Source organism: Prosopis cineraria, unplaced genomic scaffold (assembly GCF_029017545.1).
Source record: "Prosopis cineraria cultivar Desert tree isolate PC_DT_omini unplaced genomic scaffold, ASM2901754v1 PC6, whole genome shotgun sequence".
Classification (NCBI taxonomy): domain Eukaryota; kingdom Viridiplantae; phylum Streptophyta; class Magnoliopsida; order Fabales; family Fabaceae; genus Prosopis; species Prosopis cineraria.
The window spans coordinates 35701346-35773434 of record NW_026555337.1 but is presented as its reverse complement, the minus strand read 5'-3'; the positions used below and the strand labels follow the sequence as shown (position 1 = coordinate 35773434).

The 72089-nt window shown below is 30.7% G+C and overlaps 3 protein-coding genes across 3 annotated transcripts; all 3 read right to left on the bottom strand.

Moving 5' to 3' along the window:
- Positions 1 to 30827: 30827 nt before the first annotated feature.
- On the bottom strand, positions 30828 to 38681 carry LOC129312463 (uncharacterized). Its single transcript, XM_054955096.1, has 5 exons — positions 38415 to 38681; positions 34817 to 34929; positions 34192 to 34725; positions 32064 to 32288; positions 30828 to 30946 (listed from the first exon to the last, which is right to left on the bottom strand). The coding sequence occupies exons 3-4, from the start codon at positions 34481 to 34483 to the stop codon at positions 32065 to 32067; spliced, it is 516 nt and encodes a 171-aa protein (XP_054811071.1). The 5' UTR covers positions 34484 to 34725; positions 34817 to 34929; positions 38415 to 38681; the 3' UTR covers positions 30828 to 30946; position 32064.
- Positions 35453 to 37045, bottom strand: LOC129314109 (disease resistance protein Roq1-like). The gene is made up of 3 exons (XM_054957480.1): positions 36634 to 37045; positions 36307 to 36515; positions 35453 to 35629 (listed from the first exon to the last, which is right to left on the bottom strand). The coding sequence occupies exons 1-3, from the start codon at positions 37043 to 37045 to the stop codon at positions 35453 to 35455; spliced, it is 798 nt and encodes a 265-aa protein (XP_054813455.1).
- Positions 38476 to 63288, bottom strand: LOC129314108 (putative disease resistance protein At4g11170). Its single transcript, XM_054957479.1, has 2 exons — positions 62944 to 63288; positions 38476 to 38859 (listed from the first exon to the last, which is right to left on the bottom strand). Exons 1-2 carry the CDS (start codon positions 63286 to 63288, stop codon positions 38476 to 38478), a joined length of 729 nt encoding a protein of 242 aa, XP_054813454.1.
- Positions 63289 to 72089: the final 8801 nt, after the last annotated feature.

The window sequence follows — 72089 nt, the reverse complement described above, 5'->3', positions numbered from 1 at the left end:
ACTGAAGTTAATTAAGGTCTTCATATGCAGTTACTAAACATCCAAGTGCAGAAAGAATTGTTTGGGTAGTTCTAATAACATCAAAATCTTCTAAAATACACACCCAAGCTTTGAGTTGAAACTAATTCTCCACCCTATTGTTGCTGTGCACTAATTGAGAAAGGGTAGTATTACCTAAACCACCCATACCCACTATAGAAATCACAGATACTTGGTTCCTACTTAAATGATCATTAAGCAAAAGCTCAATCATTTTTTCTTTGCCACCATCTCTACCATATAAGCCAGACTCATCACTCATCAGCCACCAAAGACGTAGCTGGCAATCTGTTGGAGACTTTCCCAATTCCAACTTCACTACCACCACAAGAGCCTTCCTTTAATCCCAGAACATCCTTTTGTTTTGCAAGTAACTCCAAATCGTTAAGTACTTGTTGAACCCTAAACTCAATATGTTTGTCAAATAGATTAACAAAAGTAGTAAAGAAGCGTCGTACATTATCGGTAGCAGTTTGATTCTTAGCTTCGAACTTCAACTTAGTTGCCTCAGTAGCAATCTCATCTAAGAGTTCATTGGCCACATACACAGCGTGTTTGAGCTCATGAAGCCACTTCTTGATATTGGGCTTTGTATATTGCCTTGCTTCTGCATCATTAAGCACTTGATTCAGTGAAATGAGGGTGATTTCAAGTTTGCTGAACAAGCTATCCTTAAGCTTTCTTGATTGAAAATAGTTCATGATGTCAAAAGACGCAAGCATTTGAAAAGCAACTTGAACAGCGGCAGAGAGAAATGCTCCACCCACAAGCTCGGCAGCCATGGCTTCTGGTATGTAATCAGAGGAGCCGAGAGGGAAGTACACTGCGAGACTGAGAACTGAGATGACAGCTTTGTTCTCTTTGAAGTGTTATTTATTATAATGAGTGTCCGGTGAAGCCAAAAGAAATTAGTTCGTGTTTGGACGTGTGGATTTAAATTGAGAATTTAAATTTAAAATTTTATATTTAAAATTTATAGATTTTAAATTTTTTGTTGGCATGATATAAAAATTTTTAAATTATAATATTAAAATTTTTTGTTTCGATCTAAAGTAAAATTTTAAATCTTATATTTGAATTCAAAAGAAACTTGAAAGATTGGTCAAACTCGATGATTCGAATGGCCAACTTCCAACGGGATCAGGTAAACAAAGCCGATTGGGACTATGGAATTGGTAACGATCGGGACGGGACCTTCAACTTTCATTGGAATCGAACTGACAACGACGATGGGGACTAGATGGCCAACTTCTATCAAAACTGGATCGACGGCAACCCTAGGCACTGGACGACTGACTTATATCAAGATTGGACCAACAGCAACGACAGGGACTAGAAGGCTAACTTCCACTGGGACCAGATTGATGGCGACGACGGGCACCGGATGCTAGACTTCCTCTGGGACTAAATCAACATGCACCAGACAGTCGATTTCTATTGGGACTAGACTGACTATGACAGCGATCACTAGAAGGTCGACTTCCACCAAGGCTGGACCGACAACGATAATGGGGCACTGGAAGTCGATCGTCTGGTCGATGTCATTGTCGTTGGTCTGGTCTCAATGGAAGTCGACCGTCCGGTCCCCATCATCGTCATCAATCCAATCCTCATCATAGCCGTCGGTCCGGTCCTTGCGGAAGAAGGTTGTTTGGTACCTATGGTAGCTGTCTGTCTAGTCGCGGTGGAAAAAGGTTGTCCAATGCCCGTGGGAGTCGTCGGTTCAATCTTGAAGTCAGTCATCCATTACCTTTTATCATCGTTAGTTCGGTGCCTTGTGGAAGTCTGCCATTTAGTCTCGATTGCCATTGTTGGTCCGGTCTTAGTGAAAGTCAGCCGTCCAGTCCCCATCATCGTCATCAGTTCGGTCCTTGTAGAAGTCGGCCGTTCGATCCTCGTCATCCCAATTGGTTCGCTTTTGGTGGAAGTTGGCCGTGCGATCCCGGTCGTAGTCGTCGTCAGTTTGGTCCCGGTGGAAGTCGGCTATGTGGTTCCAGTCATCATCGTCAATCCGGTCTTGGTGGAAGTCAGCCATCCAGTTATTGTCGTCGCCGTTGGTTCAGTCTTGGTGAAAGTCGGCTGTCTCCTTCCGACCAACGGTGGCAGCTTATTTTCATTAACTTTGGTGGTTCGGTGCAATTTTGTTGGTAGGTCAATCAAGCCTTTATGTATTTGGGTCAAATTATGAAGGAGTTTGAATTAGAATTTGAAATAATAAGGATTTAGAAAAAATTTTAAATTTTAAAGAGATTAAGGGAGAACTTGAATTTGGATTTGAGTCAAATCCAAATCCATATATTCTTAATTATCCAAATAATGAATTTGACTCAAATTTAAATTCAAATCCAAATCCATGTGTATCCAAACATAACATTAATTGATTTCGCTAGGAGGATAGGGTATTGATAGGTTGATATGACCATTATCATCTTCCAAAAAAAAATTAATAAACAAATTTCAAATTTAAAAGATTGACCTAAATATTTAAAGTCATTCACCTATTCAAATAATTTTAAGATTACAAAATTAAATTTACACAGACTATTTTATTAATTTAATTGAAAGAATTTGATATTGGCATGTTATATCTCATAAGGAAACTCTTCACTCTCACCAGTGGACCCAGAAAAATAAGTTGATGGGGCATAATTTATCTTAAAATAAATATTAATTTTTTATTAAAAATATAAATTGAATTATTTATTAAATTATATTAAAGGTATAATTTAATAAAATTAAATACTAAAAAATGCATAAAACATAAAACTATAATAAAAAATTATCTTTATAAAAATTTTTTTATGATTATTAGTTTCATGTTTTTTTATTTTTATTAAATTAAATCTATATACCTATTTTGTATGGAGGAGATTAATTTGTGATAAAATTTTCTATAAACAAAATATTTTATTAAATTATTCCTCTTCTATTCTAAAACTATTCCTACTTAAGATATAGCATATAGATAAGATTTTAAGTTATCAAATTTTTAATGAAATAAGAAAAATTTGTAAGGAGACTAATGAATTTTTTGAAATGATGAGAGCAATTTAAATTTTTTAAAAGGGGCAACCAAAACTTTTTAAGATCACTTGGCATAATTTTCTCTTGGCTTGTTGCCCCCACTACTCATGACGTGGGTACGTCCCTGACTCTCATCCTATTGCTTCCCTCTTCCTGCATTTGCCACTTCCCATTTCAATAACTAGCATTGATTCACACTTAAAACTAGTTAAATATGGTGCATTGACAATAATTAAAATTTCATAACAAACTCACCATAATGGTAAAAGAGAAAAACTTTTTGATGCAAGAAGCATATTTTTTATATATTATTTAGTTAGATCAAATTTAAGCACGGCCAAGTTTAAGCTAACTCTCTCAAACATGCTTTCTTTGTTCATATGAACTCAAACTCGAGCACAGGTAAAGAGTTATAACTTTTTCTACAAGAATCAATACCAATTAATATGAAGCAGGCATTAGATGAGAGAAAACTTACAATTTATCAGAGAGGTGAAAGAGGAAAGGGTGACAAGCAATATAGAAAAGATGATATGTCATCTACTTTTTACCATGTATTTTCTATTTTAAAATTTAAAATTCAAAACAAATAAAAGACCACCACTACAAAAATTTGAATATAAGATGCCACAAAAAATGATGGTTAAAAAAAAAGTCATATATGAGAGAAGAGGGTGATAGTCAGGCAATAAATTACAGGTTTTCAAAACACCCATAATTTATTTCTTTTAATAAATGATGGGTATTTTAAAAAGCTATCATATAAAGTTTAAAATTCAAACCAAAAAAGCTTTAAGAAATTTTAAACAATATATGATGGGTTTTTCAAACACGCATCATATATTGTCAAGCTTTAAATGACAGGTGTTTTAAACACTCATCATTTAAAGGTTAGTAACATTTTGATTTCTGAAGTTAAAAAGAATAAAAAAATTAAATTTTAAATGACAGATGTTTAAGACATCTATCATTTAAAGATCTCAGATTAAATGACAGGTATTTTAAACACCCATCATTTAAAGGTTTACAATGTTGTGATCTATGAAGTTGAAAATAAATAAATAAATTTAAACTTTAAATGATGGATGTTTCAACTGTCATTTAAAGTAATCAGATTATATGATGAGTGTTTAAAACACTCGTCATCTATTGTGCAACAAAAGACGGGCATTAAAAAGCTTGTTATTTATTCTCTTTTAGTAATCAATTCTACTTGCTCATTTTTCATTCCTACCCATTTGTCTTTGTGTCTTCTCTCTTCTCCACTTGCACACGAAATCGATAAAACTCTCACAATCTTCTACCATTGTTGTCGACCACCACTATCGTCCTCTCCGATGTGAAGCCATTGCCTCCTACATCGTCGTTCACCGTCTGGGTTTCTTCCTCTTTGGGTTTCAATCCTCTCCTCTCTAAGATATGTTAGTGTGAGATTTCTATAATTTTTCTTCATTTTCTCCCAATATCCTTTGATTTCTAGGTTATGGTATTGATTTATTTAATGTTATGGATTGTTTTATTAGTTAATTTTTCTAGTTTAAGTTTCTACTCATTTGTTGCCCATTTTGGTATTGTGAGGTGTTAAAAATTGTTAATGTTTGATGTGTTATTGGCTTGAGAATGGTAGTAGATGATATAGTTAGCCTTAGGGTGATTGTTAAGATAAAAATGAGTGATTAAAATGGGATATTTATGATGATTGTATTTTTTTTATGAATTTTGAATGATTTATTTTAATAATTTTTAATTTAAATTTCGTGCCTTGTTTGATTAGACTAGTTTTATCGTTCAAAACTACATATTGAAATGTACTACTGTGCCAATTTTCATTACAATTGGAGTTGATTTAGGTGACCGAAATTGACGCGTGGTTTCTCTAAAAATCATTGCTATTTTATTGAGATTTTTACATTTGCTAAAGAATGATGTTTTCTTGGCTTGGGATTGCTCATATAGGATATGTGTAACCTTAGAATGATTAATGAGATAAAAAAATTAATTGATAATGTCATTTTGTGAGGATTTTGTTGCTATTGTGATTGCATATAATTGAAATTAGTTTATTGAGTGAGATGTCAGGATTGGAAAGAGGGTTTGAGCCCGAAAAATACTTTCTCTATGCCGTTATGCTGTTGAATTTTTTTTAAAAGTTGAAGGAATATGTGAATACTCATGCATTGTGACTTATGATTCATTAATTACTCTATATTACATGTAGAATAGTCAATTTCTTTTTGATGATCTTTCTATCATTCATTTCCTCTCCTTATTTATGAGTCACTGAACACATTTTATTGAATAAATTTTTTTCTAAATTAAAGTTATGAATAAAGAATAGATGTTTGCTAATCGATTAAGTAAAAAATATTTATGGTGTGAAAGAGTTTATGAGATTTGCTCTCGAGCATGTAAAAGACCCTAGAAGAATAGTATGCCCTTATGTAAGATGTGGGGGTTTTTTTTTTAAAAGCAAATTAGTTCATCTAAGTTGGAAGACCATTTAGTGTGCCATGGAATTGATGAAAATCACAAGTGTTAGCATATGCATGGAGAGATTAGAGACGATAAGTGTACTAGTAATTAGGAATATAAAAGAAACTTTGAATCAAATGATTATGACACAGATACTTATGAGGGTAATTGTCTTGAAGAGATGGCCAATGCAATTGCAAGGGTACTTAAGGATTGTCTTGAAATGTTAGAGATGTTGAAAAGTGATGCAGAGAAGCCCTTGTATGCTTGTTGTATCAAATTCACAAAGTTTTCAGCGGTGTTGAAATTATACAACTTGAAAGTGAACAATGGATGGAATGAGAAGAGCTTTACAAAAAATCTTACACTTATAAAACAATTTATACCTACAAACAACAAGCTTTCAGGGACTATGTATAAGGTAAAACAAATGCTACGCTCAATTGGCATAAATTATGAGAAAATACACGCATGTCCTAATAATTGTATATTATTTAAAAATGAATTTATATCATTAACAAAGTGTTCAAAATATAATGCCTTGTGCTACAAAGAGAATGGGAAGAGTCCAAAGAAGGTGTTATAGTACTTTCTCATTGTACCTAGATTTAGATGGCTGTACAGTAGTGTAGAGGGTGCAAAAAATTTGACATATCATGTAGATGAACAGATCAAAGATGGGAAGCTTTGACATCCAGCTGACTCTTCTCAATGGAAAAAAATTGATCTCAATTACCTAGACTTTGAAGTAGAAGATAAAAACCTTCGCCTCATATTATCTATTGATAAAATGAATCCACAGGGGCTTCAAGGTAATTGAAATGATTTATTAAATTGAAATATAATGTATTAATACATATTCATCAATTTTTTAGTTTGTAGTGTCCAAGACAAATGAAAAATAGCTTAAATTATGGCTTCTGCATCATGAGGTTCATAAAGGACATCATTATCTATAATAAGAGCATAATTCCTGAGATGGTATGTTAAAAATATTCACTTTTAAATTACAAAAAAAATGTAATATATTAAAATTAATTTATGATGGATCATTTATATATTGCAATATTATGACGATTCTTACATTGAAGAATTCATGAATGCGAAAATAAATGAGATAATTGAATAATGATGTCAATATATTTTTCAAGTACGGACCTGATACAAAGAAGATCAATAGTACTACCTAGAAGAAGTATCTAGAATGTTTATATTTTTAATAGCTAGTTTATTTTTAGAAATAGTTTACTTTATAAAATTACATTTGTTTATTTGATATAGATTAGTTAAGAGATGTTTATTAATTAATTTTGAAATTGAATACAATAAATTTCATTAATATTCAAATTTAGAATGACTGTCTTTTTGATTTCTTTTTGTAGGGGACTGGCATAAAAATAGCTCCCGTATTTAAAAAAAATCATATAATAAATGACAGTTATCTAAATAACTATCATTTATCTTACAATATATGATGGGTAAAAATGATTTACCTATTATATGTTGTGACTTTAAATGACGGGTAAATGATTTACCCATCATTTATTGTATCCTTTAGCTCAAACATTTGTAAAAAATTTATTTTAAATAATGATTATATAACCGTCATTTATTAAGGGGACTTTAAATGTCAGCAACATAAATGACGCGTATTAACCGTCATTTATAGGCTAAAATAATCATCATTTATTCCTTTTTTTTTATAATACTGGACATAGAAATGAAAATAAGAATGCTTTTATTTTAAATTTTGACACTTAAAAAATGGGGTAAAAAAAGATGTAGAATGATGTGTGAGATGGAGCATGTAAGGTTCACAAGCCATTTAAGCTAAATAACTTAATGAACAATGATGTGTGAGATGAGATGTTAAATTCATCGCTAATTTTAGGCTTAAAATAAATACATAATAAAATAAAAGTGCAACTTGGAGAGCAAGATAAAAGAAACTTCCCAGCAAGAATGGCGACTTGTTAAGTAAGCACATTGTCTATCTATAAAACATTTGGATAAGTCATTTGTGTAAGGGAAGTGGAAGTAAGAAAGCCAAGTGTCATGAAAAGGAGAAGGTTGGTGAAGAGAGATGGTGTTGTAAGTAATGTATTAAAAATCAGACCAGTTATTGAACCAATCAAGATCAAGGATCAGGGGTCAAGAGTTCAATTGAAGTTGAAATTGGGGGTCAAATTGAAGTCAGACCAATCATAATAAAATAATAATTTAAATAAAAACAGATTAATTCTTAAAATGTTCTTTCAAATTCAAGATTTAATATATTATACAACATACAATCAATGTTTTTATAACTATTGTATTATGCAATAATAAATATAATAAATAATATAATATATATATTTATTAATCTAATCAAGGCACTATGTTCAAGTAAACAAAACTAGAGTAGCCAAAGTCAAACCAAAGAGTAATGACACACCAATGCTTTTTACTTTCTCCTTTTACCCAACTGGCAATTACTCTCCCTCCTTTTCTTTTTCTCTTTCTTTATCATTCACTTTTCAAACACCATTTCCTTCTTTCTTTATCTTACTTTCTCTCATTCAGATGCTATTTTTCCTCTTTTATCCTCCATCTTCACACCTCCACGTCTCCTAACCTTCATTTTAAATGCATTCAACACTCATTTAATATGGGTTTTGGGTCAACGGCTAAGAGTGCCAAGAAGAGAAGGGAACCACATAGAAAAGTTGAGTAATATTGCCACTGATGAGGGGGAGGGAGACTAGGAGACTCACAGTGAGGGTGAGAGCTGAGAAGGCAACATGAGCCTAAAAGCAAGGTGGAGAAGTGAAGAAGGTCACTAATTTGAGCTTCTAATTTAGTTGAGTCAATCATTTAGGGAAAATTTTTTTTCTAGAGCTAAAAAAATTTGTCTGACTACCTGATGACTCATAGGATTGAGTAGGTTAATCCCAAGTCACTCAAGTTAACCCAAGTCAACTGGTTTCTAATGAAATCACAAAACCAGACTAGACATATATCTGGTTCACCAATCTAGCTAGTTCGATCTAGCCTAATTTTACCGACCATAGTTGTGAGGGAGTGAGCAAGGAGTAGGAGAAAGGGAAGAGAATGAGGAAAAAGAAGAAAAGGAGAAAAGTGGCATAAAGGGGGGAGAGAGAGAGTAAAAAGTTAGTAGTTTGATGTATTTTGTAATTTAAGTTTGAAATAAAATTTTCTCTTTCTCTTATCAATAAAAAGTTAACAGTTTATAAGATGATGTCACATATCAGAACCTAGAATAGTTTCAGTACTTATATTCTTTTCTGATGTGGTAAATCATACTAAATTACAACCATAGAGTATATTCAGAACCAAAGCTTTAATACTACTTGTAGGATCTATGTGCTAAAAAGAGCCAAGATTCTAGAAGAAATGAGAAGAGGGACTTCAATGAAAGAAAAAATTATTTCAAACTCAAACTATAAAATATTTCAAAATACTAACTATTTACTCTCTATCACCCCCTCATGCCACTTTTCTTCTTTTTTCTCATTCACTTTCCTCTTTTCCTCTCCTTGCTCACTCACTTCTTGAGGACACCTTCTTTCTTCACTGTCTCTCTTCTTTTCACCACACTTGGCTTTCTTGCTTCCACTTTCCTTATGCAAACAACTTATCTAAGTGTCCTATTTATAGATGAAACATGTGCTCACCCAACAAGCCACTCTTCTTGTAATAGCCCATAATAATAATAATAATAATAATAATAATAATAATAATAATAATAATAATAATAATAATAATAAGTTGGTGTTTAATAGTAGTTATATTAATTTTGGAAACATGTTTAGCAAGGAGAAGTGTTCGTTTAGTGGAGTCAATATCAGTCTTATAGCTATCAAGTCCTAAGTTCGAACCAATTCTGGATCATAAAGGAGAAGTTTTATTTCTTTTACCTATATGAAATTACCACTTTGCCCTTAGAATAATAAATAAAATGAGGTGAGTTTTAGACAGAGCAGACATGTACTTCCTCAGCCATATGAGTCAATTCATAGAGTGAGAAAGAGAAAGAGAAATCTGGAATCTTATCCTGATTCTTGCTCTTCATTCTTCAGTGATCATCGACTGTTCTTTTCCTTCGTATTTTCAGTGGTCACCAGCCAGTGTAAAGCTTGGGCTATGCCAGGTTGATCTCTCCATGCTCCTTGTCTTTATTTTTCCTCTTCATTTTCTGCTTTGTTTCTATCTGTGTCGTCACCTTCAGGTAGATGCTGGGATAAGATACTAAGTTGTTGGAGCTGCGGTGGTGCTGTAGTGAGTTTGCATTGTTGTTGTTGATTCATTTGCTGTGTTTCCTTACGAGTAGTATCCAGTTTTTCTGCTCTTTTGTTTTGCTACAAGCTTCATTTTTCTCCTTCCCATAACATGTGCAGCATTGGGTCTCTCTTCTATTCAATATTTAAGGACCTTCTTCTTCCTCCTCTGTTGTCCATCGCCGTCTGGGCTAGCCAAGTTGAGGTGAGAAGTTTTGAACTCTCCCATTGTTAATCTACTGTGTACATGAGAGCAAGAGATAATAATATGAATGCAGTGTGTATACGTGAAATGTAGAAAGTAGTGCGCGCGCGCTGCTGCTACTGCTTGGTATGTGTAGTCATGACAACCTCACATTTTTCTGCCTTTGCTCATGTTGTTACGTAGAGAGGATAAGACTAAAATTTAAGCTAGAAATTCATCTAAACTTGGTAATAATATATGATATATGTGGGTTGAAGATTAGGGTTTCAAATATTTATCCCTTCTGTGACTGTGCGTGCATGCATAAAAAAAAGAAGAAAAAAAAGGAATTTCTATTTAACTGAATATTGTGTTTGTACAAGGAAGCAAGATGATATTGTAGATTGAGATTCCATTTGGAAATGATGGAATTGGTGATATTGCAAGGTTTTAATGAAACTAAAATTTAGGAAGGAAAATATCAACATTAACTTAATCAATTATGTATGTATGTTGTTTGATAAAATACTTAGTAGAAAATTTTATCTCAAAGAAATGGAATGGCGTGGCTAAAGCTTTATGGAGGAAGTCATAAAGATGAGTGATAATGCTTAGACTAATTTTAAATCATAAATTTGGCTTTGAATTCTAGATGATGATGGTTAATTTGGAATTGTACTAAAGATTTAAAATCTATGAAAATTTTATTTATTTACTTATATCTTGATAGGGTGTGAGGAAGAATGAGATCCTGATCAGAACTAAAGAAAGGATACCTTTGAGAATTTCAAACTTTGACATGTAAGTGAATACATTTAATTTATTTTTATAGTCTTTTATTGAAATATTTTATTCTTATGAATTACATAAATTTTGAAAATATTGGAATATTAATGAAGGATAAATAAATTATGATATGTGCATTTGTTTATTCTCAAAAAAATATATGTTTAGGATTGATGAAAGCATTCTTATATGGTTGCTAAGCTTTGAAACTTATTGGCTACTCAATTAATGCGAGTTTAGTGTGTTAGCTATAAAGTATGATTTTGACAAATTTTGAGATTTGAAACAATTTATGCGAGCTTGGTGTTAAGAATGATAATTTTATTATAGCAATAATTATTTTCTTGCATGTTTGAAATGTGATTTTTAAGAGGGCTCTAAATAGAACACTGCTGCTAAAGGCAGTTCCATTAGCCTGTAGCATGCTGTGGCTAAAAACTAGTTAGTTTGTTTTGTTCTCATGTTTGTTATTTGTGGGCTCCGTACCCACGTTTAATTTCATGGCCTAAGTCACGTTTGGTTAGTATTACCCTCGTGGATTGTGTGTTCACGTTTGTTTTCGTAGCTTCGGCTACATTTGGTTACTTATCCTCATGGATTGTGTATCCACGTTTGTTTTCATGGCACAAGCCGCATTTGATTATTTATCCTCGTGGACTGTGTATCCACATTTATTACCTGTTTTGTTGAGTTCTCAAAATTCTAAATGTGGACAAATATCTGTTTGTAAATTTTATATGATTTTGGCTAGCAAATACATCACTTGAATTTACGTGTGAATAAATGGTTTTCTTTAAGCATGATAAAAATATATTGCTTCCAACTTACTTTCATTTTGCAATTATGATTATGACTTATATATTTATAAATTTATTTTATTGAATTATTTTTATTTAGTTACACTATCATTAGAGTTTGTTAATTTAAATTTTAAAATTTTACTTTGGGAATGATATTCACTAGAAAACTTATTTGATCTCAGATTTGTTAGCTGATGCTAATCCCACCATTGACCTCTGAAGGGCAAAATACTTACAATGGGTGAAAATTTTTGATTGGTACTGTTATTTTTAATGTAAATATATAATTCGTATGTCTTTTTAATTTAAAAGAAAGAATAGATGCTCCACATAGATTGTTGATAGACTTTATTTTGGTTTGTATATTGGTTGCTAGCTGGAAGGAGTTGCGCTTTTAATTTATATTGTTATCTATAAAAATTTCTGTTGTAGAATTTTTGGGAGATTTTAGTTACAAGGAAGGTTCTGTCGAAATTTCTACAAAAATGTTAAAACTTTTTTATGACAATTAGCATGAAAAAAATTATTTTAACTTTCATGTAATTTGATTAAAATTTTTTTTCTTCTTTTGGAAAACGAAATAAATTTTCATTTTGAAACTTACGGAGATGTGTGATTAGTTCATACCTGTGTCGGTCACCTTCTAATTTCGGGGTATGACACTTTTTACTTGAAATTTTTATTTATCTTGCTCTTCAAATTGCACTTTTATTTTTATTATTTACTTATAGTTAGTGAAGAGAGAAGATGTTGTGAGAAGGGGAGCAAGGAGTGGTAGAGGAGAAAGAGATAAAAGAAAAAGAAGAAAAGTGAGGTAAATGAGAGAGAGTAAAAAGTTAGTATGTTGGTGTATTTTGTATTTTGGGTTTGAAATAAATTTTTTTTCTTTCATTTAAGTTTCTTTTTTCATTTATTCTAATATCTTGGGTCATTTTCAGCTGATAAATCCTACAGGAGCTTATATCTAATGTGCGACTTAAATGAAATCAATTTATTTAAGATATATGGATGACGATTCCTTCATTCAAAACGTCACACTTTTGTTAGAGTTGGTGCTAACCCGCCAAATAGTGGAAGGGTGGTGTAATATCTTTAAATATATATATATATATATATTAACATTAATAATAATATTTTTATGTATTTATTTAAAAATTTTGAAGTTGATCTAACAAGGTAAAAAGATATGTGTGGTAGCAAATCATTTACTAGGTCCAAGTTCGAATCCTATTGATGTAAAGAGAGGGATTTTATTTTACTTTTAGTCTTGATAAAAATATAAAGACCCTAAATTTTTAATTAAATAAAGTTCTCTCCCAATTATATTTTATTTAATTATTTTTATTCTAAAAAAAAATAGAAAGTGATAGTCTAGTAAAACTCATAGCAATAGCTTACCTAAAGGTTCAGGGCTCAATTTTTCTAAACAATAGGTTAATTTCATTTTGTTTTGATTTTAAAAAAATTACCAAAAATTGCCCTTAATCTTTTACGTTGACAGATAAAGTTTTTGGGCCCCTTTTCTATATTTTTCCCAGTTATTCTTATATCAGCTTTTCATTCTCCTACTCGTGCCCGCCCCGGGGGGGGGGGGGGTGGGGCAGAGCTTCACTAGAAAGTTCATTCTTCCCACTCTTCACCGACAGTGCGTCTCTCATTCTTCAGCGTTGAACCATCTCTCTTTAGTCCAGTTGTTGTTTTCTTGGTTGCGGTCGACTTGAGCTGTCTTTGCCATTGTGATTGACTGCTGGAACTGGTGAAGATGTTGCGTGTTCAGCCTTTCTACTTTCTTCCCTTCAACAGCGGCGTCCATGTGCGCGCACGCTGGAGAGTTCATCTTCCTCCTCCATTCAAGTAGCTTCGAGTCGTCACCCTTCCTCTATCGTTCAGTTAGCGGCCACCGGTGACTGTGCGTTCCCATCGTTGCTGTCGGAGTACTGGTTCTTGCGGCCTTCTTCTCTTCCTCTGTTTTGTCATCGGTCTCCTCTTCTCTCTTTGATGCTCATTGTTCAGGTTTCTCCTTGTTCTGCGTTGTTGCTATTCTGGCATAGCTGTAAGAGTTTTCAATTCCCTGTCTCTAGTTGGTAATATAAGGTATAGAAGTTTAAGTTCTTTGCCCTTTAGCTGTTCCGTGCGTGTGTTATTGGCTAGTTTGTGGACGCTTTTTTTTTTCCCCACTTTTACCGTAATTGGGACTTCTTTGTGTTTGCGATTAATTTTCTATCAAGGCATATATATTTTTGGAGTTTGATGGATTTAAATACATTTATTATAAAATTTTGGGAGTTGGAATTGACGAAGGAGAAGTCGGTGATAGTTGATGACTTGATGCTTACAAAATGTTTGATAAAATGTTTGGTAGAAGGAATTTTGTTTGAATATGTATTTTGAGATTTAACTAACTCACATATAAAAAGTATATCTAATTTGAGTGTTAATGATTGTTGAACTTGACTTGAATATTATAAAGAAATTTAACAATCAAACGATGGTGGAGATATGTGTGTGCAGTTAGTTGAATGTTAAAAGGCTTTATTAGGTGATTTGGAAATAATGCACATTTGGCGTCCTAGCAAAAATCTAAATTTAATGAAGTAATTAGCAATGGCTATTGAGCAATTTGTACGTGTAAAGTTTTGGTTTTAAAATTTCAAATGTATTATAATTGGGGGTGATAATATTGGGAGGGAATTCTTGAACTTGTTCAATGTCAACTAAAACTTTAATATATTTTATAAGGTATTTAGAAGAAAAAAAAATTTGATTGAAGTTATAAGAGGTGAATTTTGAATGTTGAAAACATTTTAGGTTAGTGAATAGCGTTCCAATGACTCGTTAGCAATTCATTTTCATAAAAAAATTGGTTTAGCATATTCATGTGCCCTCTCTTTTATTTACATAACCATTTTTATTTTGCAAGAACAAATGATAGAGTATTTTAATTTATTTATTTATTAATTTATGTATTTATTTTTATGGTTCATAATCTTAATTTTATTAATAGCTGTCATACATGAAAATGTTGATTTTATGTTTAAAAAACAATTAACTATCATGAGTCATGCATGGGATATACATACAAATGAATTCATTTATACTGAGTACGATAAGAAATGTTGAAAAGAGATAATATATTGATTTTATCGAGTCATGCTTGTTTGATTAAAAAATGTGGGATTGAATCAAAACACTAGTTGCTAACGACAGTATTGTTAGCCCTTAGCGCCATGATATACCTAGTTAGCAGGGTTTTTAGGAGGTGCTAACCTCGTGTGATGGCTAACGCATGTGGAATGGAGGGATAGTTATTCATGAGGATAGTATTCATGCTTGTTTTCGTGGGCCTTGTGCCTACGCTTGATTTCGTGTGCTTTATGCTCATGGTTGTTTTTGTAGCTTCAAGCTGTGCTTATTGGTTAATTACCCTCGTGAATTGTGTATCTACGCTTGTTAGTTATTTATCCTCATAAGCTGTGTGTCCATACTTGTTAACTATTCTGATCAAGTCCTATTAAAGAGTGAATTTTGAAACTCAAGTTTTCTTAAAATTTGATCTTTTAAAGCAAACTTTTATTTTTAACGCATTTGCATTTTATATTGAGTTGAATCATTGTCAAAGTGTTTAAACATATGTTTATGTTTAAAATGGAGCTCAAATTTTTAATAAATTGTAATTGAATTCATGTATTCATAGTTTTTATGTTTACTAAAGTGTTGATATATATATATATATATATATGAGGTATGTGCTTATATTATTTTCAATTGATTATTTTATGAAGTTTATAAAAGACTCATTGATGTTCTTTTCATTATTTCCATCAACTATAATTGGAACGTTATTCACTGAAAATTTTTGTCTCAAATAGTGTAGCTGATCTTGTACCTTTAGATGATAATTGAGGGGTTTATTGCCAAGTTGCATCACACCTATAACGGGCTAACCTGTGATGCCCTCTTTTTTATTTAAAAAAAAATTATGATTCTACACAAAACTTTGTCATTGCCTCCTCATTCACATTTAGCAATCAGCTTCACTCTTTGTCAACATCAACTTATCCAATATAATTAACTAATGTTATTTGATTCATATTTATTATATATTTTTCCCCTAATTTCAATAATACAAGTATACAACCTAGTAACCATGCATTATGCATTAAGAGAAGAGAGGCTTTTAAAGTACAGTACTTGTAAAAAAAAATTGCTTTACATCCTCACATATTTGAAGGATTTTAGTGTTATATAAAACCAGCACAGCGTATACATGATAATAATTAAGATTTTTCCTTGCCAATATGAAAAAAATAGTTATTAAAATTATCAGACCATGCTCCACAACTATGCGAATAATGGAACAAATTAAAATATAGCTGATAGGCGTTATAACCATATATATATATATATATATATTATCTGATAATAATTCAACTTTAACATTATATCTAACAATTTGGATAGAGCTCGAAATGCAGTGGACCAGTGGATTATGACAGAAAATATCTCTAAGGGAGAATGATAATGAAGTTCCAAAAGGATGAATTAAACAAATTTTTTTATAAAATAAATTATAAATATCAATTTAAACAGTTATAAATAGGAATTCACATTGCAAATTAATTGTTATATTTAGAATTGAAATATTGTAATTGAAAATTTGAAATTTGCAATGGATTTAACTGTTATTAATTTTTTGTTTTAGAATTTAACTGTCATTCTCCCTTTCTTTAACCAGTCACCTAGTGCTATGCTTAGCAAGAAAGTAAAGCGAAGGGGAGAGAAAATGGGAGGAAAAAGTTAGGGAGGAGGGACAACTTTTTCTTACTTGACTATGGAGAGAAAAGTAGAGAGAAGTGAAAAGTGGGAGGAAAATAATTTTTCCTCGCACTTTTCACTCCAAATATAAAAAGATTTTAAAGAGAAGATTTTATTTTCAAATTTACCCAACAATTTTTTCATGCTGCCTCTTGTTTCTCTCCATTTTTATCATGATATTTGTGATGTAGTTATATATTGATCATGAACTTTTGTGAAACAAGCAATATATTTAATTTTTATATTAATTAAATAAATGCTAATACTAAATTTTTAAGTTAATTTTTAGTTAAATACTTTATATTTGGTTGTAGTTTCAAATTTTAAGATTATTATATATTTAATGATTTAATAAATAAAATTTGAAATTTGCAATGGATTTAACTGTTATTAATTTTTTGTTTTAGAATTTAACTGTCATTCTCCCTTTCTTTAACCAGTCACCTAGTGCTATGCTTAGCAAGAAAGTAAAGCGAAGGGGAGAGAAAATGGGAGGAAAAAGTTAGGGAGGAGGGACAACTTTTTCTTACTTGACTATGGAGAGAAAAGTAGAGAGAAGTGAAAAGTGGGAGGAAAATAATTTTTCCTCACACTTTTCACTCCAAATATAAAAAGATTTTAAAGAGAAGATTTTATTTTCAAATTTACCCAACAATTTTTTCATGCTGCCTCTTGTTTCTCTCCATTTTTATCATGATATTTGTGATGTAGTTATATATTGATCATGAACTTTTGTGAAACAAGCAATATATTTAATTTTTATATTAATTAAATAAATGCTAATACTAAATTTTTAAGTTAATTTTTAGTTAAATACTTTATATTTGGTTGTAGTTTCAAATTTTAAGATTATTATATATTTAATGATTTAATAAATAAAATTTGAAATTTGCAATGGATTTAACTGTTATTAATTTTTTGTTTTAGAATTTAACTGTCATTCTCCCTTTCTTTAACCAGTCACCTAGTGCTATGCTTAGCAAGAAAGTAAAGCGAAGGGGAGAGAAAATGGGAGGAAAAAGTTAGGGAGGAGGGACAACTTTTTCTTACTTGACTATGGAGAGAAAAGTAGAGAGAAGTGAAAAGTGGGAGGAAAATAATTTTTCCTCGCACTTTTCACTCCAAATATAAAAAGATTTTAAAGAGAAGATTTTATTTTCAAATTTACCCAACAATTTTTTCATGCTGCCTCTTGTTTCTCTCCATTTTTATCATGATATTTGTGATGTAGTTATATATTGATCATGAACTTTTGTGAAACAAGCAATATATTTAATTTTTATATTAATTAAATAAATGCTAATACTAAATTTTTAAGTTAATTTTTAGTTAAATACTTTATATTTGGTTGTAGTTTCAAATTTTAAGATTATTATATATTTAATGATTTAATAAATAAAATTTTAAATTGGATAAAATATTTTTTATCAGTATTGGATAAAATAATTTTTAATTATGTTTTTTGTTTAGTCAATAATATATTGTAGAAATTATTATATATATAATATGTTAAATATTAAATTTTATTATATAAATATTTTTATAAATAATAAGGTAATTATTGTCCATATGAATTTAGCAACTTTTCTTTTTTTGTTTTCTATTTTCTCTCACTCAACAAAGTTCAATGAAAAAAAATTAGATCCCTTCACTTTTCTTTCCTTTTATTTTCTCTCATTCATTTTTTTCTTTATGAGCCAAGCACAGCACTAAGGTTTCTAAGCTACTAAAAAACACTAAAAAGAGTACAATGGTCATACTAGCTAACTCCTCAGTTCAATCGTGGCCCAAAGCTTATACGTAATTAATCAATACCACAATAGGTAGGTAGCTGTGTGTATTATTAGATCAATCAATTTAAAAGTGATTAATTTTCCAACATAATTAATTATCACCGGAATTAATTAGTAGAAATGAAAGAGCATAAATAAAACCATAAATTAAAAGAGCCAAGGAATCGAAATTAAGCATCAAACCAAGCAACTCCGTTAAGCTCCATGACCGAGAATTCAATCATCAAATCCACGCTTGTAGCTGATTACCAAAGGAAATTTGAGTCTTATAACTAGAAGAAATGAAGTGTGGAGGAGATCAGGATAGACAACTGAGGAGAGAGATTAGAGAGGTAGAGAGGAAATATGGACAGACAATTGAAGGAGGGAGGAAATTTAAAATTATGCATCTTAAATTTGTAATGCGTTTTTTTTTAATGATATAGAAGGAGTTTTATTGATATTTGGATAAATAATTTTTAAGAGGAAAATATGATTTTTTTTCCAATAAAAAAATAATAAAAAGAGGTGAATTTGTAATTTTTAAAATTAAAAAAATGTAAATATATATATTTACATGTGTGTGTGTGTTTAACTTGCAAGTTGGCAGTCTTGCAAATAGTAGAAATACAACCCACTAGGATGTTGGTTATGCTGACCCACATTGCACAACCCACAACCCATAGCCCCATATTACCAGTGCTTTAATTGTAACATCAGGAACATTTTAACCCTGATTCATTAACCTAATAAGGGTAATTAGTGAGTTAATGAGGTGTGTGGTCAAAGGGACTTAACTTGGCATAATTGATGTGATTTTAGTCTTAGAAGTGAGTCCGAATCGATGGCGAGCCACCCGAGCAGGGAAAGAGGAAGAAAAAAAAAAGAAGAACCACTATCTTTTCCACACGCCGCGACGTGTGGTTGGTCCGCCGCAGCACACAAAGGCAATTTAAACATAACGGGCTCCTCTGTGCCATGTGCTATAGCAGAAGGCAGCGCATTGGTAAATTTTTGATAAATCAGTTCATGAGCTGCGTGAAAACAGAAGAGAAAGAGAGGAAGAAAATGAAGAGCTCGATTTTGGCTCTACTAGGGCACGACATTTAGTTCCATTGTTTATAGATTGAAACTCTCAAACACCCAAGGTAAGATTATGGTGTCTTCTTCTTCCTTTCTCTCCCTCATTTGTAATGATTTATGGTAGGGTTTGAGTTGGGAGATGGATTTTCAGTCCATAGGAGTATGGGTTCAATTTCATTGGTTAAAATGAGATTAATGGGAGTTGTTTAATATATTGGAACACCACATTGATGATTTTGAAAGTGGTTGGTCTATGAGAGTATTTATTATCCAAAAATTATCATAAATATGGTAGTTGAGAGTGGTTAATGTGCATTAATGATGGTTTGAGGTGTTATTAATGATAAGGTCCATTAATAAAACCTAATGAGCCCATTGGTATGAGTGGGTAGTGATTATGAGTTGGTTAAAAATAGTGTATGTGGAGTTTTATGTTGATAAAGTTTCAAGAGTTAGATAATAATGATATCCTTGTAGTATAGATGTAAAGAGGTTCATTTTGGCACCACTCAAACTTGTTGAAGCTTTGGGAAGTTGTTATGGTGAGAGGTAAACCTTTGACCTCTTAAAGGTTTGAGGTAACCAGGAGAAACTTAATTTTTATTGTTAAATGTTAATTGTGTTTGTGAAATGTGCTTTATGAGTTAAATTGATGATGCATATTGGCAAGTGCTTGATTTGTGAAATGGTTTTTGGAAAATAAAACCTTAATTCTACTACTCTTGATGTTTTGCAAAATTGATTGTGATTTATTATTATGGGTAGAGAATTGTGATATATTAATTGTTAAATTATGGAGTATTAAGTTATGTGAGTTCATGTGCTATGAATCATTTGTTAAAATGCATATTATGTAAAACATGTGTATAGCATGATCATTGGCAGGAGTTTGCTGGGGTGAGGGGTAGATTAGTTGAAATCTAGATGGTATTGGCAGTGATCATTGGAATTGAGAACTAGCCATGGCACTGACCGTTGGAATTGGGAGGTAGCCTTTGTCTCATGGTTGTTTCGAGATTGTCCCACTTGTTCTACGAGGGACTCGAACTTAATTAGTCTCCACTAATTCATGAGAAGGCTAGATTAGAGGTACGACACCTTATGGTTGTTAGTATTGGGGGAAAGCAGATTGCATAAGTGAGTGAGTTCACCTTAGCCTGATAGCTCCTCACCAATAGAAGGTTGGGTTAGTCCATGAAGGACGTAGCCATGAGATGGCCACTGATTTTATGTCGGAGCTAACGAGAGAATATAAGGTTGGCATATGATTATGCATATAAGTTTGGCTACATGGTTATTAGTTTTGTGGTCTGGCATGTGTTGAGGGTGCATGGTTGTTATTTTTACGACCTTGAGTTGTGTTTTTGCAAAATAATATGATATAGTATTTTGTGGCAAGCTCAGTTGCATGGTTGTTAGTTTTGTGAACCGTGGCTTAGTGTTATATGATATATGTGCTTGTTTGCCTAATTGCATCTATTTACGATTAATATGCAACTGTAAGAGTTAAGTAAAATTTAGTTATTGAGTGGTTGTACTCACCCCTCAATTCTCAATACTTTCAGGACCTAGCTCATCGGATCTGAGTTGGGAAAAACATACAAAGGCTTAGGATTTGTGGAGTAATCCTCTATATGCCTCTCTTTTGTTACTTTCATGTGTATTTGTTAATGTAATTGCCAACTAAGATTAATTGTCATGATTTATGCACTACTTACATGATTTTGTGAATAATTAATGTATTTTGTGCCCTAGGATAGTGAGTTTTAATTATGAACCCGTGGATAGTGCTAAAATACTTGTGTAAGTAGAGACATATGTACTTTGAAAAATTTGGAATGAAATAATTGATTTTGTGCAGCTTTTCCTCCCCTTATTATTTTGTGAAAATCGAGGTTGAGTGGTGATTTTATGATATATGCATTTTTGATTGTGTGTAGTGCATTGCACGAGTCCACAAGAGTCCATTGAGTGTGGTCGGACGGTTAGTATAAGCTTTTGGCACGTGTGGTTGAGTTTTAGGACATCCCATTTGTGAGATTATGTGAAAGAGTGGTCAAAATGGGTTCTGGTATTCAACTTTTTATAGAAAATGAATTTTGGTGTGAAAATGGTGCCATTAGCTAGAATTAGGAGAGAGCTTTGTGTAGACACCGAAATTACCTCAAATCAAATGTTGGACAGAGATTTAGGATGTGTCGGAAGTTCGCTCCCTGTGCTATCAAGTGACAGTACTGATCTATTAAATTTTATGCAATGAGCCGTGGCGCATGGCGCCTCATGCCGTAGCGCATGGCGTAGAGGAGACACGCCGTGGCGCACGAGCTATAAGCTGCAGCGCACGTGTTGTTTTCTATACAGAATTTTATCTTTAAGTTTTAAAACTCATTATTTAGGTCCCAATTGATTTTCAAACTTCCGCTTTATTTTCAAAATTGGAGTCTTTAAATTATGTTTGAAATTTGAACTGTTAAAAATTAAGATTTTCATAATAATTTTGAGAAATTTCATTTTATTAAGCTTTACAATTTGGTAATCCTTTGAGAGTTAAATCTCAAATTATTATAATTTGGAGTTAATTGCAATTTAACTTCAGAGAGGTTACACTGACTCCTGTTTAAGTACTTAAATTTAACAAAATTTTGTAATAATTTTTCAACATTTAGTTATTAAAAATTAATTCTAACAAAAAAAATTGTTCATAATATTAAGTTTTTCATGTTGGAAAGAATTAAAAGTGTAAGTCAACTATTTTTCTAAATTTTGAAATTTACTATGTTGAGTGGTCATCATAAGTAGTATGATGTTGCTCAAATATTTAAATACTATTAACATATTAAAATTCACTTATTTTGCTTTGGTTGGATAAAAATATATATAAGGTATAGCATCTAAATCTTGCCCTTTCCTACATAGAGCTATTGGAGCCATCTTTTGCAATATTGTACCAATTATAAATTCTAGTAATTGATATCTTGTGGTGACACTCATTATCTTTATATTGGTATTGTTATGAATACATTAATTTTTTGCAATATTAGATTCAAAAGGAATCTTACTGGCTTTTCCTTAATCACATTCCCATATTTTTATAAGATTCCATTTTTACAATGCTAAGAGAACGTAATTGCCTTTTTGCTTTTGCTTAGTTAAACTCCTTCCATAAGTCTCACATGATAAATTAAATTAAGGTATAGAAGAATAATAAGATGGAAGAAGAGAGAAATAGTACCGCACATAGCTCATAAGCCCTGATTCAAGGAACATGTAACATAAATGCAAGAAAATATTAGATTTATATGGCATCACAACCAAATTAGTTGTATCAGCATATGATAAATCAAATTCATATGTAATGGTTGTTCAAAACTACTAATTTCCTTAGTTGTAGCAGCCTCAACACAAGCCCTAGATTTTATATTTTATAAATTAAAAAAAAAGGAATACTTTTGAGAGTAAACAAAGTCTCCAATTAAAAAAGAATATATAGTTTGGTTACCATATGAAAGTTCTAATTTCTTAATGACCAACATACATACAAACATTATCATCATCTCCAATGGACCCCTTCAATAGGTTTCTGTGCCCTCAGCTGGTGCTGAAGCCTAAAGCAACATAACTAGTTTCAAGTGCTTAAAAGAAATTGTTATATAAGAAATAGCATCAACAATTTACAAGCTCTCTAAATTTTAAGAGCACAATGTTCAACTTCTCTGCTTCAGTATAAGCAGCATTAATAACAAAGGTAGGCCACTACATCTGTTGGCAATTGCAGCATGGAACATGACTCTTCTTTGACTTTGAACATGATTTTCTCTTATATTCTTTGTCAACATTTCCAACAGCTAGAAAATTAGTGAATGAATAGATCATTCAACACAATACCATACAACTGAAAAGAAAGGATTGTAAATTCAGTTTCCTAAAATTACAGAACAGAGCTTCTTGTTTGAGGAATAGACAGAGTGAAGAATTACATGAACAATAGCATACTCACCATGACTAAATGAAGTTAAGTAATGGGATTTGCTACAAAGTCTTTTTTTAATAGCTTTGACAGCATCTCTGGGTTGCCTACATATTCAAAAAAATACAAAATGGTTGAAAGTTGAAACATTGCCTACTTCACTTATTCTGGGACCTTAATAAGATTATCTATTCTCCAAAGAGATCAAGATAAAAGCTACACACCCTCCTTTATCCAAAAGAAGAAAAAGAAAACTACACACCGTCTAGAATCAAGCCATAATTGGTGGTGAACTTAATTATTAGAATTGAAAACCAAGCATATCGGGCACCAAAGTATCCATTTTCACCACTCAATTGAGACTATAGCAACAGATGTAAACATGATGAAAATGAATGAATTTGTTTCTCTTTACAATGTTCTCAAAAATTTATCAATATTAAAGAAACAAAGTCACAAAAGGAGATAAAAGGACTATAGTACCTTTGATTGCGAGCAATTAATTCATAAATTTTAGTACCATTAGTCTTTGCCAGTCATTCACTTGTTGCAACATTGATTGACAAGGTCGAAAGCTTTACTTTAGATTCAAATCCAACTACAAATTAAATATAGTTAAAAGTGAACAGATGATATAGAGTCGTAGATGGAGGATAGAGGGAGTTTCAAGTGTTTAATCTTAGTTAAATAAATCAGAAGTCTTATCAATTGCTGAAGAAATAAACTAGTGAGGGCCAAATGAAGAGAAACTTTTGAAGGCAATTGATAATTCACTTGATTAATATTCAAAATTCTAGAAAAGTGCCATATAACATCTTCCTTCATGGGAAAAATAAGTAGAAAGCAAAATATTCCCAAGCTTTTATAGGGTGATTGATCATGATTCAATTCTCAAGCACAATAGAGAGTGAAATTTTAATGTGTTGGACAATTGTGTTTATTCCTAATTCGTTTCAGCATAGTATCGTTAGTCCTATTATAATCCTCATTTAGCAAACTTTGCATATAAATAGCATTCCATATCTTAAACTACCTTCATAGAGCACCATCTACTTTCATACATTGATAATAGTAAGAAGATCAATATCATAGACTTATAGATTTCAATTCTTAAAATGAAAAAAGACTATGACTTTTCATATTTACTATCAAAACCTTCAAACTAAAAGATAACATTATCCAAAAAATCAAACCTCCAGGGGGGGAAACCAAATAGAGCAAAAGTCTATTTTCAAGAAAGGAAGGTTCTTACAGAACCTTATTGAGCAAGAGTGCAATGAGAGAAACCGTAAGTACCCATCTGATGTGAAAATGATGAGTCTTCATTTCTTCCTTTCACGTTGAAGAGCCAACAATGAACTTAACCAATCTGAAATAACCATGGAAAATTAAGAGCATATAGGTCAATTAATCTTGCAAGGAATATTCTCTAATTCTCTGCTTCAATCTAAGTAGCATGAATAGAAAAGCCAAGACCATAAAAATTGTTTGCCATTACTGCATGGAACATAATTCTTCTTTAGTTATGAATATGGTCTCCAATTTTATTGATCATCAACATTTCCAACTGCTAGAAAATTAACAGATGAACAGATCATTTAGTACAACATCATAGAACAGGAAAGCAAGGAATGTAAATTTCAAGTTGAGTATATTAAATAATGAAGCATGCATAAGGAATAGACCGTGTCAAGAATTACATGAAGATTTACATGCTCATCATGGTTGAAGCTATCGAGATTTTCATTACAATGCCTCTTCGTAATAGCCTTAACATCACTAGTTAGCCTTCAAATTCAAGAATATATATACCATAGTTATCAAGATAAAAGCCATTCAGTCTCCACAATCAAGCCGTGGATTGTGGTAGACATTCTTAAGATTGAAAACTAAGGCACCAACATATCAAATTGTTTCTACTGAACTAAGACTTTTTCACAAAAAATGCAGTCATGATGAAAACAAAGGAATCCCAAGTGACCAGCAATCAATTTTTAGGATAATTACATTTTCATAAGGAAGTATGGATTGTGGTAAAACACTAAAAGGAAAGAATCATGTTGAACAGTATATTTAGTTTAGTTTCATACTATCATACAATTCTATTGGCAATGTTCTAGGATAGTAATCAACCCTCAAAAAAAAGGTCTCACATAAGGATATAAATGCGCTATAGGTATCCTTGAATTGAGCAACACTCTTTCACAAATTTCAATGTTTTGAAACCAATCAGTTTCAAACAGATGCAGCAATAATACTCTTGATCACTATCTTATGTTTCAGATTGAAATCAAACAACAAATAAATAAGATTAGAAGTAAATAGATGATATAGAAGGGAATACTAATGCAGAACAAATTAAGCTTCAAGTGTTAAATGTCAGTTATGGATAAATAAGAAAGTTGTCAATCTCTACTGAAGAAACAAATAGAACTAACAAAAGTTGTTTTGAGAAGGCTAAAATGAATCCCTGGAAGTTACCATTGAAGTAAGGGTAGTATCATAACTGGCATCATAAGTAGAATCTAACAATGTTGCTTATAAGGAGAAGTACCATGAGATGCCAAGAAAGATAAAGATCACAACTAGGATTGGCAGTATGATTCCAAGAATCTCATCAGGATAGTCCAAAGACATGGTAACTTCTAGCATAGCATTCCTGCACAATGAGCAAAACTGAGGTTAAGTCAAAGAGATAGCATCATACTTAAACCTGTAAACTGAGCTTAAATTTTACTGCAAAATTAGATAATACTAAAGTTCCTATGTAAGATATTTGTCTATGTGATAGAAGTTTAGGTTGTCAAGTAACAAAACATGATGGAGGGGTGACTTGACAATAAATTTTAGAACTTTTTATTATATTAAGGATTAGTACAAGTCTAGCTGGCTAAGCTTATACATTTATTAAACTTTGCAAGATAATCATGGTATGATGAAGAAAAATTTGTTTACATGAAATTATTTTATATGAAAACTCTTTTCAAATATGATTACTATTGTCAAACGACAATCTCAACATATATAATTTAAAATCATCTAATTTCTAAGTTTTGCAAACAATGATTATAATATGGCATAATTTATTAATGATTTAAACAGAATCACTTTTCCTTGCAAGAATTTTGTTGCTAACAGATATTTTAACACTTGCAAATTGTTTTTAATTTTTTTAAGACAGAGAAAGTGCAAAAAAAAATAAGTTAAAGCCAAAGCACAACAATATTAAAGTACTAACATTTAATTAAGAAGGAAAAACGGTGCAAAAACTGCATAGGCATCATAACTCTCGCATGGACAAATGAAGAACTACAAACTTTCCCCAAGAGATGATAGGAAAGTAAAAGATTCAAACTTCCAACAAGAGCATTATGAAGAAAAGAAAACTACAAGAGATTGGGTTGAGGGAGATAAAGAAAGGAGAGAATTGGGAGAGAAGATAAGGAGAAGTTCTCATCACTTCACTATCAAATAGGTGTACATCACCTCTATTTATAGGACCAAGAATTAAAAACTAACTTTAAGATTTACAAGTACATAAAGAAGAGGAACAAGCAACATAATTAGAGTGCCTTCTTTTTTCCTCTTTTTCATCTTGTTCACAGCAAGGATTGTAAATCTAGTCTTATAAAATTGCATAATAGAGATTATTGTTTGAGGAATATACTGTGACAAGAATCAAATGAAGAACTGCATACTCACCATAACTCAATGAAGTTAACTAGTGGGATTTGCCATAAAGCCTTTTTCCTTCTTTTGTTGTTTTAATAGCTTTAACAGCATCTCTATATTGTCGGCAAATTCAAAAAAAAATGAAATGGTTGAAATATTGGCACTACTTCACTTATTTTGACAAGTCAACAAGCTCATTTATGCTCTAAAAGACATTAGATAAAAGCCTCTCAAGAATCAAGCCATGAATGGTGCTGAGCATTATTAGAATTGAAAATAAAGCATGTTAGGCACCGAAGTATCCAATTTTCACCACTCAACTGAGATGATAACAACAAATGCAGACATAATGAAAATGAATGAATCCCAAAGGCCCTGCAATCCATCTTGGCTTCACTAGATTTCTTGAGGAATAAGGATAAGTAATAAAACTCTTCAGTCTTAGCAAGAAAGAGTCATATTGAACAATGGAATCAGTTAGTTTCATAAAATACTATTGCGAATAACTTCATAGTTATACATTGATTATCCTTTTCTTTGAAATGTTATAGGATAAATTTCAATCTTAAAGAAACACAACAACAGAGGAAAATAAAGGACAATAGGTACCATTGATTATTTGCAACTAATCCATAAATTTATTGAATATTCTACGTGCCATTAGCTTTTTTTAGTTGTTCACTTGTTGCAACTCCATAGACAAGCTTGGCAAATTTATTTCAGATTCAAATCCAACTACAAATAAAAAATTCAGAAGTGAATAGAAGATACAGAAGGAGAAGTAGATGCAGGACAAAGTAAGCTACTTAGCATCAATTATAAATAATTTAAAAGATTTATCGACTTCTGTTGAAGACACAAACCATGAGATAAAAGAAGAGTATAGAAAGAAGTATAAAGGCCTATAGAAAGCTTTTCTATGGTGATCAATTATCATTCAATTCTCAAGCATGCTTAAAACTAAATTTCAATATCTTCACAATTGTCTTCAGCAGGGTATTGTCAGAGAAATTCATGTCCTCATTTGGCAAATTTCTTTCTAAATAAACAAGATTCCATACCGTAAACAAAATTCATACGGCTCTATCTCCTATCATATATTTTGTCACTTTGTTGTGGTTAGATTCAAAGTTTCCTATATCAGACAATTGAAAGCAAAAAAAGACTATATAGATCTTTGACATTTTACTATCAAATTCATCAAACTAATAAGTAACTTTATCCAGGAATTCAAAACTCTAGAAAAAGAAATGAAACAGAGCAAAACTTTAGTTTAAAGGAAGGTTACAAAACCATGATAAGCAAGAGTACAAGATGGAAAATGACAGGTCCTCTTTTTTTCCTTTTAGTATAAATTAAAAGCAATATCACAACTAGGGTGGTGAATAGAATCCAACCCCATTGTCAATCTAAACTTTTGACAATTTTCTCATAGAACAATGCTGAGAAAGATGAAGACCACAACTAAGACTACTAGCACATGGAAAGATGAGGTTGGATAAAGGAAGCTTCAAGCATGCGGTTTTGTGGACAATGTTTCCTGTGAGGATGGGATCTTCACAAATAGGTTTTACATACAAGATCTGTGAAGATTATTGGAAGATCGATTTGTAGGTTTAAATTCATGATGTGAAGATTGGAAGGTCAACTTGTAGGTTTGTCAATTGTCATAGATATAACATCCGTCAGTCAACTTGGAGGTTTATCATTTGTTAACGTACTTGTGAAGTCAATTACTCAACTTGTAGCTTCATCCACAAATGTATCATCCATCTGTCAATCACACGTAGTTGGAAACAAACTAGTGTTTTTAAAGGCAAACCAGACCGGACGGTCGGACTGATCTGATCGTTGATCGGTCTAGTTTTTGGTCTGGTTCATAGGAAAAAAACAGTTTTAGGGGTTGAGCCGGGTTGAGCTGGTGGTTGGATCGGGAACTAGATTCAGTTTTCAAAAATCAAACTGTTCAAAAAAACTTTTTTTTTATTTTTTATCAATTTTTTTAAAAAAAATGAATAATTTTTTTAATCATTTGATACTATGTTGTATCATGTGGCTTGTTAAGTCATGATAAACTTAAAATATTTGATTTTTTTTAAGTTAAATAGCAATTTCATATGTATTTCTTATATTTAAATTATTATATACATATATATTTTTTTTTAATTTAATTATTATGTCACCGGCTTGACCATTAGTTCAACTCAGTTGAGCCTTGTGAACCGTGAACCACTAACTTTTTTAGTTCAATATCCAATCTGGTTCTAAAAACATTGAAACAAACTATTACAAACCTTCAACTTAATGCCCTGGTTTAAAATAAATTAATTTGTAAATTTAACTTGTTTATCCAACAAAAAAATGTCAACTTGTTTTAAGTATATCTAATCTTATTGGAGTCCTCGTCATTTTATCAATATATGATTGACTGAAAAAGGTAATACAATGAACCATTCCCATAAGCAGTCATGTTCTTATACATAAAGTTTATTAAAATTATTATGTTTATTTCAAACTCATTTTGTCGTATAATATTGACAGGCATGCATGTTCTTGGATGGTTGTGCTTGTCTTACTGTTCACTCAGTCAAAGAAGTTCAAAAATGCTAACCAGCATGTTTGAGATAGATGTACTCAATTGAATGTTATATGAAAATATTAAAAGGCTGTGTAAAAAATAGATATAAACCTGAGAGGTGTATTGCTGAATGATACATAGTCAAAGAAGTAGTTGAATTGTGTATAGATTATTGATCCAACATTGATGTTATAAGGATTCTAAAGTCTCATCATGATAGACAAAGATCAAGGAAAGGAATAATTGAAAATAAAGTTATTAGCATCTTAGTAGTCGAATGTGAACAAGCTCATCTATATGTTCTGCACAACAATGAAGAAGTTAAGCGATTTGTGGAAGAATGCAAGGATATTCTCAGAGACATGTTTCGTGTTAGAAATGAGAATTTCGTAACAAAAGAACACAATCGACGATTTGTAAAGTAATTTAGAAATTGCATTCTTAAGGAGTCGAGGAAGAGTCTCGATAATGTTTTTGAAAAATTGAGATGGCTGGCCAAGGGATTGAGTTTACAAGTTTTATCTTACATTAGTTATGTAATCAATGGTCACACTTTTTATATCAAAGAACAAGATGATCAAAGCACAGTGCAGAATAGTGGACTAATGCTTATTGCTAGTGGTCTACGTGTATCTAGTTCAAAAGATACCAACCCAATCTATGCATAAATGTCATACTTTGGTGTCATTGAACATATATGGGAGTTGGATTACTCTATATTTAGGGTGCCAATCTTTGGATGTAGCTGGGTTAACAATTATAATGGATTCCGAATTCATAATTTTAGATTTATTCAAGTGGATCTCTCTAAAGTAGGATATAGATATGACCATTTTATTTTAGCTTTGCAAGCTTAACAAGTGTTTTTGTTCCTAGTCTGGCAAAAAAGAATTGGTCTATTATACTTTTATCAAACAAAAAACATAATGATGATGATGAAGGTCATGGTAATGAAGATATGAATATTGAATATGATCCTTTCTACGGGACAATACAATCTTTTGATAATGATTTAATTGAAGAGGAGCACTTTGTCAAGCCTTGAAAATAGAGAGCGATTGGCACGGGTGTGAACCACATCACACATTCCCGTAAGCCTCAAAATGAAGATTTATTATGTTTCAAAAAAAATAATCAAATTATATTACTAATTATTATAGCAAAGCTTTAACGTTTTTTGTAGAAATTTTGACAAAACTTCCCTTATAATTTGGATCTCCTAAAAATTTTACGATACAAAAATTTTTACAAAATATCATATTAATCAGGAGTTTAGCTCCTTCCAACTAGCAAACAGCATGTATATCAAAATAAAACTCTATCTATAACTTATGTGGAGAAACTAATCATACTTCTAAATTCAAACACGAGTCATAAATATTCACATCAAAAGGGAACAATATTGCACAAAATTTCCACCCAGTATAGCTATATGCCCTTCAAAGGTCAGCGGTAGGATCAGCGTCAGCTAATGAATCTGAGATCAAAATAAATTTTTAATAAATAGCATCCCCAAAATAGAATTTAAAAGAATTGAAATAATAAACTCAAATAATCATGTAAAATATTTGAAAAGATGATAATTCAACATAATAATTTCATAAACCTATAAATCATAATCATAAGCATAAAATGAAAGTGAATTGAAAGCACTTTATTCTATCATGCTTAAAGAAAATAAATTAATGGAAACCATTGGAACTTTAAATAAGCAAGTTAATCAAAATTTAAATTTTTTTAGGACTTAACAGAACAAATAACAAACGTAAATACACAATTCATGAGGGTAAATAACCAAACATGGCTTATGTCATGAAAACAAACGTGGACATATAGTTCATGAGGATAATGCTAACCAAACATGGCTCGAAGCTATATAAAATAAACACAAGTATAAGACCCATGAATATCAAACGTGAGAATAAAACCAACAAGACAAACTAGCTAGCTATTAACCACAGCACTCTACGGGCTAATGAAACTGCTGTTAGCAATAGTGTTCTATTTAAAATCATCTAAAAATTACTTTTCAAACATGCAAGAAAAAAATCACTTTTAAAATATAATTTTCATTTTCAATATCAGACTCGCATGAATCATTTCAAATTTTAATTTAATGCTCATTGAAAATAAAGTTTCATAATAGCATTTATTGAATATTCAAAAATTTTTAAAATAAATAGAAATAATACCATAAATCTTGAAAATATAACTCATGAATAAAAATATGTGTACATACCACATCTTAGTTATCCTTTGTAACCATTTGTAGTTTCTCATGATAAAATAATTTCATTCACAACATATCCAATTTATCATAGTAAATAAAAATGATCTATATAAAAATAAATATTTTTAAAAAAGACTGTTATAAGTAAAATAATTGGGATGCCATTCACTTACGTGTTAGAGTTCCAAATTCCCAAATATTCTCTTTTCAATTTCTACCAGAATCCTCTTCATCCACACACCCTATAAAGATATGAGTAAATAAAATTTAATAAATTTCCTCTAATTTTTAAAGACTTCCTTCTACTCCTGATACAATTACAACCAACCATTATTATCTAAAATTTCAAAACTAAAATTCATACTTTAGAGTTGGCTAGGGGATGACTGGCCGGTGAGACGTTGCACGACCTTCATGAAGTCGTTGACGGGAACGTGAATGATCACCAGCTGTGGCAGATTTCGGATCTTGTGAGATTCTTCGCTGACACTAAGAGGGGCGGGACGAGGGCCTTGGAGTTGGAGCTCTCTTCTGGATGGGGGAGGCGGGCCTTCGTCGGTAGGATACTCCGATGGGATACCCTTCTTTCCTGTCAAGCAAAAGGAGAGATTTTGAAATTTAAAATTGAACAATGATAGGCTTGGAGCCACCAAACTTGACACTAAGGAAACAAAAAGAATGTGTTGATGGAGCTAATTATGAGAACAAGAATGAACTCGACTTCCCACTATCACATCTTCGCCTGAATTGCAATTGTATCAGATTTGGAAAATCGAAGCAATTTTGTTATTGAGATTAGGTCCAAACATAACTTTCAAATGAGGATAAATATCTTAGGATCGAAGAGCCATATGAAAGAAAGAGCAATGAGAATAGTGAAAAGGAGATTGAAAAGAAAACTAAAAAGTAAAAAGTTAAGATTATATGGGGCTGTTTGAAACTGTTTTTATTTTATTGTTTTGAGAACTGGTGTTCTGTAGAATATGTTTTGAGAACAAAAAAATAATGAAAATAATTATTTTTCTCATTCTCCCTTGTTCTTCAGAACAATAATCATAGAACACCTAAAAGTTGTTTTTATTTTTCTGTTCTCTAGAACAATATTTTGTTTTTTTTTGTTCTCTAAAACACTTTTTAAAAACATGTTACCTAACAAATTTTTTTGTTCTTTTGTTCTAGAGAACAGAAAACTGTTCTCAGAACAGGTTTCCAAAACAGGCCCCATGTTTGAAAATTTGATTCCCCCCCCCCTGACACTACACTATTCATTTACCTAAAGGGCTTGTTTCTTCAAGGGCTAAGGCTTATCATTTTCGTTTGACTCATGTATTAAGAGAGAGGGAGAGAAAGAAACAATAAAAGAGCATATAGGAGACTTGGACAGAAAGAATCCCCCTTTGATCTATTAACAGGGAAGATTTTTACTCCTTAAAAAATAATTTAAAAAAGAAAATATCATACTTATTAGTATAAGGAACTCATCGATACTCGAATGAAAATATAGGAAAAAGATATACTTTAACTCTCAGAAGAATGATGATAATAATATTTTAAAATAAATTATAAAAAATAACTTTATAATAAAATTAATAACGATTAAGTCCTTTAAATACTTTAGGTCATTTTTATAATTTTATTGATTAACTAAAAATTTTTTTCCAAAAGATTCCACAACCCAAATTTAATATTTTGATATTTTATAACTTTGTATTAAAAATAAGGGAATGAAACGCTAAATAAATGAATAAAATTAATATTGTCTTATTGAATTTGCAACTTGTTTCTTTTTTTCAATTTTAGAATTACAAATATATTGCATTATATGAAAATACTTGTTAAGAATAAGTAACACTTCAATTCTAAATATCTATTAATTTGACTGTTAGTTGACAAAAAAATTACATAGAGTGAACTAAAAAAAAATTTAAGAGGTTTAATTGATATTAATTGCTCAAAAGATCATTTTCTTAATAAATATTAAATATTTTGTTAATAATTATTAAATTTTATTTTAACAAAACTTTTGGGAGCCTAGTGCTTCTAAAAATTAATAAAAGTTTAAGGATAAATTAACACAAAATGATGTGTCACGTCAATGTAAAAATACTAGAGTTAACCGATCACTAATAAAAGAAAACTTTTACTCCTCTAAAAAATAATTTAAAGAGAAAAATGCCCCACTTATTAATATAGAATGCCCAACATTCTTTAAAGGAAAGTAAAAGGGAAAAATGCACTTTAACCCCTTTTAAAAAAATATCCAATATTATAATATTAATAAAAAATTTAAATAAATACTGTCCACCGTAAATTATTTATTTTTTAAAAGCATGTTTTTGCATGATTTCTTTTTAAAATCCAAATTCATATCATTTCCCAATCATACATCTAGTTGTACCTTTTTTGCCGCAAGTTATAGTAATCAAGATATATGTCAATATGTATTGGAAAGAAAATCAATGGGAAGACAAACAAAAGAGGGGGAAAATTACCTTCGCAATGCATGTCATCTTCAAGGCTTTCCCAATCATTAGTTGGCGGTTGCCGTTGTTGCCATAAGTTTCCATCATCAGGGAACATTCTAGGATCCCTAAATCGGATACCGTATAAGATATTTTGTTGCCAATATACACGAACTGCAATATCAATTTCTTTTTCCCTATTCATTTCTCGTCCATTGCCCTTGATCGAAACCTGAACTTGATTCCATTTATTTACATGAGGGATTTCAACATTTTGAAGGATGCTTTGCAAATCACATATGTATATATGGTTAGTCTTCATTGTTGATAGTAGAAGCCACCAAAAGAATTAATATCTAACTTGATGTCATTGATGTGTACTGCGAACATAGAATTGTAAGGAGAATCTTCATCATTTTCAACAAGAAACCAAAGAAAAATTGTCGGGAACTTATCACAAATTCAAAAGGACATGGAGCTTCCTCGACTATAATAGTCAAGCCACTCAGGGATTTTCTTTCCTGGCAAAATGAAGTTTCTTTTCCCAGGTTCAAAGTAGAACGCCTGCAAATTACATATTACCGAAAATTACAAATAAAATATAATTAAGTACCAAAATAAGATAACTAAGAAAAGATTGGAGTGGGGGAGTGACCTTATTCAACACTTTGCTCTTAGATAACTTTGACAATGATGTGCAACTTATGGCACTGAATTGTTCCAAGTTTGGCAGCATCCGCACAATATTACGAAGTTCCTTGCAATTATCTAGCAAAAGGTATCTTAAATGGTGAAAATTTTCTATGCATGCTGGAAGAGTTGTGAAATTATTAAACCTTAGATCTAAACGTACAACATTAGGTATGTAAGAGAGACAGAGAGCAAGGGAGTGATTGGATAAATTGCAATTTGAGAAATAAAATTCTTTCAATTTCGACGATATTGATGAGCAGTCTAAGCTTCCTTTATTTCCACCGCTACCAATGTCAAAATGCCTCATCTCTTCACAAAAATTTGCTGTTAGTTCTGAAAGGTTTGGCAACATACAAATATTAGATGGTAATTTCATAAGATTAGGACATGCATCCATGTTTAAGCTTTCAAGCCCAATGAGATAGTGAATTGAAAATGGCAATCCTGGGATGGATGTTCCTTCCAAATCAATTGTCCTCAAATTCTCCATCTTATCTAATACATCTGGAAAACTTTGAAGACTTGAACAACCATAGAGTTTTAGCTGTTCCAAGGATGTCAACTTGATAGTAGATGGAAATTTTTTCAAATTTTTGCATCACATGGCGCTCAATTCTTTAAGATTGTCTAAGGATTCAACTGAGTCATCAATTTCAATTAAACTTGTACAATCATCAAGCCGCAATTCTTTTAAATTCAAAGCTCCTGACAAGTTTGGTATTTGACTTAGGAATTTGCACTTGCTAAAATTTATGTGAGTTAAACTCCCAAGTTTCTGCAAAATAAAATTGAAAAAATCAAACAAATGAATCAAAGAATTCTGTAGTTCTAAGAGTAGTTATAAATATACCTTAATAAATGGTTGGAGCACTACACAACAACTATTGGACATGTCAAGATGGACAAGTTTGGATGGATGAAAATTAGAAGGCAAGAATTCAAAAGGGTACCCCTTCCATTCCAACAAACGTAAACTATTTGGGAGATATTGAGGGGCTCTAGAAAAACTTGCACTTTTTATTGTGAGAAATTTGAGGTTCTTCATCCTCCTAAATTCCTCTCCGCTCCATTAAATTTCTTTACCTTCAGGCAAGTCAAGAATTATGACTTCAATTTCATCACTTCCCTTTCAAAATGAGAAGCACACAATAAATACTGGATTTTAGAGAAAGAGACACACACACACACAAAAGGTCATATAAAGGTAAGCATTGAATAAAAAGTGGTAGATGTTGTGCTCTTACTGTGTCATTTTGCAAGACATGAAGAATGTCCTCATAAGACCATAACCTACTTCGTTTACCAGGTTCTCTTCGTGACTGTTGTCGAACAATTTCCTTACCCATATTTTCTATTAAGTCGTGCATTATTACACTATCTTTTTTAATCTTTATTAGAGATTTATTAGAACACTTTAATAGCATAAGTTGGTTGGACTCCACGTGCAATCACCAACATATTTTTGACATCTCCTAATTTCTCTCCGTTGAAGAAACAAGCCAAGTCAAGAAGAATTTCCTTATGTTCTTCTTCCAAAGCATCATAGCTTAATTTAAGGACTTCAAAGACGTCTTTATTAGGTATTCTTTCGTACTCCTCTAATGCAGAACTCCATTTATCAACATCTTTATCACATAAATTAGAGCCAATTACTTCCAAGGCTAATAGAAGGCCACATGAATATTTAATGGCACGATTTGAAACATCTATGTAATTTGAATCCACAATGCCCTTTTTAAAAGCATTCCATTTAATCAACTAAAGAGAATTCCTTATAACCTAATTTCTTGACAGTATAAATTCTTGTAACCCCATGACTTTTTAAGAGCTGTTTATTTCTTGTCATAATGATGATTCTACTTCCTGAGCCGAACCAGTCACATCTTCCAGCTAGTGCTTTTAACTGCTCCAATTTGTTGACATCATCAAGGAGTAAAAGAATCTTCTTGCTTTGAAGCCTATGTTCTATTATTGAAATTCCTTCATGAAAATCATCATCCAATGAGATTTCCTTCTCCTCGACTAATTTATGAAGTGATGTCTCTTGAAGATGTGACAAGCCATGCTTGTTAGAGATTTCTCTAACTTTAGAAAGAAAACATAAACTATCAAACTGATCAGCAATTGAGTTATACACAGCTCTTGCAATTGTTGATTTACCAATCCCACCAATTCCACAAATTCCGATCATGATGACTTCTTCCTTGGACCAAAGATCTAAAAGTGAGATTTCTTCTTGTACCCGAGGCTCAAGGCCAACTTGATAATTGGTAACATACAAACGAATGTGTTTATTAATCTTGGTAGAGACTACACAAGTAATTTTTCTAATATACTCTTGTTCATTTGCAACCCTGCCATTAAAAGGTTCCTTTACTTAGACCAAAAAAATTGATATGCATGTTATAAAAAGAATGAAATGGAATCAGAAAGAGGATAAAATAAAAAGTAAAGTACAATGAACTTGATCCGTTCCATTTTGCCAAAATTATAGACATCTTCCTTTTGTGTTTGAAATTGGCACTTTAATTTTATTTTTAATATCATTATGAATATTCTGTTACAGATGTCAATTGCTCTTGTAATCTAATTGTCTACTCTCCTGTCTCTCTCCTTAATTTAAAGAACTTTAAATAAATAAGCTAAGCATTTCTAGCTTGAGATGTCCCTATTTTGTAAATGTTGTAATTTTGAAGAGCCGCATCGAATTTTAATTATTTTAAATAAAATAATCTAATTTATATATTTTAAATTTCTGATAGTTCTCTAATTTTCAAATTCTACTTTCTATCCATTTTAATCGTAACTACGTGTCAGTTGAACTTAACATTTTAAACATATAAAAATCTTAGGAGAAAGTTCTTGCTTCATAACTTTTCCACCCAGAAAATCTCTCCACTATATCTCAATATATCAATTATCTCTCCAGTTCAAATATTATCATAACTTCCCAATTTATTCATAATTTTTAAAAATTTTAAAAAAGTTCAAGCACCATAATTTCCTCACCCTAAAAAATCTCTCCATGAGCTCAATATCAACTATCTGTCCAATTTAAATATTTTCTTCTTCTATGATCGGTTCAGAAAAAATTAAGATAAACAAATTTTATCTACATTAATCAAGAATTTACGTACAAGGATCATCGATGGTCTAATAAACACAGAATTTGCAAATAAGATTCAAAGACATAAACCTCTATATGTTTAACAGAATAAATTTAGTACTATTTTTCTGGACACTATAATCACAAGCAGTAGTATTCCTAACTTGACACATACACACTTTTAGGAATTTAGCATGTCCATGTTAATTACCATTGATTGCAAAAAATGTTTTTTGTTTTTGGAAAAAAAGATGATAGCAATATCTGTAAAACTGTTAGAGACCACTTTCGTCAATCTCTCTTCCACTGTCCCTCTTATTATCATAACTTCCTATCTTTTAATTATTCTCAATTTTAAATTTCAATTATAAAATCTTAGAAAACTTCAATCATCGTAACTTCTTCAAAAATATATAAAAGTAGAATCATGAGGTAAACACCAACTAAAATATACCCATGTTGGAGATGCCAGCCAGTCAAGTTAGCTGCTTGAGTCAAAGCGCACCTCCATTTCTTCAACTTGTCATCATCGTCTTCAAATCTTTTCTGCAGATGAGCCAAAGCTTCTCCATAACTCCCTCTCTGATGCCGCACGTCAGATGGATCCTTGATTCTTTGATGGCTTTGAACAGAGATTCTCGGATTTCTTCGCCTGCATGGAAGGCTTTATCATCAAAGAAGGTGCGAATTCCTCTCTGACGCAGAGAATCGTAGAGATGGCCAACGAAAGTGAGGCGAGTATCTTCACCGCGAAAACTAAGAAATACGTCATAAGTCCATTTACAAGTGACAGAAGAGGATCCTGGAACTAGTGCCATGATACAGTAATGGCCTTCGCAGCTGATCTTGCCAAAATCAGAGCTTAGAAATGGCAGATGATTAGAGCTAAGCAACACGATCTGTGAAGATTGCAAGATCGACTTGTAGGTTTAAATTCATGCTCTGTACTTTTTTTTTTCCCCAATATTTCTGCTTAGAAAAAGAAAAGTGGCGACTGCCCCACCAAGGAGGAATTTTCACGTGCACTTGGAAGACTTGCTGTCATTGACGAAAAAGCAAGACTTCATTTTCTGTCAGTTTTTCAGGAAATTAATTAATTGTGATTTCAAAAGAAAAAATTTAAGCTTTAATTAAAATAAAATAAATTACAAGATTTACTTTAAAATTGGGAAAAATTAAAAGGACTTGTGAATTAATTTTCTCTTTTAAATTTAAAATCTTATATTTAAATTTATATATTTTATCAATAGTAGTTGGGTCTAGTGAAAGGAGTTAGTTTCACACAATGTGATGAATTAAGATTCAAATTCTAACTAAGAGAGGTATCCATATTTAATTCTCGACTGTAAATAATAAAAAAATTATGTATTTAAATTTTTTTTATTTGAGAGTGTAAAAAATATTAAAGCTAGAAAAAATATGAACTAAAATTTGAAAGCAAAATAGAAGATTTGAAATGATAAACTAATTTTTATTCTTCAATTAATGAGAGATAAGAGTAATAGAAGTATAGCGTCCTCGCCGGTAGGCCCATTGCTTCTTAATCATGTCAGGTTATTGTTAGTGCTAACAAGCGTCCCCACACGCCATTGAAGATAATGCCGTGTCTGGAAAACATCATTGGTTTATTTCTAGGAAATTACACACAAGGAGTTAAAGGTCAAACACATGCTAATTCTTGCCTGTCAAACTTTTTTATATCAGATTGAACAAAAGAGACATTGTGCATCAAGAAGTTCACAAGTCATGTGTTCAAGGAAAATATAAGATTTTACAGATATCAAAACAAATTTTGCTTAGTTGTATTAATTAGCACATCAGAAATCAGAGTCATAGATGGTTGAGTGTTGTTTAAAACTAGCAAATTTTGAACTTTGAGCATTAACATACTGTATAATTTTGTTGGCAAAAAAAAAATATATATATATATATATACTGTATAATTTTATAACAAATTATTATAGATGCTGTCAATTTTTTTTTTTGGCTTCTAATTTCAAAACACAAGTATCTCTCAAATTAATCTAATATATAAATTATTTTAACAATTTAAATTAACATGTTTATCTAGCTAAATGAGAAAAAATTATAATCCTCAAATCAATTTAAGTATTATTAATTTAGTTCCTTACATATACACATATATATGATCTGTAGTCATTGGCATTATGTTTCGTAGAGAACTGTGCTGACTCCAAACTCCTGGGTTCATCTATCCATGATCTGCATTTGGTGCTTGTGATGAGCAACGAGTGCTCATCACTTCAGGGCTCATCTTGACCTTGCATTTCACTTTGAAATGAAAATGTCTGTTCAGTTCATTTAAATTAATTTTTACATATTTTTATCATTGTATTTATAAAAATAAAAATTATAATATTATAGTTTAAATATATTTTAAAATTAATTTAAATGAATGGATAAATCATTTCAAAGTGAAATGACAAGTTAAGATGAACCTATAAGTGATGAATGAGCAGCGAATGCAGGTCTATTTATCCTTAAATCTTAATCGTATTAATTAGGTAAGATGTAGCTTGTTAATGCTATCAAGAGAGTCCTCACTATTGATGATAATGTATTGTTTGAAATGTGTCCTTGTTTTTTCAAGGAAATTGCACCTTAGGATTTAAAGTCCAAAAATAATTATTGCATTGTAAAACTCATTGTATATTTGGTTGAAAAAAAGAAAACATTGGGCATCATCATGTCTCATATGTTATATATTCAAGGAAAGTAGTTCTTCTGATTTTAAGTGTACCATCCATCAATCAACTTAGAGATTTATCATTAATCGTCATCCTTATAAAGCCTGATAGTCAACTTGTAACTTCATCCATAAATGTAACCTTCGCAGTCAGTCAGTCAGTCATGCATAGTTGGAAACAGGCTGCCATGAACCATGAACTTATTTCCCTTTGGTTTAAAAGAAATGAAGAGAGACATTTAAGGTCCTTTCCATGGAATTTATTGTAATAAGAACCCATTAGTTTTATATCTTGTGAAAACACATATATATATTATTGTTAAAAGTTGAAACTTAATTTATATTTTGTTAGAATTTCCTTGTAAATTTAATAAGAGAAGATTCAACTTTTAACCAAAAAAATACAAATATTTTTATCAGTCAATATCCAATGCAAACTTATGGATGTCATTCTCCCATAAATTAATTGTAAAACCAACTTGTTTGACCCAAAAAAAAAAAAATCAACTTGTCTCAAGTATTTCTAATCTCATTGAAGTGCAGATCATTTTATCAATATATCATTGATTGACAGGGAATATAATGAACCATTCCAATGAGAAGCAGTCATGTACTTATACCCAGTCAGAGTTTAATAAAATTAGTATGTTTATTTCACTCATTCTCTTGCATAATATAATAGGCCCATTTCTGCATATAGTTGTGTTTGTCTTAAAAAATATATATAGACTCATTCTTAATATACAACTCCTTATGGATAGTTATATAGTGTAGTTTAATTAATTAAGCTTCTACTATAGACTCCCTTAAATAAATAATTGATTATCGATCATTGGAAATTGAAGCAATTTTCGGAAGCAATATAAATTTATGGAAAATATTACCTAAGGACCCTTGTAGCTTTTTAATAGCTAAAAAGGATTCTATAATTATGAAATATCATCGCACATCTTGAGATATAATTGGGGAAAAAAAAAGATTGTGGGGAAAAAGACATTATCTATATATTAATAATCACTTGTCAATATCCACGAATGCTTCCATGCGTACTATGCTTTCAATAATTTAGAATCAAGATAACTTTACTTTCTTTTGATTATTTTATCAATTTATTTTTGATTTTTTTTTAAAAGGTGAAGGTAGCCCCACCAAGGAGGAATTTTCACTCACGCTTGGAAGACTTGCTGCCATTAACTAAAAAGCAAGACTTTCATTTTGGGAAAATGATTATGATAATTATAAATATTAAATTATTAAAATTTAATAAAAAAGCTACAATCCTTACATGAAATTAAAAAAATGTAAATACTCAGTTGAAAAATTTATTAACTACAATTAATATTATTTGTAATGTCAATTGTGAATTTATGAAAGTTAGTTAGGAATTTCAGTTTTTTTGCTTCGAATGTATAGATAAACCACTTGAAAAATTAAGTGAATATACTTAAGATTATTTGTAATATTAGTTTGAAATTTACAAGAGTCAGCAATAAATCACAAGCCAATTGTTTATGATTTTTTCCTTTTAATATATAGATAAATCACTTAAAAAATCTACTAAATATAGTTGAGATTATTTGTAACGTTAGTTGAGAATTTATGAAATTAGTTACGAATTACAAGCAAATTACTTGTAATTTTTTCAATCACTGGGGAAGTCAACAAAAGATAATTGAAAATTGTAACTTCAATTGAAATTTTACTAAAGTTTGTCATGAATCTCAAGCTAATCAATAAAAAACAACTTATTGCAATTAAGGATTATGGTCTATTATTAGAATTTCAACAATTTAATGTATGAAATTATCATTAATGATCTTACAAGATCTCTAATTGTTATTTTCCCTTTCATTTTGTTCCCAGTTTTTCAGGAAATTAATTAATAGTGATGGGTTCTTTTCTTTTTCCAAAAGAAAAAATTTAAATGAGTTGGGATTTAGTGGTGGGGGCTCATCAAAGATAGAATATGTCTATAGACACAAACAACACTTATTACATATCTAATGAATTAAATTATAATTCCTTGTTAAAATAAAATAAATTACGAGGACTTAATTTAAAATTGAGAAAAATTAAAAGAATAAGCGAAGAATTAATCTTCTATTTTAAATTTAAAATATCATATTTAAAATTTATGTATTTAATTAATAGAAGTTGAGTCTAGTAGAAGGGGCTAGTCCCTCATAATATGACAACATATTTAATCCATGACTGTGCCTCGAACATAATCGCCTTTAATAGAAGGATATCTATAAATAATAAAAAAATCATGTATTTAAGATCCTTTTATTTGATTAGAGCCATTGACAAGCTCAGCCCTTTTAAGATCAAAAAATATAGGGTTGAGCCACTTTTTTGAAGTGTAAAATGGTAATTTGAGCTTAAAAAATTGAAAACGCTAGCTTACCTCCCTCACATTCATTTGATTTCTGCCATTCATGCTCTTTTGCATGGTTTTTGAGTATAATGGTAACTTATTATTATTGGTTTAATATTTTTTCAAATTGTAAATATTTCAAAGTTATGTTTTTGGTTTATTATTTGTTGCATATAATGATGATGATGAAGGAATATATGAAAAACTTAACATCTTTGCCAATGATGAGGCTCCATAAGGAGAAGAATCAAATTATATTAATATTGATGATAATGATAATCAAGATTTAGCTAATGATACTAGCAAAGTTTTATTATTATCAATATTAATTTTGTGATGTTGCTACTTTGATTAGATTTAAATTTGTTATATTGTGTATTGTCTTAAATTTATCTTTATAAACTTAATGTCATGTGTAATAACTTTTTTAAAATTTTAAATATATTTTTTAAATTTTTAAAATGAAAAATAATATATATATATATATATATATAGGGTCAAGGCTCTAAGAGGTGGCCCTTTAGCCTAGAGGGCTAGGGCCAAGTTGACTAAAATGAAATTTTAAAGTGTAATCAAACTTAATAAAGCTAGCTCATTTAGGCCTTGGCTTTTCAAAGACTAGTCTTAATTGATGTTTTTTATATTTTATAGTGTAAAAAATATTAAAAATAAAAAAAATGACCTAAAATTTAAAAGAAAAAAATAGGAGATTTGGAACGATGAAATTATCTTCATTCCTCAATAGATCATAAATGAGATGAGAGATGAATAATAGAGATAACATGAGGAGAAAAAGTGAAGGAGAGGAGAGGGTTGGAAATTGGAATAGCATATGTAATGTAGGCCCCTTTATTCTTAATCATGTCAAGTCATTATTAATGCCAACAAGAGTCCCCCACACAATTGAAGAAAATGCCGTGTTGAAACACATACTTGGTTTGGTCAAAAAAAAAAAAACAGAGATGTCCTTGGTTTTTTTCAAGGAAATTACACCCAAGGAGTTAAAACACAAGCTAATTCTTGCCCTGTTAAGCTTTTTTTGATATCAGATTAAAGAAAAGAGACATTATGCATCACGTAGTTCACAAGTCATGTATTCAAGGAAATTATAATATTTTATGAGACATCAGTTAGCACATCAGAAAGCAGAGTTATCGATGGTTGACTGGTTTTTTAAAACTAGCAAATTTTGCTCATGTTTAACAGCCTCCGCCCTAATAACTTTGAGCATTAACATATGTTTAATAGAACTCTTTTCAGTTTGTATAATATACTGCATGATTTTTCTAACAAATTAATATAGACACGTCAGTTCCTTTTTTTAGTCCTCTAAATTTCAAAATACAAGTATACTCTGAAACTAATTTAATGTATAAAGTATTTTAATAATTTAAATCAACATATTATTCCATTTTTATTTATAAGAGAAACTATTACTTTTCACTTTTTTTTATATAAACAAAATCACATAGTTTAATAAACATTTATTACACATTTCTTATATCACCCTTCATAATTTATATTAATGAGAACTAATTAATGTATGCTTGATTAACATAGGACATTTTAGTCCAATTTTTTTATTTTCAGACATAATTATTATGGTTAACTAACTTTTTAAAATTATGTAATGCAGTTTTTTCCTCTTATTTATAGAAATAGAGGGAGTATATGTGTTGCTAAATGAAAAAAAAAATTATAATTCTCAAATCAATTTATTTTTTAAAATTTATCCCCTTACATATACACATATTCTGTAGTCGTCATTGGCATTACGTTTCGTAGAGAACCGTGTCGGTTCCAAATCATGGGTTCATTTATCTATGATCCCCATTTGGTGATTTTGATGGCCACCAACTGCTCGTCACTCCTCCTAACTTTTCATTTCACTTTAAAATGATCTCTTCTATTTATTTAAATTAATTTTTAGGTATTCTTATCATTGTATTTATTAAAATAGAAATAGTGGTAAAAATATCTAAAAATTAATTTAAAATAGGAAAAATCATTTCAAAATCAAATGAAAAGCCAAGATGAGCCTACAAGTAATAGGCACCGAATGCAGACCCCATTTATTCTTAAATCTTAATCATGTTAATTAGGTAAGACATAACTTGTCAATGCTAGCAAGAGTTCTCACTAATGAAGATAATGCCTTATTTGAAATTCATCCTTGTTTTTTCAAGGAAATTACACCTAAGAATTTAAAGTCCAAAAATAATTATTGCATTGCAAAACTCATTGTATATTTTTTTTTTTGGCCTAAAAACTCATTGTATGTTAGGCTGAAGAAAGATGACATTGGGCATCATCACAAATCTCATATGTCATATATTCAGGGAAGATAGTTCTTCTGATATTAAATGTAACATCTGTCAGTCAACTTGGAGGCTTATCATTCATCACCATCCATAAATGCAACCTCAATCAGTCAGTCATGCGCAGTTGGAAACAGGCTGCTATGAACCTTCGTCTTATTTCCCTTGATTTGAAATAAATTAGGAGGAAATGACATTTAAGGTCCTCTTGATTAAAGTTATTGCAATAAGGACATATAGATTTTTTATCTTATAAACACATGTATATGTTATTATTAAAAGTTAAACTTATATTTTTTTATTAGAATCTGCTTAAAAATTTAACAAGTGAAGATTTAGCTTTTAAGAATAACATATACATATTTTTACAAGTCAATATTCAATGCAAAACTTATAGATGTCATTCTCCCATAAATTAATTTGTAAATTCAACTTGTTTAACCCAAAAAAAAAAAAAAAATCAACTTGTTTCAAGTATTTCTAATCTTACTAGAGTCCAAATCATTTTATTAATATATCATTGATTGACAGGGAATACAATGAACCATTCCCATGAGAAGTAGTCATGTACTTATACCCGTCAGAGTTTATTAAAATTGTGTTTGTTTCAAACTCATTCTCTTGTGTAATATGACGGGCTCATTTCTGCATGTAGTTGTGTTTGTCTTAAAAAATATAACCTCATTCTTAATATACAACTCCTTCTGGATTGTTTTTTAATGTAGTTGAAGTTAATTAAGCTTCTAATATAAACTCTCTAGAATAAATAATTGATTATTGATGATTGAAAACTTAAGCAACTTTTTGGAAGCAATATAAATTTATGGAAAATATTACCTAAGGACCCCTGTAGCTTTTAGTAGCAAAAAAAGATCCTATACACAACTATGAAATATCATTGCACCTCTTGAGATATGATTGAAAAAAGATTGCGGGGCAAAAGACATTATTACCTCTGTTACTGATTTCTTATAGGTTGTAATTGACATTATCTATATATTATTGTCAATACCTGTGAATGCTTTATTGTTACATGCATATTGTGCTTTCAATAATTTGAAATCAAGATAACTTTACATTCTTTTGATTATTTTGTTAATTTATTTTTTATTATTATATGATCAAATTATATATTTGATGGAGTTTTATTTAAGTGTGGTGTTTTACGATGATGATAATTCAAAATTCATTAAAATGAACCACTAACTAAAACAAATGCAACTCTTATCATAAATATAACTAAGCCATGTTATTAATGCTTTAAATTATGGTACAGTTTTTTATAACCATAATGAAGAAAAGAGACCATGAGCATCACATAGCTTTTATTAAGTAACTCATAATTCAAGAAACATTTAAAGGTATTAGTTTACGAGAACAAATTTCACCAAAAGGTCTATCAGAATGTGATCAATAAGATTCATATAGTAGGATTGTTTAACAATTTTCTTTGTACATCCTAATTTCAAGTGTGCGCATGTTGTAAGACACAAAAGTTGTGTGGCAGATTTCTCTATTCCAAAATTACAAAAAGGAACAAAAAATGAGAATAGGAAAATTTTCTATTTGAAAGGATTTTGAATCCTCCTACAACTTGTGTAGTTCTATTTTCTAAATGACCAAAACCAATATATAAAAACACACGCAAATATATCATAATCTCCAATACAGCTTGAATAGGTCTCTGTGCAAATACTTATAGAAGATCCCATAGAAAATGTAGCAGCACATACAGCAATCAACAAGCTCTTCTAGTTCAGAGATTTTCCACGTTTGCCACCCTCCGTTGTTGATTATGAACATATGATCTTCATTGCTTTTGTTCATCAACACTTCTCACAGCTAAAAAATTAGCAGATGATGAACAGATCATTTCAGTAAAACGACATCCTGGTTTGTTGAATACAAGTGTCAAGACCAAGTTGATAGGCTTTCACCAATTCGCTAATTCATATTGAATCACCAGTCAAATCATCAAATCCTATCTTATTTTAACACATTATAAGTTGTATTTTTTATCATTTCTTATTAATGTATCACTTCTCACTTTTTCAAATAAAGCAAGTGCGAATAAATGGCGATGAAGAAAGTAGGCAAAAATAAAAATTAATATGTCCAGAAACATACTTCCACTTGCCGCCATTCCAACAGAAAATGTGCATGAAGACTGAGAGGAAGTTTTTCTGTAGCGATGGATCATGATAATCCCATTTTCAAGCATGAATGAAAATTTTCTATTGAGGCAGAAAAGTTCTAATTCTCATATCTTAAACCAAATCATATAGCAGCATCTCCTACCATATATTTATACAAGTAGTCACATGACTTGTATTGTACTTTCAAAGTTTTTTGTTTTCATTCCCAACAAATGAAAAGAAATACATGCGCGCGCGCGCACATTTGCAATCAAACATTAGGCTCTGTATTTAAATACTTGTCATAGTGCAAGGAAAAATTAAGAAAAATGCACTATGGTGTTCTATTTATGATAAATGTAACTAAAAAGCACTATGATTCTACTTACACTGATGTGAAGAAATCGGACTGTAAGCTCTTTCTAAACCAGATTTCCATGTGTGCCGGCTCAATCCTGCTTGGAGTGCTCTCTTGTCCAATTTCTAAACAACAACAAACAGCCTTATCCTACAGTCCAATGTCTTACATCAGTGTAAGTAGAATCAACAAGAAAGGAAGGACCACTAAATTTGTTGACAGCTGCAGCGTGGAAACATGATTCTTCCATGACTATGAATATGATCTCTTCTCTTGTATTGTTCATTAGAAGAACGGATTATTCATCACAACACTGTAGAAATGAAAGGTAAGGATAGTAAATTCAGTCTTGTTAAATTTCATAATGGGGCTTCTTGTTTGAGGAATAGAAACCGTATCAAGAATTAGATGAAGAATTGCATGCTCACCGTAATAACCCATAATAATAATAATAATAATAATAATAATAATAAGTATATATTTATAAGTTGGTCTTTAATAGTAGTTATATTAATTTTGGGAAACATATTTAGGCAGGAGAGGTGTTGGTTTAGTGGAGTTAATATCAGTCCTGTAGCTATCAAGTCCCAAATTCGAACCAATTTTGGAACATAAAGGAGAAGTTTTATTTCTTTTGCTTGCATGGAAATTACCATTTTTGCCCTTTTTACAATAATTAAAAAAAAATTGCTTGAGGCAGAAACATGTATATTCGGCAACAAACTCAGTCGGTTTACAGAGAAGGGAGAGAGAAATAAAAATCTGTGTGGCTCAGTGTTCTATTCCAGTGTTGACTTCTCCAGAAACCATAGAGAGAGAGTGTGTGTTATGATCTCCAGTCTCTTTTGTCTGTGCTGCTGTCTACTACTGTTCTCCATCATCGCATCGTCGTTGGCATAGGTCTCAAGCTACCACAACTTCACTGCCGTTCCTCTTCCTTTGTTTCTTGGCATGGATTCACTCAAGCCTTCTACTGTTGTCTTCTTTGGCACCTTGCGTCATTGGTATGGGAGGAGTTGAGATGCCGAAGAAGGAAGATTCAGCTCGCAAGTCCTTCCCTCCCTAGTTCATTTGTGAGCCTCGTCACCTTCTTCACTGCTTCGCACCCCTGTTTCTGTTGCTCCCTATTTCTGTTTTTTTTTTTCCCTCTCTGCTGTGCCATCTGTGTCGTTCTAAGCTAAGAAAACACAAAGTATTAGGACTGGGGTGGGGCTGTTGCGGTGAGCTAGTATTGGTACTGTGGAGTCAGGCTTCCTTCCTTTGCTGTGCATGGTGACAGTATTGTTTGTCTTCTCCCTTATTCAGCTGAAAACCCAACCTCTCTATTTTTTTTTTCTCTCTCTCGGTCTCTAGTATTGATAAGGTGAGGGATCTTCATGTTTCATTTCTCTCTTAATCTGCATGTATGTGGTTAGTTGTTGAATTTGCAAAACCTATGCCTTTGTTACTGTTGTTGCCGTGCTATTGTAGGGGGAGAATATTCAAACTTGAGATAGAAATCTATTTTAAAACTTGCTAATAATATATACATGTATAAAGACATATCTACATATATGAGCTATCATTTTGGAGCTAGATAGATTTTATTTGGATTGATTTATGTTAAGAAATTATTAAGGAAAGGTTGGAAGAGGATAACTTTGATATTCTACTTGAATATTGGTATTAACGAGACGCTTGTTGGAATGTTTGAAATAATCTTAAAGTATGAATTTTGGTTTGAATTTTAAATGATAATGGTTGATATATGTGAAGTAGAAGGAAGTTTTTGTAAATTAAAGAAGATTTGTTAAATTTTGTTTAATAATATCCTTAGAGGACGTACGTAAGACGAGGATCCTGATAGAAATTGAAGAAAGAACATTTTGAGAATTTAAAAATTCAACAAATAAATGAATAGCATTCCATTTAATTTATTTTTATTTTAATAGCCTTTTTCTGAAATATTTTATTCTTATGAACTATATTAATTTTGAAAATTATGAAATATCAATGAAGGACAAATGAGTTATGATATGTGCATTTATTGATTCTTGAAAATATATTTTCAAGATTGATGAAAGCATTCTTATATGCTTGTTAAACTGTGAAATTTATTGGATACTTAGTTAATTCAAATTTATGATCTTGGCAAATGTTGAGATTTGAAACAATTCATGCGAGATTGGCAGTAAGAATGATAATTTATTTCAATGATAAATGTTTTCCTTACATGTTTGAAGCGTGCTTTTTAAGAGAACTCAAAACAGAACACTACTGCTAACGGCAGCTCTGTTAGCCCATAGTGCTGTAGTTAAACACTAGCTAGTTTGTTTCGTGAGTTTTATTCTCACGTTTGGTATTCGTGGGCTTTGTACTCGTGTTTGATTCTGTGGCCTAAGCCGTGTTTGGTTATTTACCCTCGTGGACTGTGTGTCCACATTTGTTTCGTAGCTTCAGCTGCGTTTGGTTACGTATCCTCATGGACCGGTGTGTCCACGTTTGTTTTCGTGGCATAAGCCGTGTTTGGTTATTTACTCTCGTGGACTGTGTATTCATCTTTGTAACCTGTTCTATTGAATTCTCAAAATTCCAAATGTTGATTAAAGTATTTTTAAAATTTACATGATTTTGGCTAACAATTTTACCACTTTGAGGAATATGTGAGTAAATTATTTTCTTTAAGCATGATAACATAAATTGTTTTCAATTTACTCTTATTTTACAATTATGGATATAACTTATAGGCTTACAAATCTTTGTAGAATCATTTTTAATTAGTTGACACCATTATTGGAGTTTATTGATTTAAATTCTAAGAATTTTACCATGGGAATGCTATTCACTGAAAAATTATTTTAGTCTCAAATTTATAAGCTGACGCTGATCCCACCATCGACCTCTAAAAGATTCTAGCTATAGTGGGTGGACATTTTGATTTGGTATTGTTGCTTTTAATGTAAATATAGAATTTGTATGTCTTTTTGATTTGAAAGAAAGAATAAATGTTCCACATAGGTTGTTGATAAATCTTATTTTTGATCTGTATAGTGGTTGCTAGTTAGAAGGAGCTATGCTCCTGATTTATATTGTTATCTGTAAAAAAATTTTGTTGTAGAATTTTTGGGAGATTCTAGTTGCAGGGGAGGTTCTGCCAAAATTTTTACAAAAACGTCGACACTTTCTTATGATAATGAGTTTAAAGGAGTTATTTTAATTCTCATATAATTTGATTAAATTTTTGTTTTTTTCTTTTGTAAAATGGAATAAATATTCATTTTGAGGTTCATGGGAATGTGGAAGTGGTTCATACCCGTGCCGGTCACTCTCTATTTTTAGGCGTGACACTCACCCTTGACTAATTAAAGTTAGCTATTGGGATTTGCCACAAACCTTTTTTTTTCCCTTCATTTTTTGTTGTTGTTTTAATAGCTTTGATAGCATCTGTAGCTTTCCCGCAAATTCAAAAAAATATGAAATGGTTCAAACATTGGCACTACTACACTTTTTTTTGACAAATCAACAAGCTCATCTATGCTCCCAAAGATATCAAGATAAAAGCCTTCCACCCTCAAGAATCAAGCCATGAATGGCACCGAGCATTATTAGAATCGAAACTACAGTATGCTAAGCACCAAAGTATTTGGTTTTTACCGCTCGACTGAGACTATAACATCAAATTAAGACATAATGAAAATGAATGAATCCAAAAAGCCTAGCAATCAATCTTGGCTTCACTAGATTTCTTGGAGAATAATGAACAGTAATTAAACTCTTAAGTCTTAATAAGAAAGAGTCAAATTCAATAATGGAATCAATTAATTTCATGAAGCACTATCTTGAATAACTTAATAAGTATATTATCCTTTCCTTTGAAATGTTCTGGGGCAATAATAAAAGGGCATAATGCTATATAAAATGCCAGATTGCAATCTCATAAAGTACCTACAACCAGTAAGGATTCCAATTAGTATGTCCAGAACCATATTCTCACCCTATGCAACCCCATTGTTCATCTGCACTTTCAACAATTTTCACAATAATACCATCAAATGCTGTGGAAGATGAAGACCAGAACTAGGAATAGCAGCACATGGGAAGATGAGGTTGGAGATTGTGGAAGCTTCAAGCATGTGGTTCTGTGGACAAGATTTCTTGAGAGGATGGGATCATCACACACTTAAAATGGAAGCATGAGAAAGAATCACAACTACTTACGCAAACATGTCTTTTTTGAAATTCAAAATATTGTTGAGATGCATGAGGTATAACTCAATGAAGGAATGATGAAAGAGCAAAGCCGTTGCCTGATAAAATTCTTGAGCCTCTTTTTAAGGATGAAGACAAGTATAAGGGTTCCAGATTCATGAAACTTTGCATGATGATCATATTATTAAGATTTTCATATCCAATGTCATGCCCTGAAAATTTAATGTGACAGATAGGATATATGCACAAACATACATCCCTTAGCCTTCATTAAGGAAACTCTAATATGATATTTTAATTTATTTGAAATAGGATTGGAATTCATTTCAACATTTTTATATAAATAAAAGATTTTTAGACTTCTTATACAAATTTCGGTAAAACCTCCTCCTCAAAAAATCCTCCTGAAAACAAATCTATAACCATTTTAGAAAAGCATTGGCAAATAACAAAATAGAAATAATTACGACGAGGACCCTAACTACAACATATGTGGAGCACCTGACATAAGAATTTATAAAATATAATACATGAATTTAAATTTACATTAAAAGAAGTTTGATCTACAATTCTTCACTTCAACTGAATATTACAGCCCCTCAATGGTTAGCCAAAGGTACAATATCAACTAACATATCTAAGACTAAAAATAATAATTTTCAGTAATAACATCTCAACCATAATATTTAAAAAAATGAATAATGTACAATAGTTACGGAAATTAAAAAAATGATTCAATATAATAAAATTAGTAAACATAAAATAAAAATTTATATACAACTTCAATATCATGAACTTTTAGATCTTAAATGGCAAAGCAACTTTAACATTTAATCTTGATAAGACAAGTATATTAAGTAAATAAATAACATTTATAATTTAAAAGCCATTAGAGTATGAAATCATCAATTAATTAAAAATTTATATTTTTGAGAATTTATCAGAACAATTCACAAAAGTGAATTGTGGATAAGTAACCAAACATAGTCAAAGCCATAAAATAGACATGGACACATAGTCCATGAAGGTAACTAACCAGACATGGTCGATACCACGAAACAGATGTGGACATAACCAGGCATAGTTGATGCCACAAAACAAATGCAAGTACGAGACCCACAAAAAACAGACGTGCGAACAAAACTCATGAAAATTAAACTAGTTAGTCATTGACCAAGGCGCGCTAAAGATTAACGAAACTGTTGTTAGCAACTAGTGTTATGTATAAAATCTTCTTTAAATCCATTTTCAAATACATGAAAAAATCATCACTTTCAAAATAAAATTTTCTCTTTTCAATATCAAATTCACATGAACCATTTAAAACATCAATTTTTTTAAATATGAAAATTCACAACTAATGTTCCATAAACTTCTTCTCCAATTTCCATGATTGTTTTTATTGAATAAAATTTATAAAAGCATTTTCATCAATCCTATAAGTATATATCATGACAACTTCAAGGGCTAAAGAAATTTGATTAACAACAATAATCAGTTCTAGAGAAATATATATTAATAACTATAAATTGTTGAAATAATATTTGATAAAAGAAAATTTGCAAAAATATATAAATTGATTGGAACATTATCCACTTACCTATAGTGTACTCAAGTACTAGGATTCATTTCTTAGGACTTCAATCAACTCTTCCTCCCTCTAAGCACCTCATTCAATATAAAGAAAAAATGTAATGGACTTACTCTAGTTAAATAAATTAGCTTCCAATATTGGCCATGCTATAATCAATCGGGTTCCAAATCATTATAATTTAATCAATCAAATCTCAATTTCTTCAAACCTTTCAATATTTTGCATGTCTACCTTTTATTCGACACTTTGATTATACTTTAACCTGTCCTTCCAACTCTTCTATAACACCTACAATTAAATTGTAGTCAAGAGTATACACACACCATAAAATGTAATCCATAAAAAATGAAAGAATATTTTATTTTCTCCTTAATTTATATGCTTCACAATTCATTGCAGCAGCCAACTTTAACCACGACAATATACACATACATACACATAATTGTCACAGCTTCTAAGAGTCAATGCTACCACTTCATGTATGTCCAATTTCATTACTTTCATCATCAAGTACTTTATTGACATCCCAAAAGCTAACATAAGAACAACTAACTTGATCCTTAAATTATCAATCAAATGCTACTTCCAAAAATCTTCTAATTCTCTCTTCAACCTTCATTATAGAAAATAATTATTTCCTATAATAATTTAATCAACAACCATCCACTCCCAAAATTCAAATAATTACATATTAATTTCGTAATCAAATTTCCTTTTAAACCTTCAAAATAAGTTTATAGATTAATAACACCCTTACAAAACATACTTCTCACAATAGCCAATAAAATTTCAGAAAAATACCAAAATTAAGCAAAACTTTTCTAGTGAGCATCTCATCAAATACCTTGTGGGCATTAATCTTTAAACTAATACTAATATCTTCAACATCAATTTCACTTCTCAAAAATTTATCAACATCAAATAATCAGATCAAGTTCAACCAAACTCAAATCCATACCATCATCATTTTGTCCTTTATACTAAAACTTCAACTTAAATCAATTTCCCTTTTTATATTCAAGCATATACAACAGCACAAAGCAAGAGGAATTTCACAGCCTTCACAGCCACAACCATTACAGCATGCACAAGAGGAGAGTTTGCAATCTTATTTACTTAATCACCCACACACACTCAACAAAATCACGAAGAGTAAGGGCTTGAAGGCTCACATCTCCAACACTACGACAGGGCAGAGAAGAAGAGTCACGTTCACTTCCCGTGCTTGACAATGGAGGTTTACGAAAAGTACAAATCAAGGAGAAAAAGATGAAATTCACCACAGAACAGGGGGGGAAGGACTCACAATTTGCACCACAACGCTGTGGTTCTGGGCGGACGTCACAGCAGCGGCAAGAAGAACTCCTGTTCTCGTTTACAGGGTGTTGAATAGCAAAGGACAGAGGTGGCTGGATCGAGGATTCGAAGCTTCTGAGCAATAAATTTCTCTTGCTCTCAGACGGAAGAGAATTCCGACAACCACAACAGAGAAACGAACAGAGGAGAAGGAGCGAAGGACAGAAGGGAAGGAGAGTATTTCTGGTGACCCACATCACTGGCGACGAGTCGGACGATGGAGATAAAAGTTGAGATGGCCAAAATTTCAGACATACTTTAGTGGAATTTTTATTTAGCCATCATCTCGAGTGTCATTTATTAGAAGAAAATTTGAAATAACCAATCTTCTATATTAAATTGTTACTTATATATATGAAATTATTCACAAAAGTAATTTTAATTATTTATAATATCACCCTAAAATATTTTATTTTAATTTAAGAGTTTGGCTGGGCAAGTCACCATCAATTAGTAGATACAATCATATATGAACACAAGGGAATCCTATAAGCCTAGCTATCAATTTGGCATGACTACATTTCATGAGGAACTATATATTTGATCGAGTTTTATTTATGAGTGGCCTTTCACAGTAAAAATAATTCAGAATTAATCAAGATGAACAGTAAATAAAAAAAGAAAGAAAGAAAACAAAAAGCATCAGATAGAAGGATCAAAATTGATGGACCGTTAACATCAATTAGAATGCCAAGTTATTGATACTTTAAATTAAGGAATAGTTGAATAATCTGAATAATTAGAATGAAGAGAAGAGACAGTGTGCAACACAAAGCTCTTATTAATCAAGTTATAATTCATGAAAAATTTAACATGAAGGTACAAAGGTATTATATTTATAAGACATCAAAACAAATTTCACATGAAGTGGTATCAGCATATGAGGAATCAGATTCATACGAGACAGTTGTTTAACAATTTTTTTTAGTACATCCTGATTTCAAGAGTACATCTTTTAAGACACCAAAAAAAAAAAAACTTAGAATAGCAGAATCTACATTTGAAAGAATTTTGAATTCTTCTACTACTTGTAGAGTTCTATTTTCTAAATGACCAAAACTAATATACATAAAAACATCTCATAATCTCCAATACAACTTGAATGAGTCTCTCTGCCCTAGCTGGTGCTGAAGCGACAGAACTAATTCCAAATACTTATAGAAGATCTCCCAAAAGATGTAGAATAGCAATTTTCAAGCTCCTTAAGTTCAAAAATTTTTCGATATGTGCCCCTCAATCTTTGATCATGAACATGATGTCTAATGCTATTGTTCATCAATACTTCCCCAAGCTAGAAAATCAGCAAATGAACAGATCATTTAGAACATCACCATGAAATAAGAACAAAAGGATTGTAAATTCTCAGTTCAACCAAGTGACATTCTAAAGCTTCTAGTATGATGAATACAAGTGTCAAGAATCGCATGAAGATTTACATGCTCACCATGGCTAGGCTGAATAAAGTTGAGCTTTGCGACTTTTGCTACAAAGCCTTTTGTAGGTAGCCTTTAACAGCATCTCTGCCTTTCCTGCATCATGACAAAAATATATATACAATGGTTGAAACATTGGCAATGCTTCACTAATTCTGACACGTTCAACATGCTCATCTATGCTTTAAACTGAATACATCAAGATAAAACCCATCCATGATGGTGGTGACATCATTAGAACTGAAAACTTAATCAGTATGCTAGGCATCAAAATATCCAATTACTGAACCGAGACTAAGATAGAAAATAATGCATACATCATGAAAATGAATGAATCCCAGAAGCCCCAGCATTGAATTTTGGCATGACTACATTTCTCTAGGAATTAAGACAGTACCAAACTCTTAACAAAAGAAAGAGTCACATAGAATAATGTAACTTCATAGGCATATATCAGTTATCTATTAAAGAAGCAAAGTAATGGAAGGAGATAAAAGGACTGTGGGGTATCTTTGATCATGGGACTAATTCAACAATTTCAATTTTCCCTTGTGCTGTTAGTTTTTGGCAGTTGTTTCTTTTGTTGCTAAGTTGATTAACAAGTTGGTAGTTTTGTTCCACATTAAAATCCAGCTGCAAATAGAGAATTAAAAAAATGAAACAAATGATACAAAAAGGAGAAGTAAATGCAGGACAAAGTAAGCTTAGCTGTTTAATTGTCAGTCTCAACTTCCACAGAAGAAAAACTGCACCCATGGCTAAAAGAAGAGAAAATTTTACAGGCAACTGATCTTTCATTTGATTCATATCACATATAAACTAATCTCGGATAGAATCAATGCTTTGCGTTTCACACTAATAAGACCAACTAGAGTCTAGTTGCACCTGCAACCATCAAAACTTCAAGGCCAAATAATTTATCACTCCACACACTTTCACAAAGCCAATGCAAGGGCAAAGAAGAAAATCGATAAAAAAAAATTACAATTAATGTGTCCAGAAACATATTCTTCTGAAAAAAAAAATCCATAAAGTCAGAGAGTTTTACTGTCAAATTCTTAAAACGACCAATAACTTCATCCAAGAATTCAAACTTTTAGAAAAAGAAATTTTCAACAAGGGACTCTTACAAAACCAAAATGAGCCAGAGTAGAATAAGAACATCCACACCCCTTTAATGGAAAATGATAGGTCTTCCTTACTTCCTTGCATGTCAATCAGGCATTTTATCCAAATTTTCATCAATTTACACATTAATTAGCAAAGAAAGGAGCAGAAAGTATATATTAATTTAAGTAAAATATCCACTTATCACTCATTTAGATATTAGAATTCTTCGTGTGGTAACCAAATTCAATATTCTTTTAAATGGAGTTATTGCTTACTCTCAAAATTCTTTTTTTTTACTATCAAATTTATCGTATTTATAAAATATTCCCAAAGACCTAGTTGATATTTGAGCACAATAACTTCATACAATTTATGTAACTGATCCTGCCTAATGGAATAAGATTTGTTATAGTTGTTGTTATAAAATACAGAGCCTAAGGTGTGTGTTGAGGTTGCTACAACTAAGGAAATTGTTGGTTTTGAACAACCATTACATTTGAATCTGCTCTATCATATGCTGATACAACTAAGTAAATTTTGTCCTGATGCCTCATAAATCTAATACTTGAGTACATTTATGTTACATTTTCCTTGAATTATGGCTTATGAGCTATGTGCTGCACAACGTCTCTTCTCTTCAATGTGACTATTCTTCTACACCTTGCTTTACTTGATCATGTGAGACCTATTGAATGAGTTTAATAGTGCAAAAACAGAAAGACTATTCTCTCTTAGCATTGTAAAAATCTAAAAATGGAATCTTAGAAAAACATGGTTATGTGATTAAGGAGAAAACCAATATGTTCCTTTTGAATCTGATATTGCAAAAAATTAATGAATACATAACAATGCTAATACAAAGGTAATGAGTGTTGACACAGGACATTAGTTAATAGAATTCATAACTAGTGTAATATTGCAAAATATACCTCCAATGACCCATTTTGTTCATTTGATGCTTGTTTAATGTTCTTCTTGATTTTCACAATCAAGTTTGGATATCTTGGCTACTACGTGCTTCATTATATATAAATACATACTTATGACTAATTTTTTTTACTAATGGGGTATGCTGTGTTTGAAAAAATTTTGATGCTGTGATATTTGTGCATTTTAGATGCAGCTAGTTCTAAGCTTTTAGATATTTTTTCAATTTTCTCTTACATAATCATGGTATATGATTTTCCTAACATGATGAGCACACAAATTTCCATTCATGTTGATGTAGTGGATTACTAAAGTGATCTGTCTCTTTAAAATGCTAGTCAAGTACTCATTTTCTAATGTATGCTATGCATATGCATGCTTCAGAATATTCATATATTTGCGTATGTATATATGTATACATACATATATATGCCATGCATGAGGGTCTATTTTTCTAGCTTTAATTGGAATTTATTGATGAATACTAATGCTCTTGTTGTTTGAAATGCCAGCAGGTTTTGCCCTTTTCAATTCTAATATTAAAAACCTAATATTATAATCCTAAAATTTTTTGGCTTTCCCACTTAAAAATTTCATTTGCTCCCAACATTCCAAAAATATTCACTTGTTCCCTTAAAACATGAAATTAATGCAATGCTTGGCTCAGGAAAATATATGAAGAAAAGAAAATGAAAGGAGAGAAAGTGGAAAGAAGAAAAAATTAAAGGGATGTAATTTTTTCTCTTTATGCTTGGTTGAGCAAAAGAAATGGGAGAAAAAAAAGTTTAACTTCATATGAATAATAATAATAACCTTATTATTTAAAATAAATATTTATATATAATGAAATTTGATGTTTTAACATGTTAATTTCCTGTGCACGGGATATATAAAAGTAATTTTTGTTAGCATAAGTAATAAATAATTAATTATTATTAACACATGAAAGGGTATAACATAGTTTAATATATTTTATTTTTATTGTGATAATTTTTATATAAATAGATCAATCATTGGACATATAACTATAAGACAGTGTTATTTAAATTTTAATGACAAAAAGACTACTTTCATTGACAGAAATATTTTCATTTTATTTTATCTTTTATTGCACTTCGTTATGCATGTCAAATTATTTATTGAAAGCTAAAATTATTTTGCTAAGACTTTAATTTTTGAAACACTATTTATTTGAATCAAAGAGAATTACATATTAATATTTTTCAATAAAATACATCAACCCATTTATATTTTACCTTGATCATCCTTCATTCTATTTATAAAACCTATATCTAAGGATTTTATTTTAAGTTACTCAGCTATTAATTAACTAATAAGTTACATAAGTTTAACTAGATACTACTCATTTTTAAACATAAACGTTGTGTAAAATTCATTTAAGCTAATTCGTATATATGTTTTTAATTTTTAAATTCATATTATATTTTTTTTATTTATGTAAACTTATTTATTTAGTAATTTATAAAAAAATTAAATATATAAGTTGGAAAAAATAACATTTTAAATACATATATAAAAAATTAAATTAATGTAATTTAATGAAATAAGAATTTAGTACAATAAGAGATAAATTTTTCAATATAATAAGAGATTTAATATAATGAAATTTTCATTCAAATTATTAATTACTTGAAACAGCATTTGCACCAAAACAAAGCATCTATTACCTACTTTTCAATAAATAAGAAACTAACAATCAAGTCAAAATAGATGCAAAAGAACACATAACAGGATTTATGTGAATAACAAAACAATAATCAAAATATATCTTGGTAGATATTTCAATAGATGCTTATGTAAAAGATTTGCTTGAAGTTGCCATACTCTCTCTCTCTCTCTTTGTGTACCTCTCTGCAATACAAAACCATGTTCAAAACTAAATTCTCACAAGCTAAAAAGTTTAAAAGTTAAAACCAACTAAATTAATCAATATTATTTTTTATTTTGCATAAAAAGGAAAGCAACAACTTAACTCTTGCACGCAATAATATTACTGGTGTCTAGAAAATTTCAATCAACTCATTAGGTGCCACCATGAGAATTTCAGCAATTGACTGCTTCTTGGAGCATGCTCTTGCAAAATTGCTTTCTACGTGTGGGTTCATGGAGGTTATAGAGTTTTCTATTGGGACCCAATTTTTGTCTGGAAAAATATATAAATGAAATCAAATCCTACGTAGCTTCATAAAATTGAAGATCACGCAGGTCCCAATTCAAACCTATTTCAAAATTCCTAACTGGATTTCTGAAGACCATAACAAAAAAATAATAATAATAATAAAGAGAGGTAGGTATTACAAATGTGAAATTCAAAAGTGATGGACAAGAAGTTTGCCTCTAATGGAAATGTTCTCTTAGTGTGAACACCCCAGTATCATTAAAGTGAAGTATAGGTGTAAGTATTGCTGATAAAGTAATTATAAATTAATTATTAATTGATGTAATATTTGTTTAAAAGGGATATTATTGTCTTTATAATTTAATTTTAAATTACACTCAGGTCTCAAGAAACTTGGTTGTGGTTTTTGAATTTTGCAAACTTATTGGTAAATAAATCTACTCCACAAGATTTATATGTAATTGTTTTCTATTTTTATTATATAAATCTTCTCTATTTCTTTTAAAAAAACTATATTTAAATGTAATATGTTAATTATGTTAAAATAATATTCTAACTAAAATTCCAAAACATATTTAGTAATCAAAAATTATAATAACACAAATCATGTTTATCAATTTCCCCCTCATTATTTTAAAATATTAATTAATATAGAAGTTCGAAAAAAATTTAAGAAATTTTAATGTATAATATTAATATCAATTTTATAATGTCATAAAATTTTTAATAACGTAAGTCTTAAAATTAATAAGAAGAAAAATTAGGAGCAAAGGAAATTCCTTTAATATAATAATAAATTTTTATAACATACAAATTTCTAGATCTGTCACCTATCTATGTTAAGTAATTAGTTCTGCCTTTGCCAATAATTCGTTGCAAACCGGCTTTTTCTCAATTTTAAAGACGCATATCTTTTGTTTAATATACTAACACCATTGAAAAAAAAAAGGATAAATTGGTCCATTGACAAAAAAAATCTTATGCCTAGAAAATATGGACTAAATTTTTGAAAATTTGGGAATGTAGATGGTTTACATTAATATACAATAATTTTACCATTTAAAATTTAAAAATTTATAAAGAATTTATCATTAATATGCAACCGTATATTATTGACAAATATAACAAACTAGTTGTAATACAAAATATAATAAATGTTGATATGTTTTCTTAGTTTGGTTATATAACATGTATATCTGTAAAAGGCCCGTGTCAATAGTCTTTAGAAAATTTAAAATTTAAAATTTATTTATTAAAAATTATATAACACAAATCATATTTACCGGTTTACTCTTTATTATCTTTAAATATTACTTAACAAATAAGTTTAAATAATTGTGTTTAAAATTTTAAAATTATTAAATCAATCAACTTTATGACATGGCCAAAAATGAAAACAAAAAAGAAATCAATTTTTTTATAAGCAAAAACTTATATACCCTCTTTATATATTCAAGATGTTTAGAGATCTCTCATAAAATATATATTCCATAACAAACTTTTATAATTAGTATTATTAACACATTAAAATTTACTTGTCTTAATTTAATTTGATAGCAGTATATTAAGTATATAAAGCTAAGCATATAAGACTTGTTATTTTTATAATATCATAAAAATATGTTAATTAAACATAGTACTGTATTAAAACTATTTTGAATTTTTAAGAAAAATTAATTATTTTGATCCTTATAATCTTGACCTAGTTATAACTCAGTCCCTGAATTTTGACTCATTATAACTTAGTCCTTATATTTTTAATTTGATTATAACTCAATCCCTGAACTTTATCTCTTACAACTCAATCCCTATAGTTTCAATTATTTAAATATTGGTCACTATATTTTAAAAAAATAAAATTATAAAGATTACAAATATTTTAAACTTTTAATATTTATAAAGATTAAAAGATTTAGTAATTTAAAATATTAGTCATAAATTTTAACATAATTTAATTTTTTTAATTTTAATTTTTAAGATTTAGGGACCAATATTTAAATGATTAAAAATATAAAGACTGAATTGCAAGAGTCAAAATTTAAAAATTGAGTTACAATTAAGTCAAAACTTTAGAGATTGAGTTATAATAAGTCAAAATTAAAGGACCAAATTATAATTGAGTCAAAATTGCAAGCATCAAATGATCAATTTTCCCTTTTCAAAATAATGACAAGAAAATTAGAAAAATGCAATACTAGGTTGGAGGTGCTAGCTAGTCAAGTTAGCAGCTTGAGGCAAAGCCCATTTCTGTTTTTGCAACTTGTCATCAATATTGTCTCCCAATAATCTTTCTTCCAAATAAGCCAAAGCTTCTCCAAAAGTCCCTCTCTAATATCTCACCTCTGATGGTTCCACGTGATAAAACACAGGACACACCAACTGACCTTCTTTGAAGCACTCAACAATCTCTTCAAGTTCATCTAGACAGAATGTTGAGGATGCATAGTTTTTGGAGAAAACTATGATATCAATCCTCGATCCTTTGATGGTTTTGAACAGAGATGGTCGGATTTCTTCACTTGCATGGAGGGATTCATCATCAATGAAGGCATGAATTCCCCTCTGATACAGATAATCGTAAACATGGCTGACAAAAGTGAGGTGAGTACCTTCACTGTGAAGGCTAAGAAACACGTCATAAGTCCATCTGTAAGTGACACAGGAGGATTCTAATCCTTGAGCCATGATACAGTGTCGGCCTACATCGTTGATCTTACCAAACTCATACCTCAAAAATGACAGAGATTAGAGCTAAGAAATAAGATATGTGAAGATTGGAAGATGACTTGTAGGTTTAATTTCTTATCAAAACATTGATTGCATATCTCTAAGTTTGACGAAGATTCAAATCCTATTCTAAAGGGTTATGTTTTCTTTTGCCAAAAATAGTCATATGTGCATAAGGTAACATTTTGATTGTTTATAGTTTATATTTTCGTGGTTGTTTTTAAACTTTAAGCTTCCAGTTGTAACAATGAAAACAAGTTTTATTTCGCTAAATAAGGTTTTGGTATATAAAAAATATTTTGTTAGGATTTGAGTTCTAAGTGTTTCATATCCTCTCATCCAGTGAGTGTTCACACTAAAGTTGTAGGATTTCAATGTTTGAAAATTCATGCTTGATCAAAAATGAATGAAACAAAAGTTAAAGGGCAGTTTTGTGAGAATTCATTTCAATTTTTTTCTTTGCAACCGTATAAATCGTGGGATTAAGGTATAGGGTACAATAAATGGAAAAGATGTTTATGGTTTTGGTGTTCTTTCTATATTTGTACCAAGTTAGGAATCATGGGTGACAACTCCACAAGCAATGCAAGTGCTTTGTTTGAAAATTATTAACTCACTGAAAGTTTGGGGGGCCAATGTTCTAAAAATTAATTAGTCTCTTTGATTCCTATTACAATACACATCTATCTCATTGAAATTAAGGAATTATAATTAAATTATTAACTTTGTTCGAAAATACATTAAACTCCCAATTTTATTCATATTTAAATAAAAATTTTCAAATCTTCATTACATTCTCTTTAAAAACTAATGAGTTTAAACATAAATAATACTGAAAAAATGTATATAAATATCTTATCAAGTATCTTATATTTAAGATAAAAAAAGATCATTCTAGAAAGCACTCTATAATAAGGACCAAAAGAAGTATTATCTACCTTTGTCTCAATTTATAAAACATTTTTAGAAGCAACCATTCATTAATAAAAATTATGAAATACACTTTACAACTTTATTTTTTAAAAACAAAAATATGAACTTTTAAAAATGTTCTTTATTTAATACTCTAATTGTGAAAAAATAGGAGAATATAATGGAAGTTAATATTAAAAAAGTATAATTAATAAAATTTTTATTTTATCAAAGTGTCTTTATATTTTAAAACTGAATATTCTTCAAAAGTATCTTATAAAATAAGATGGAAAGAATATATAGTTAATTATAAATTTATATTTTCAATACTCCTAACTTTCTCTTCTTTTTCACTATCTCGTGACTCTTTTTTCTCTCTCGCCCATTCTTATTGTTTTTTTCTTTTCAAAATTTCAATTTGGTAGAGATTTGTAAAGGCGCAAAAGTTGCCAAACTTATCCTGCCAAGCATTGGCAGCAAAATTTGGTAGCTGTAAGACGACTCCAACTATTAGTAGTAGCAAGTTTGAGTATGACTAAATACATGGTGGTTTTTCGCAATTGCTACTAAGGCCCTTTAGGTGCATTCTTGTCTGAGAGACAAATTAATTATACTTAATCCTTAGCATTCAATTTCAAAAGTCCAAATAAAAATTTCTTTCCTAAGTTCAACCTATTTTCCCAAATTATCACCTAATAATGGTCAATCATCAAGCAATAACACAAAACAAAATTGAAAATAAAATATAAAATATCCATTGATAATCATAAAGTGATTCGCAAATCAAAATAAAACTAGAGCAAATAAGTTCATAACACTCTAGAGTATCAAAGTTCAACCATGCAACTAAATAAAAAGTAAAAACAGCATAACAATTGTTCAAATTTGGACACATAAAAGAAAGAAGGAGAAAAATGATGGAAAACTCAATGAAGGTGTGAATAGTGATAAGTTCTCTTCCTTTAAACCTCCAAAATCATCCCTAGATCTCCAAAATCACCTTAAGAACTTTAGAGAACATCCAAATCAAAGACTAGTTTGAAAAAACCTTCCCTCTTTTATCTAATTGAAAATGGAGTTGTGAGTTTTGACAACAAAAATTGCTATGGCAGGTTCCTATTCTAGTGTTTGTATGAGAGCTCTACTATAGAAATTTGCCGTGGCATATTTCTCTTTATAATTTTTCTTCATTTTTAATGTTGTTCCATACTTATTCAAATGCAATCTCAAGGTCATCTAAAATAATACAAACAAAATAAGCAATTAAAGGCACACTAAAAGATGAAAAGAAAATTAAAAATCACTATTTACAACAAAATTAAATAATAAACCAAATTACTAAATAAAATATCGAAACTAAAAAAAATAAAAGAGAAAAACGTTTTGTTGGTATCACTACTACAAAAATAGCTATATATAACAAGATTTATTCAACGGTTAATATTAAAAGCGTTTAATATGTATAGGCAGAAAACCAAAAAATTCATATTAAACGGTTATTAAATAAAGTGTTAAATAATGTAGATCAATACTCAACAGTTTTTACATATAACCGTAGAGTATATGAATAAATGAATTTTTTCCTCCTAAAAATTACTCAATAATTAAACTAAAAAACCGTTAAGTATGTAAATGTAAATACTCAATGGTTAATATGAAAAACCGTTGAGTATATAAATTCTTTGAATAATTTTTTTTATCTTTTTAAAAACTTACTTAACGGATAATGTATAAAAATCATGAATTATTTTGTCTAAATACTCAACATTTTTTATAATTAACAGTTTAATATATTAATTATTTGACTAAGTTTTTTGTATTTTTTTAATATATATGGAATGGTTAATTATAACTGTTGAGTATATGGATATATACTCAACAATTATATTCATTTAACCATTTAGTATATTAATTATTAAATAATTAAGGGTCTTCTTATATATATATAAATATGCAATGGATGGCTAAGCTATATATTAACAGTGTATATATATACGTTTGACACATAGTTATGCAACGGTGAGCTATAACCGTTTAATATATATATATATATATATATATATAAACAAAGTAATTTTTTTAAAGGAAAATTACATTCAATGGTTTAAATAGATAACCGTTGAATATCTATGCACCATATATATAAAAAAAGCAGAGAGCTCACCTTAAGTACAACACACGTTAAGTATATTCAACGGTTTCAATGTATAACCGTTGAATATGTTGGCTTCTGCAACACGCCTTATGTACAACACAGCAGAGAGCTCGCACAGCAGTGCTCTGTCATTCAAATAAATTTCCAGACTTTCCCATTCCAATTTAAAACCCCTAATCCCTCCATTGTTGGCTTTAAGCTCTTTGCCTTGTGAGCTCGTCCCAGCCCATTATCAGCCTATCACTATTGTCGTCTCCATCTTCACTGCATTCATTACATTTCTTTCCTTGTTTCGTGAGCTCATCGCTAGTATAGTGGCCTCTTCCCATATATGAATACCCTAAGCTCTGGTTCTCTATCGAAGAACTGTGGTGGTCGTCCTCATTCCAGCTCTCAAAGGCCGTAGTTGTATTCTAGTTTGAGGTCCCTGGAGCTTACTTCCAATATTGCCAATCCAACCTCCTGGTTCACTCATGCTTGTGTTGTGCTTGTACTTCAATTTGTGGCTCATTGCTACTTCTCCCACCAGCTATTGCTATTCCCGTGGCCTTAATCCAAGTCCTCTTGCTTTCAGAACAGCCATATCATGTGATCTTATGAGGTAATTAATTTTTTCTTTTTTTCTTTCTAATTGCAATTATTGATGCTTTATACTTTGGGTTGATAAATAGTTGAAATTTAGAAACTTGAGATTGTTATTTCAGCGAATTTAGCTCTATAAAATAGGATTGAGCAAAGAGATAGTGTGATTTAGCTTGTAAAATAGAATTTAGCTATGTAAATTTATAAACTTGAATGAATTGAGTGTTATTGATATTAAGGTTGCTTTCATCATTAAAAATTAGTATTGATATACATTGGGAATTTTTTATCCATATGATTATCCATGGTGCATCTTTTGGTTTGACTGTTCTGAGACTTTGGATACTCTATTGTTAATTTTATTTTGTTCAAACGATTGAAGGCCTTTGTAAATATGCATAGTTGATTATCTTGTCAACATATTTTTCATTTTATATTTATGTCTAATTGAAATAGCTCACTCTGTAGTTGAATTGTGAGTACTTGTGGCTATTATTTAAAATGAGCTTTGGTGATATTTTGCAATCAATTGCCTTCTACCCTTAGCCACATTACAAGCTTATAAAGCTTATAAAGTTTTGTTCTAAAATTAATTTGAGATTGATATATGTGTATGTTAGTTTGAAATTATTGTTATTTTAATATTGGATTTGTGAAAAGAGGGCATTAAGCTCAGGAAGTGCTCAATTTTATGTCGTTATGCTGCCGAAATTTTTTTCAAATTTTTATTTTGCAATTATATAGAAGAAATTTGAGTTTTCTTTTAAGTAGTTTAATATTTTTCTTGATTAAATTAGTATAAATAGAGAATAAGGCTTAAGGAACACTTATTTTAAGCTGTTATGCCGCTGAAATTGTCTAATTTTTTTTAAATAATCAACTTGTGACCCACTGAATGCTTTTCTATCTTTATTATCTTGCTTAGACAAGGGCATTAATTATGAATAAGGAGTGAATGTCTGCCAACCATTTATCTAAAGAATATTGAGATGAGGTGGCAGACTTTGTTAAGTTTGCAGTAAATAATGCAAAAGACTATGGGCAAATTGTTTGCCCTTGTTTAAGTTGCGGTAATGTGAGGTCAATTTCCCCTGAAACATGTGAACTCAACTTGTTTAAGTATGAAATTGATCAGAGTTATAAGTGTTAGGTAAAGCATGGAAAAATACATGAAGATGTGAATAATTATAACTAGGAGCATATGAAAAGTTGTTCATCATCACCAGATTTTGACAAAAGTGCATATGAGACTAACTATTGTTTGGAAGAATTGGTTGATGCGATGGAAAGGGAACTCAAGAATTTTCTAGAAAAGTTAGAAAGGTTGAAAGCTGATATGGAGACACCTTTTATGAGTGATGTACTGAGTTCACTCTGTTATCTGCTGTGTTGGAATTATACAACTTGAAAGCTGTAAGTGGGTGGAGTGACACAAGCCTCTCAAGCTTGCTCTCTCTGATCAAACTAATGCTACCAAAGAATAACAAGGTCCCGGGTAAGCTATATGATGCAAAGAAGGTGTTACGCACAGTTGGCCTGAGTTATAAGAAGATACATGCTTGCCCTAATGTAGCACTTGGAAATGCGACGCGGACGGCGCGAGAGCGGAGGTTCCCTGCCTTTAAAAGGAAGATCGAAAAAATGGGAGTCGCCACCAAGATTTTGAGAGAAATCTCGGGAAACCGTTTAAAGAAGGATAAGGGTGGTCTGCGAAAACAGAAAATAGGTTCGGGAGTCGATTGAGTGTGGGGAAGGTGTTAGGCACCCCACAACACCCGTTCGTAAGAACAGTTACCTGAAATTTATTGTGCTAAATTAATATGGTTTTAAAGTTATTATAATTATCCCTTTCTTATTCATGTATTTGATATAAAAATAATAATAATTAAGTAAAAAATATTTATTTATTTACAAGGGAGGACTTGACTCAGAATCTGGCTCTAAGGCCTACGTACCCTGTGATAGGGATCAAAGTCGACGTAGTTCGGGCTTTAAAGTTTGTTGGTGAAAATATACTTTTTTTGAAGAGAAATTAATTAGATTTAATTCACCATTTTGCAAATAAAACAATTTCTGAAATTTTTGATATGTGTGTCTTAAATTGAAAAAAGTGATTTAATTTCAATCATTTTCTCAATTTTTGAATTTTTTGTTGAAATAAAGAAAAGAGTTTTAAAATTATTTTTCATGTTTTATTATTTTTTTAGAAAATTTAATTGCTATACCTGCAGAGCCTTATTAGCTCATACGATAATACAGTTATTCTAAATATCTGTGAAGATTTCAAAATCTCTCGTGATAAAAGGGTGAAATAATGCAAATATTTTAAGTACATTTTTAATGTGTAATTATACAATTTACATTTTTAAACATAAAAATCTTAATCACTATACTTGCGAAGTCTTATTGACTTTCACAGTAAGATAATTATTCTAGAGGTCTATAGACATTCAAAAATCTCATATAACCAAAAGGTATAATTGATAAATATAATTATAATTTAAATTTATTAATTTAATTAATTAATATTATAAAAAAATGTTTATTATTTTTTTACAAAATTCATGTCATATGAGAATTATGATATCTGCAAGGATTTATTATCCTACACGATAAGACAATTAATTTGATTCTCCACAAAGATTTTTGAAATCTTCATGTGAGACTTAAATATTTATTATAAAAAAGAAAATTAATTCTAATGATGAGTCTTTAAAACTCACATTATTATATACAAAATTAAATCTCATACCTATGAAATCTTATTGATTTTCATGATATGTGATCGTTCAAAATGCCTGTGGAGATGTTTTTTTTTTTAAATCTCACAAGGTGAACTTTGAAAGGGTGGTGTGAAGAGTAAACGCAAATTCTGATATTAATAGAACCACATTAAGCTATACCAAATATGCGTAATAGCACTAAACAGTAGCAGAGATATTCAGCAGACCAATGGAAAAACTTCATTTCAATTTTAAGCAAACACACTAAAATTTTGTCAAAGCTTTGAAATTCATGATAGTTGATTGCACTCTATTTGTGTCACAGTAAGATGCAAACCATAATGTTTCATAAATGAATAACAATTCAAAGGAAATACATAATAAATGTGGCAAAAGCAATATGTCAATGAAGCCAAAGGTTTCAAAAAAAAGCACTGCAAAATTTATATTTTTAAAACAAGGACTTAAGAAGTAATTCTTACTTGCAATTAGTAGCAAACGCAGCCAATCCATCGGTGCTGAATCCATAACCATCCTCTTGAGCCTCAACTCCAGATCTCACAGTGTCGTATTTCATGTGTGAGGTGGAAGAAGACGGAATCCTATTGCGTCCAGCCCTTCTCCCTGGCTTCATCGCTTTTCTCTGTGTTACTTACTCTCTGTCTTTGTCCATGCGTTTGTTCTCCCTCTTCTCAGTTCTCTCTTGTCTATTCCTTTTCTTCAAGTACTCAAACTCCCTCTTCTCTCTCGCTCAAACGCTCCACTGCCTCCTACTCTCTTTCTCGGTCCCTGTTATACTTTCTCCCTTCGGTCTCTCTCTTTCTCAATCTCTGTTATTCTTCTCTCACGTTCATGCTCTGTTTTTAACTCCTTTGGTCTCTCTCTTCTCTGTCACCGTTATCCTTCTCTTCTCTCTCGCTCAACGTTCTGCCGCCTCCTACTCTCTTCTGCGTCTCTATCTCTCTCTTTTTATCACTGTCCAGCTGCTCTTCCTCGGTCTATTTCTCTCGTTCTCGTGCTCTTCCTCGTTCATTCTCATCTCCTTTCTTTTGCTCTATTTTTTTCTCAGTTTTTCGGTCTCTCTCAGACTCCTTCTCCTCTCTCTCTCTCTCCTCGTTTTTTTCCTTCCTCCGTCTCCTCTTCTTATCTGTCTGGCTCTCCTCTTTTTATGCACTCGGTCTCTCCCCCTGTGCTCTGTTTCTCATCCCTTTCTGTCACGTGCATCTCTCCCTCTGTAAAGTGAAGCTTTCCGTGTGTTTTCGTCTGCTGCATGTGTTTCGTGTATGCATGATGTTGCGTCTGGTTGCGTGTTTTATTTCTGCTGTTTTTGCTCTGTTTTTTTGCTTTCTGCATTTCTGCTCGTGTCCTGTATTTCTCTTCTGTGCTATGGCTGTCTGTGACTTTAGTTTTTTCGTTTGCGTGTTCTCTGCCTCTGCTTTTTCTGTGCTGTTTTCATGCTGTTGTGTTTGGTAGGTTCTTTTCTTCTGTTGCATTCGTCGTCTCAGTTTCTCTGTGTTTCTATGTGTGTGCTTGCATGCGTCTATGCTTCTGCTTCTTTTTCTGCGTTTCATGTGCTGTCTTTATGTGTGCATGCTGCTGTGTGAAGCTTCCTTTCTGCTCGTCTGGTGTTCTGTACTAAAGGACCATAACTGATGGTTAAATGCTGGATTTTCCAGCAAACTTTCAGTTCTCACACACACACACACACACACACACACACACACACACACACACACACAACACACACACACACACACATGTATATGTATGCATATACATATAGATATATATATATATACTTAACTACAATTTTTTAGTTGTTTTTTTTTTTTGAAAAATAATCCTTAAAGGATTGAATTTTTATTTTTTTATTTATTATATTTTTAGTTATTTTAATGAGCTAAAAAAAATAAAATGAAATCCTAATCAACAGATTATAATATTAAACCCTATTAATTAAAGTATTTTTTTTTATTTTGAAAATATAATCCTAAAAATGATTAAATTTTATTTTTATATTTTTATATTTTTTTGGGTTATTTATTATTATTTTTATAAAATTTAAAAAATGCCTGGACAAAATACAGTGTTCACACCTAATGATTGCATTTTGTTCAAAAATGAATATGAAGAGTTAACCCACTGTCCTAAGTGTGAGGCATCACACTATAAGCAGAACGGGAAAAGTCCAAAGAAGGTAATGTGGTATTTTTCTATTATTCCAAGATTCAGAGCGCTTGTATAGCATACGTGAAGAGGCAAAGAACTTAACATGGCATACACGTGGGAGAATTAAAGATAATAAGGTTTGACATCTAGCTAATTCTCTTGAATGGATAAGATTTGATAAGAAGTACCCTGAGTTTAGTAAAGAAGAGAGGAATCTA

Bases quoted from the DNA above. Each gene is read 5' to 3' on its own strand.
- LOC129312463 (XM_054955096.1), bottom strand. From the start codon at position 34,483: ATGAAGACTAACCATATATACATATGTGATTTGCAAAGCATCCTTCAA. The intron at 32,289-34,191 runs GTAATTTTCCCC...TTTGCTTGACAG, and splicing joins AGATGACATGCATTGCGAAG to GAAAGAAGGGTATCCCATCG.
- LOC129314109 (XM_054957480.1), bottom strand. From the start codon at position 37,045: ATGATCGGAATTTGTGGAATTGGTGGGATTGGTAAATCAACAATTGCA. The intron at 36,516-36,633 runs GTTATAAGGAAT...GCCTTCTATTAG, and splicing joins TTATACTGTCAAGAAATTAG to CCTTGGAAGTAATTGGCTCT. The intron at 35,630-36,306 runs GTGATTGCACGT...TTTATTTTGCAG, and splicing joins GAGATGTCAAAAATATGTTG to AAACTTGGGAGTTTAACTCA.
- LOC129314108 (XM_054957479.1), bottom strand. From the start codon at position 63,288: ATGGCTCAAGGATTAGAATCCTCCTGTGTCACTTACAGATGGACTTAT. The intron at 38,860-62,943 runs GTGAGATATTAG...CAATCTTCACAG, and splicing joins ATCACGTGGAACCATCAGAG to ATCGTGTTGCTTAGCTCTAA.